This window comes from Anguilla rostrata, chromosome 9 (genome assembly GCF_018555375.3).
Source record: "Anguilla rostrata isolate EN2019 chromosome 9, ASM1855537v3, whole genome shotgun sequence".
NCBI classification, from domain to species: domain Eukaryota; kingdom Metazoa; phylum Chordata; class Actinopteri; order Anguilliformes; family Anguillidae; genus Anguilla; species Anguilla rostrata.
Genome location: NC_057941.1, coordinates 5157895 through 5229983, shown reverse-complemented (window position 1 = coordinate 5229983; position 72089 = coordinate 5157895). Strand labels below are relative to the sequence as shown.

At 44.3% G+C, this 72089-nt stretch overlaps 2 protein-coding genes and 1 long non-coding RNA gene across 3 annotated transcripts; 1 reads left to right on the top strand and 2 right to left on the bottom strand.

Moving 5' to 3' along the window:
* Nucleotides 1-9812: 9812 nt before the first annotated feature.
* On the bottom strand, nucleotides 9813-13468 carry drd1b (dopamine receptor D1b). Its single transcript, XM_064349910.1, has one exon. The coding sequence runs from the start codon at nucleotides 11926-11928 to the stop codon at nucleotides 10588-10590; it is 1341 nt and encodes a 446-aa protein (XP_064205980.1). The 5' UTR covers nucleotides 11929-13468; the 3' UTR covers nucleotides 9813-10587.
* A 15843-nt stretch (nucleotides 13469-29311) lies between these two features.
* Nucleotides 29312-31117, bottom strand: LOC135262384 (uncharacterized). Its single transcript, XR_010332200.1, has 3 exons — nucleotides 31042-31117; nucleotides 30599-30757; nucleotides 29312-29432 (listed from the first exon to the last, which is right to left on the bottom strand). It is a non-coding gene; the product is annotated as an uncharacterized LOC135262384 (long non-coding RNA).
* A 2055-nt stretch (nucleotides 31118-33172) lies between these two features.
* rad50 (RAD50 homolog, double strand break repair protein) lies at nucleotides 33173-63537 on the top strand. Its single transcript, XM_064349558.1, has 26 exons — nucleotides 33173-33257; nucleotides 34825-34967; nucleotides 35923-36006; nucleotides 36750-36904; nucleotides 37858-38043; nucleotides 39572-39776; nucleotides 40204-40332; nucleotides 43868-44033; nucleotides 45101-45294; nucleotides 46573-46779; nucleotides 47261-47443; nucleotides 48018-48175; nucleotides 48719-48743; nucleotides 49690-50027; nucleotides 50705-50894; nucleotides 52722-52848; nucleotides 53141-53265; nucleotides 53681-53791; nucleotides 54420-54512; nucleotides 54653-54766; nucleotides 55221-55348; nucleotides 55682-55906; nucleotides 57274-57359; nucleotides 60190-60332; nucleotides 61626-61759; nucleotides 62743-63537. The coding sequence occupies exons 2-26, from the start codon at nucleotides 34839-34841 to the stop codon at nucleotides 62927-62929; spliced, it is 3822 nt and encodes a 1273-aa protein (XP_064205628.1). The 5' UTR covers nucleotides 33173-33257; nucleotides 34825-34838; the 3' UTR covers nucleotides 62930-63537.
* The last annotated feature ends 8552 nt before the right edge of the window (nucleotides 63538-72089 follow it).

The following is a 72089-nucleotide window of genomic DNA, read 5'->3' as shown; positions in this document are numbered from 1 at the left end:
TTGTTTCCATAGCATTAACTTACCATTTTTAATCACTGCAATTGAGCAGTGTAAATTCCTCAGTCAAGAAAAAATTAAAACTAATTTTAAAACTAATATCTCATGTATGACATAAAAATTTCCTCTGCAAGATTTCAATAACAATTATGATAATAATAATCATCATCATCATCATCATCATCATAATACCGAGCTCATACCTTCAAAGTGCCGCACCTTTTTTGGCATAGTATTCTCAGTATTCTCATCGTACAACTGAGGCCTAGATTTAATTGACAATTGCAAATTACCATTTAATTTTTTCTTCACAAAGTTGTTTATTTTTTATTGGGGAACTGAATTTGTAAAGATAAACGTAAGCAGTAGCATGGTGAACGACCGGAGTCAATCCAATTTGAATTTTATCCTGGCTAATGTTTCCCCTGCTTGAGTTTAAATTGAAATTGTTGTGTGTAAAGAATATATTTTAAAATTCCTTATGGAATAAAAAATAGATAAATTACAACCCTCGACTGTGACTTGAATGCATGAATGTCTGAATGTGCATCGATAACAAGCAGTCAAATGGATTGCCTCTTGTAAGTCATCAAACAAATAATAAGGCAAAATTGGAATGTTTGAAAATCTCACTTCACATAAAATGGGCCCTCACTCCGGTGATTCTTTGAGTTGCATTATGCTAATACATTTCCTCCTGATTTACAAGATGCAATCCATTTGAACATTTGTATATCAAAAGTGGATACAGCTGGGGCTCTGAATTGTTTCGATGAAAACCCTCGCTAGGCTCGTGTTCAAAGCATTAACAAATCACTCCGTTGACTTCACCAGAAGGATCTTTGCCAATGTAACCTCCGAGTGCTGTTTTTTTGGACATTCAGGAAAAAATAGTTTCCATGCATCCCCCGAAGAGACTACATGTGCCCACTGAAATTTGAAAGCAAACATGTTCAATACAGTTTCCACAAAGGGATCCCTGGAATGATTGCCAACCTCTTGTGAATCTTCTGGTGTTTTGACTGTTTGTTTTAATCACACGTAATACACAATGGCACACAAGAACAGGGTTTTGACTCGCATGAATCCTAAAATTGTTGCTTTGATACAAATGACTTAAGGCGATTTTAGTGAATCATGCTGCCAAAGCATGGCGTTCTAGTGTTGTGCTGCCCCCTCTGGCCACACATGGAAGTTCAAACTGAGTCAGCGCAGACAGATGCTTCAAGGCACACAATTTTAATTGGCTTCTAAAACAACCGATAGCTTGAAAGCTTGCTAGCAAACTATATTTTTAGACAGGAAATAGATTAGACAATATCTATATATATATATATATATATATATATATATATATATATATATATAAAGATATAAAGGTCAAACTAAGGGTGTTAGTTTGGAACATTATTAGTTGCCTACTTTCATGTAGCTAGATAGGGAACCAGCCAATTGATAAGCAGAACAATTCATTACATTACATTACAGGCATTTAGCAGACGCTCTTATCCAGAGCGACTTACACAACTTATTTTACATTGCATCCATTTAAACAGGTGGATATATACTGAAGCAATTCAGGTTAAGTACCTTGCTCAAGGGTACCACGGCAGTGTCCTATCCAGGAATCAAACCTATGACCTTTTGGTTACAAGCCCAGTTCCTTACCTACTGTGCTACACTGCTGTCCGATTCCTATGTGAGATTGTCTTGATAACTTTCTTATTGGTGACAGAGACTCACATTCTGATCATACGCACGTGGCTAAGGTCAGTGAATATGTAATATTATGTCTCAAGCTCTCTGCATTCTCTGTTTGGCTCTACTGTAAAGTGCTGTACAGGTCCATCCATTCATCCATCCATTTTCTAAACCGCCCATTCCTGGAGGCTATCCCAGCATTCATTGGGTGGAAGTTAGGAATACCCCCCCTTGACAGGTCATCAGTTCTTCGCAGGGTCCACACACCACTCACGCGCCCCAAGGACAATTTAGACTCTCCAGTCTCTCCTGCATGTCTTTGGACTGTGGTGGAAACCAGAGTACCCGGATGAGACCCATGCGGACACAGGACGAATACGGAAACTCCACAGAGAGTTCAAACTCAGCACCAGCTTGCTGCAAGGTGACAGTGCTGCACACTGCACCACTTGCATGCCTCCAAAAATGTTTTTTTTTTGTACAGCATACAGAAGAAAGGAAAGCTCAAGGCAAGACCTAAAGGTCACGATTTCGGGCCACGGTGTTTCATTGTTCTGCACGGATTTGTCTCTGAAGCACCAAATGGCAGATAAGAATGACCAGAGGCTGATAGCTTCTATTTATTTACTTACTTATTTCCACAATGGCAGGTTTTTGTTAGGCTTCTGAATGGGAGTCTTTCACCTTTGTGATAGATGATGGGAAAGCCAGTTCAACAGCATTGGATTTTCAATAGTAGGGCTGTCAGTGGAAAGGTACATACCACCAGCTGTGCTCTTAATCTAGTGCAAAGGGCAATTCTACCTATTATGATTGCTCAGGAACCTAGAAGACCCTTTTCCGCCACGTCTTGCTGATGTCCATGGATCCCCCAGATATCTACGGTACCATAGAATATAGCTTTAGACTTTTAGGAGGAAAGATTTTTATTCTGTTTAGGAGAGCTGAGCTCCAGGAGGACAGATTTTAAATACTTACTCCTGCTCTTACTCTTTATAATCACTGGAATTACACTGTGAGAAGAACACATGCATTGCAAAAAAATCTAAATCTAAATAAATAAATAAATAAATAAATAAATAAATGCCACCTCCGGGTTTCTCCTGATGTGGGTCCATCTGTGTGAGCTCGTTTCACAGCGGGGCAGAATTTATAGGTCTGTCCTCTCAAAATGGGGGGTATTTACACCTGAAGGAGAGCCTCGCCCAGCAGCCAAAATAAACACATCAGGAGGATCTGCTGTTGTTGTGATGTCCCTTACCAATGACAGGCACAAGATTTGATGGCTCAGGCTGTGGGGGGTGGGGGTGGGGGTGGGGGTGGGGGGGTGGGGGTTTAAGGATCCAGACAGGCTTCTGGCCAATTTACAGACTTGTCAGAGGCAGGCTATCACGTCCAAAATAAAAACTGAAGGTGAGAAAAGAGGCCCAGCGTTCACCTACATGCTCCAGTGGACCCGGAACAAACACGGACCGCAGACTCTAAAACAATTTGGGATGATTAACCTCCTTCGAAAGATGACACACACAAAAAAACAATTTTGCAAAATTGCCTAAACATTTTTCATTCGTTACATCTTCATCTCCTTGGCAATCACCCCCTTCACATAAATAAATAAATAAATAAATAAATAAGATTTGTAGTGCGATTTCACTCAGTTCCTAGAGTTATTTCACGCACAGCAACCAAGATAAATGATGTAATTAAATGCCTTTTGTAGTCCAGGTAACGTGGACAGAACACCCAGGGGTACTCCAGACTGACATGGTGTATGGTGCTGTTACAGCAAAGCTGATGTGGCTTCAAACGCCCCCGGCCGCTTATTTTACCGGCTTGACATGACAGCAGAACAGTCAAGTGCATTAGCACTGAAGAAGCTTGCCCTGCTTTGACAAAACTGTCGCACAAAACTGCTTGTGTAAAGAAAGAAGGTAAACCTGGGTTTATTCCAAAGTCAAAAAAACAAAAACAAATTTGGACTGAGCCCAGGCTGGTGTTTTGCTTGAGTGAATTGTTCTCTACAAAGAGATATCTGAAAGCATCTTGTCTGTAAACACACTGCCAACTTGTCAAGCACCTTGAGCCAAGGACAATAAAACTTGAACTCTTCCTCTAAAAAATTGTAGAAATTGCATTCCCATAACTTGAAGAATGGATTAGTCAATGCTGAATGTACTCACTGAGGAGTGCAGTTGTGCAATAAAACTATGCAATATTTTTTTTTTATCTCTTAAAGTGATGATCATTCCCTCCTCCAGGAACAAGCACTCCAGACACTTTCAGCAAAGGGATGTAATTAGTTAAAAATATGACAGGCAACCTGATGATAAAAATCAGAGACAGTAATAGCTGGTTTTTGGAGAGTGGGTTGAGTGATGGATCATATTTTTATTATTTGATTAGTTGGCTCAAATAAATGCTCACACAGCTTGCTGCAATAATAATGCAGAATCAGAACTATTGTGGGTTGTTTGAAGGCTTCTTATTGCTTTTGCTTAGGGTTGAAATTCCAGCCCTCCCCAGTATTTTGTTACAATCACCTGGATTTGCTAAATTAGCACAATTCTTCAGCCAGAAGGTAGAACTAATGAGTGAAATCAGCTGGCTGAATTTATGGGTGGAGGAAACACATAGCAGGACATTTACTTTCTGAACCCTGGGCTTGCCACATCTGCCTGTTTATTATGGTAATGATGCCCGTATTTACTGTAAAAAACAGGGCTGTTCCTGGAGATCTACCATCCTGTGGGTTTTGATTCCAACCATAATTTGGCACACTTGATTCTACTAATTAGCAGCTCAACAAGATCTCTAGCTGTTGAATGAGGTGCGCTTTAGTTAGGGTTGGAGTGAAAACCTACAGGACAGTGGATCTCCAGGAAGCAGGCTTACTGAGTTGAATAACTGCACTGAGTAAAACCCGGAAAACAGCTCTTCGTACTTCAAGTCCATGTTCCAGATTTGTGAGGGTTCTGGGTCCCAGGTTCCAGGTTCCAGGTTCTAACTCTGGACACTCCAGTAATCTTGCTTTGCGATACAGAGTCCCTTCGGTCTGAAGTTTCCCATGGACACAGCCTGGCAGTATCACACAGAGCATGCCGCTCATTCCAAAGGAATGACAGCATGCACACAGTCACACAGATGCTATGCGCTCAGAAGTAAAGCAGCGGGCTCACTGAAGTGCCCTTAGCAGAGGCAGAGAGAGAGAGAGAGTGTATGTGTGAGAGAGAGAGAGAGACAGCTTGGTGACACGCCAGGAGTCTGCACTTCGCATGAAAAAGGTATGCATAATGCATAGGGATCCTACATCTGGAAAAATAGCATTCTTACCAACCATTTTCCAATGCCCCGAAGGAAGAGGACTTGGGTTTCAGAGACAACTGAGGACAGGCTGTTGAAGGGCCTGGATGGGGGACCCAAGAGGTTCTTGTCCTTCCAGGAAACGAGAGTTTAATTACAGTGATGGCGGAGATGTTAATTATCAGGTATATATACAGGGTACTGAACGCATGTACAAAGAAAATTGCTGATGCAAAACTAATATGCTGGAGATTCTACTGGGGGGGGAAACTGACCTTGCACCAGCACAACCGATGAACCTCTTTGGTGATTTTTCTCTCAATGTCTACTAGTGCCAGGAGCTAGCCAATGGATTTAACACATGACTACACAAGGGAGCAAGTAAAAGAAGTATTGTGGTGTATTGCAGGTCCTGTTAGAGCAGGTGTAACTTGTCTGATTGGGGCAGGGTCCAGGGGAGTTGGAGAGGAAATGCATTCTGGGTATTGAATTACATTGGCTTTGCCTGAATGCTGGACGTTTTTGGAGAACTTCTGGAAAGATAGGAACTTTGAGATAATTAATGGGAAGGACGTAAATAGAACTAGTGGTTGCCTGTAAATTTTAACATTAGATAAATGTAGTTTAAATTAAAGTTAAACTAGTTCAACTTCTAATGAAAATGAAACTTAAATGTGCATGAATTTTTCCAAACATGAGTGAGGCTATATATCCAGAGATAGCGATGGATTTAATTGCACAACACAACAAAACCATTTCTTGAAATTATACCGGATCATTGTCACAATGAAAATTAGAATGGTCTCATCATTTCGATTCTCATAAGCTAGAAGCGTCAAATAACAATGTATTATCTCTAACTGAGGATATTTGAGTTCATACCTGCATTACCAGAGGTATTGCTTCTGTCTGTCAAGAAATATGTCACGTGTCTGTCTCATCCCATATTTAAATTAAATAACTGCCGAATGATTCCTTTTGAGATTAATATATTTTCATATTAATATAATGATAGTTCATTTATGATGCAAAATGTTCTGTGGGATAGCTAACATGGTCTTTGTGCTTTGTAACAATCACCATCTTCAATTAGCATTTTTCCCTTATCTTTGACTCAGAAATACAGAAACAGTTTTCACTTTTTTTTTCCTGGAATAACGATTACAATGGCATTTAATTTAATTTAATTTATTTTCTTGGTCATGTTAAAATGTACTTCATCAAGGATGATGGAATTTTAACCTCACCCCCCCCCCCCCCAACACACACACACACACTCACACACTCACACCCAATCTTTTTTTATCACAGCTCTAGTGAAAATAAATTCACATTTAAAACGGCACACAGAGTATGCTATGCACATTGAAAAATGACCCAAAACACAAAACAATCACTTGTGTTCACATGTACATCTGAATGTTTCACAACACTTACATTGTTCATTTCTGGAAAAAAAGCGAAGTTATGTTGATTGCAGAGGTAGGAAAATCATCTAATTTTATCCAGGGTTAACTTTACATTTCTCAGTTATATTTCTCCTTTTCTCAACATAGTCATTTTACCAACCTAGGTATCGTCACTTGGATTTCAACACACTTTTCTTGATTTTCTCTTGATTTATTAAGCTCATAAAGATGCTTTATGTCACTCCGAAGCTACATTATCATAGCAAAATTTGCACTAAATAGGGTCCTTATGGATAACTTTTGCAGCCGTAATTTACGCTATATAACTATTTTTTCAAGTTATTACTTTAAATGGTTGGTTATGGTTATACACTTTGTTGTACGTCGCTCTGGATAAGAGTGTCTGCCAAATGCCTGTAATGTAATGTAATGTAAAAATGCTACATGAATAAATATGATGCCTGTGAGTTCTGTCTGTAATGAGCTTTTCCTGATAAAATAAACCATGCCAGAAAATTATTTTTTTACAAACTTCCTGTTTTTTTAATTAGTATTTAAAACGTGGTGTTAGCAAAGAGGGGTGACTGAAACATACAATAGTCACTGCGGTTGGCATTAAAACACAATTCTAGGATGCGATGACCAGCCAACAAGATAAAGCCTTTAGCCATACTTGCTGCGCTCAGCATTGTTAGAAAAGCAATAGAGTAGACAGAGCTAAAGAGAGGCACAGCTAGCATCACGGATACCACAGGATGGCATGGACATATTTACCCTCCTGTAGTGTTCCACTTAAGGAGTAACAAGGGAGGTCTTTCTGCAGTGTCATCAAATAGAGAACTCCTGCATGAAACATCACCTTCATTGGGTGGTAAGTAAAAAAGATACTTCTGAAGCTTACCTTAGAGAAGCTTCATTGCTTCAGTGTAATGTTTATATCTGTTTTTTTTTTTACAGAATGATATCTGGAGGTCACTGTAAAAGCATATTATTCTGTGTGGAATTGGAATTGGAAAAGCAATGCCTGTTCTGGAATCTGATATGGTAGAAAATTATTGAACTTGGTCATCTCAGAAACATCACACAAGGTCAATGTGAGGTCAGGTCATCCCACAGTGTGTCCCCACTACTATTGTATGTGCGTGTGTGTGTGTGTGTGTGTGTGTGTGTATGCCTGAGTGTTTGGGTGTGTGTATGTGCTTTTATGTGTGTGTGCACGGGCATGCATATGTGTGTGTGTTTGTGTGTGTGTGTGTGTATGCGTGTGTGTGTGTGTGTGTGTGTGTGCATATGCCTGAGTGTTTGGGTGTGTGTATGTGCTTGTGTGTGTGCGCACAGGCATGTGTGTGTGTGTGTGTGTGTCTGTGTGCATTTTCAAGAGGAAGAGACAACATATGCACTGAATGGGAAAAGGGAGGGTAGCTTCTGGAATATTTTGCTGTTCATGGATGCACAAAAGTTTTCATGGGATCTATAACTGAAATCATATTATTCACCTTAGTGATGGAAACCTAGCGATGGAACACAGAACCTGTGACAGAAGATGGAACTCTGGGGATTTTCAAGACCAGGCTTGATACGGTGTTAGACAGTGATGGAAAATAAGACCTGAATAAGTATGTCTGCTTTCTGAGTGTTTGCTTTTGGTTCAAAGAAACACCGAAGACTTTCTTTAAAAGCATACCTCTCAATTTTAGAGTCAAAAACATCCATCTTTGTTTTCAGGGTTGCTTTCTTTTAGGAGTTTTATAACCACCAAAATGTTTTGATAGAAGCTTTGGAAATAACTGCCTTTATCTGAATACCTGCAGCTAACTCACAATGGCAGCATACATATCAAAAAATGGCAAAAGACCACAGGAATGCTTTTTAGTTTTAGCTGTAAAACACTTCACTTCTGAGACCTTTGTTTTCTGAATAAATAAAAAAATAACAACATCTATTTGTGAAATGCACCACTGTTGAAATAAATTCAGGAGAAACATTCAATATCCCTCATTCACTTAGCAGTATGTGTACTGAACCAGATGTTTGAAGCAGCACCAGATTAATCTATTCTACTTTAGCCCGAGGATACAGCAAATGAATGTGCTGTGCGTGGTGCCCCTCAATGTATGAATACTTCATTCCCTATAGATAACATTTTACCTACGTCACCACAGATATCACATTTCGGCCGTTTTGTAAAAGGTCACCAGGTGTCAAGTGCAATCTGGACGGAGAAACGAACACGACGTACAAAATTATTACGTTTTCAATTATGCATTGTTGACATTTTGTTCCAGGAATATTATTTCCCTCATGCATAAATGCCATAGAAATGCTAATAATAATAATTACCAGCAGGGAAGGGGGGTGTTAGCGTCCTCTGTGCCAGGGTGCAGCTGTATGTGATGTCTAAGGTTCAGGCGACAAGGCCAGCCGAGCTCGTGGGGAAGGAAAGGGGACCGGGTGAGAAATGTTCTTTCGCTGTGGGAGGTTCGAGAGGAAGTGCTCAAGGCCTGGTCGTTCAGAGAATCATTGCAATTAGTACAAAAGGTGGCAGTGACTTCTCTCACTGAGATAAGAATCCTTCTTTCAGTGGCAGTCACAACAGATTTTATTTATTTTTTTTAAATGTTAAGCACACGCATCAGCCAAATATGAATTTGTTTTCTGGTACTTCATCTCTTGCCATATCTTTTCATTTCAATCTGAACTTATCACATGTTGCATATGTTTTTTTTTTTGTTTTTTGGGCCTATGTATATTTTACTTTTTGCTTATATTTGCTTGCTGTTTGCTTATATTAAATGAATATCCAATGACTGACATGCAGCAAAATGCAATGTTTTGGTATGCACTACAGTCACAGTCACAGTCACAGTCACACTGAGCCAGAACTCAGAGCGGTTGGTTTTCAAAGCCACTTCTCTGCCCAGAGCTTATCAAAGCACAGAGGTATTTTCTGTTTCCTCTTTCTCTGATAAAGTTTTTTTTTTTTGTTAGCAAACCAGCTTTCCGTGTCATTCCGGAAGGTTCTGCTCAGGGGGCACTTTTTGCCAGATGTCCCTGGGTTATATAAGTTAGTTTTCCTTCATACATATTCAAATCTATGCGTTAGAATTAATAATGAATAATGGTAAATGGTAAATGGACTGCATTTATATAGCGCTTTTATCCAAAGCGCTTTACAATTGATGCCTCTCATTCGCCAGAGCAGTTAGAGGTTAGGGGTGAGGTGTCTTGCTCAAGGACACTTCGACATGCCCAGGGCAGGGTTTGAACCGGCAACCCTCCGACTGCCAGACAATCGGTCTTACCTCCTGAGCTATAATCAATTAACAGAGGATGTTTTTTGTGTTAAACCCTGCATACCAACAGTCACAAACCTGGTGTTGAGAATAAAGAGCATGGAGACCGATAGATTTGTAAAATCTCAGTTTTAACTGATTTTTAACCGACATGAAACTTCTTTCAACTCTTTCACAATTTAAATGGTTGAAAAGGGATGCTGTTTGATTGCATGAATCATATGGTCAAACTCAATTTTTTTTTTCATATTTTGTGCAATACCATAAGCAGAACTACCAATAACAGTCAAAATAATTTTTGCTGCAGTACAATTATATTATAAATAAATACAAAATAAAGTACAGACTGCTCCTTAAAGCAAAACATTCAACACCAATTCACCTAATGTTTGGTCAAAAATATACAAAATAAAATGTATATTTGAACACAGAGCACTTACCTACAAGAGATGTTTGCTTATTTTCTACTTTCTGTTGATTCCAAGTTAAATGGGCTTCTAATTTCCTTGCCACGTGGCAAATGTACATTTACATTTTTTTTTGTTTTGTTTATTCAAGTTACATTAGATTTTTTTTCATGATTTGTTCACATATTTATTCACATATACATTTCACTTTCTTTGACAAGTGGAGAAAGCATTTTGCAGAGTTATTCAGTATAAAGTGCCTCTGTAACATTCTGTAGATTTCTGTCGAGTTTAGGACACTACATAGAATTTAAGGTCCTCAGTGAAGGTCAGTTCGTCATAATACCGCAGTTCCACACCGCACGTCCATTGTGGATCTATTTCCTCTTACGCTGTGGTATGTAAGCACGGATCGACGCAAAGCTCAATGTGGTGAAGTGTTCCTCTGCAACATGATGCCATTTCCCTCCCTTACAGCCTTCACAACTTGTGCTGTCCATTCTGCGTGGTGGGGTTGATCTTGTCCAGGGAGACCTCGGCCTCGCTGTCCAAGTCCCCCGACACGGCGGGCGACAGCTTCTCCAGGTCCTTCATCCCCGCGGAGTCTTCCTCCCTCTTCTCCAGCTCCTCGTCCAGGCAGAGGATGGAGTGGGGGATCATGTAGGCCACGTTGCTCTCCTTGGGGATGTGGCCCTTGGTCTCGTAGTGGTAGGAGTGGGCGGCGGCCCCGTTGTTGTTGTTGATGCTGACGATCTCGATGGCGTTGCCGCCCGAGCACACCCTGTGGCAGCCCAGCAGCGTGGAGAAGGCCTTGCGGAAGTCGGCGTTGAAGGCGTAGATGATGGGGTTGAGGGACGAGTTGGCCCAGCCGAACCAGACGAAGACGTCGAAGGTGGTGGAGCTGACGCAGGGGAGGTCGGCTGCGCCCCTGGGGTGCGCCTGCTCGCAGAAGGGCACCATGCAGTTGAGGATGAAGAAGGGCAGCCAGCAGCAGACGAACACCCCCATTATGACCGAGAGGGTCTTCAGGACCTTGGTCTCCCGCTTGAAGGACATCTTGAAGGAGCTCTCCGACTCCATGCTGTTGCCCATGCTGCTGTGGCGGTTCTTGGCGCTCTCCGCCGCCCTCTCCAAGGCGGAGATCCGCCGGATCTGCTTCTGCGCGATCCTGTAGATCCGTGTGTACGTGACGATCATGATGGCCACGGGGATGTAGAAGCTGATGAGGGACGAGGAGATGGCGTAGGTGCGGTTGAGGCTGGAGTCGCAGTTGTCCGGCGGCGGCGGCTCCCGGAAGGTTCCGTTGAGGTCCAGGAAGCCCGCCGCCTGCGCCTTGTGCCAGTTCAGCTGCACGGGGATGAAGGAGATGAGGACGGACAGGGTCCACGCCACGCTGATCATCACGAACGCCACCTTGGGCGTCATCTTCCGCTCGTACCGGAAGGGGCTCGATATGGCCCAGTAGCGGTCCACGCTGATCACGCACAGGTTGAGGATGGACGCGGTGGAGCACATGATGTCGAACGCCACCCAGACGTTGCAGAAGGAGCCGAACGGCCAGAAGCCCACGATCTCGGTGGCGGCCTTCCACGGCATCACCAGGATGGCCACCAGCAGGTCCGAGATGGCCAGCGAGATGACGAAGAAGTTGGTGACCTTGGAGCGCAGGTGGCGGAAGCGGGTGACGGCGGCACACACCAGCGTGTTCCCCAGGAGCGTCGTCAGGATGAGCAGGGACAGGAAGCAGCCGGTCAGGACCCGGGCGGACGAGTCCTTCTCCGGCAGGTCGCTGTCGAGGACCGTGGACAAGTTCAAATCCATCTTCTGCAGTTCTCGGGAGGCAGGAATCACCTCATAATTCCACTGGGTCGGAGCGACGGCAGCTTTGGGGAAAGCGGCGTCTCGGAGCGGGGGCTACGGACCGCCTGGTCTGTAGGCTGCGCTGCCCTCCTTACCATTGCTACCAGCTTACCAGAAGTTTGTATGTCATCAATATTTTAAAAAAAAAATTAAAAAAAAAGAGAAACCTCTTTTTTGTAATTAATAAAATTAAGCGCCCGGTTATAGCTTCCAAGAGAAAGATCGAGAATTTAAAAAAAAAAAAAAAAAACGTTCAAATCTTGAAACACCAAAACATCTAAAATCCAACCAGAATCCTAGCTTGCAAAAACGTCTTTATTTTATGTATTTTCTCCTCCCTGGTTCAGCAGCTACGCGTCCAGTAGTAGTCCCAAATGGCACTCCGCTGTCAAAGCGCTACGTTAAATAACACAACTGACGAAGTGATCATTAGCCTTATATATAAGGCTGTCGATATTGTCTATTGATTTTTTTCTCTTTTTTTCCCCCCGCGTTTGTCTGATTTGTTCGTTTTAATGACTTCCCAGGCGGGTCCGCGAGATCAGATTCTTAGCGGAACAGATGGTATGTCCAAGAAAACGCGCGCATACCTGCTGCAGCTGATGATATATGGAAATTAAAACGTCAACACATTATTCTTCCCCGCTTTTTTATAAAATAGCAGCCTAAATAAAATAAGAACTTCACCGTCGCATTAATAATAATAATAATAATAATAATAATAATAATAATAATAATAAATAAATAAATAAATAAATAAATTCTTACTTCACAGTAGGTTAGTGCATGTTGCTAGTTTGAACTCAAAGTTGTCTTCGGGCAAAGTAGTCGCTACAATCCGTTGTGAGATATCTTATATCCGTTCCTCACTCCACGTTAAACCGTCGACTTTTAAAACCAAAAAATTGTGGTTATATAATTATCCCGCTGCCTGTTTATCGATGTCCTTGAGAAATACGTCCTCGGCAAATGTGTCGTGTTCAAAATGTATACTTTTCTTCCTTTCTTTAATTTCCTCGGTTATTCCACCAAAACACACAAGTCAATCCGTAGGATATAGTTGCTGAACCCGTATAGACACGTCGCAGATGGAACTCTACCGCCATCCTTATTATCTGGGGGGGGGGGGGGGGACGTGCCTTTGAACAAAATATAAGTTGCCCCCTGAGGAAAAAAAATGACTCGACCTCAATTAAATAACAAGAGGGTTATGGACTGCATCGTTGCACTGTTTGACGGTAGTCTATCACGCAACACGACACGCTTTCATCACCGGTTCCACAGGAGTAACACGAAGAAAAGCTTCCAATTGTAAGCTTTCTGTATTCCCGTGGTCTCGCCTGTATGGTCGTTCGCTCTCTCTCTCTCTCTTCTGCAACTTGCGCTGGAGAGACGTGAATAGTCCGAGCATCCTCATTCACAGTTTAACACTGACGTTTATGGATTATACCGCTTACTCAGTACAGGAGATTTAAGCATTTGCCGTCAATTTACGCACACGCCTTTTCATTTAGAAACGTGAAACTATATTTTAATCAAGCTATTATTGATATACTAACTGTAATGTAGCGTGCACATCGTATAATTTTAGGTTATATATATATATAACCTAAAATTATACGATGTGCACGCTACATTACAGTTAGTATATCAATAATAGCTTGATTAAAATATAGTTTGATGATTAGAACTGACATTTTCAGCTTTTTTACAGGACAATCAAGTACACTTGGGAATGTATGCGATACATTTCATAACGAGGAAGGCGATGAATGAAACAACGAAGCGAAATGTCAGATGGTGTGACGGTACATTTCGGGTTTACACGCTAAACTTGGCTCAACAAGGCCACCTATGGGCGTTTTTGTTCTCACACGTTTTAGAATCACCGTGAAATAAAAGCAATTCCTCGACTGCAGCAAACGACAGTGCATTAAGACCCATCTTTCAAAAACAAATGTTAATGTGTGTATGGCTGGAGCGGGGTGGGTGTGGAGGATGAATCTCAATGACCAGCAGGCAGAAAGAAAAGATACAACACAAACAAAGCTGGTAGCCTACACTGCAAAGAAGAGAAACCAATACCGCAAGACTGCAGTACAGTATTTACAGTATGACCTCAAGAAGTCAATAAATAACACCCCATTTCCACATATTAATACCTCCTTCACCATGCGTTCACCATAAGCTCTGATCTGGTTCTCCCCATAAACTTGCTCATCCCTTTCCTATTGTTCTTTCTTTTTCTAACCCTTCGAAGAATAAGATTTCTGAAATTAAAAAAATATATATATGCCCCCCCCCCCAAAAAAAAAAAAAATCGATGTCAGTGTTCTGGAACTCAATTGCTTTAAATCACCTGTTGTGATTGTTACATCACCATTAGAATGTTCAGTTAAACAGCATCCTCATTAAATTCGCAAACAAGGGTAGTCATCAATGTTTCCTGAATGCAGACTGAATGAGTCCCATGCCACTGTCTTAAGCCTCGCACTTCTGTTTTCCTTGACTTATCATTTCCTTAGCATCCTCACAAACGCACCTCATCATCATAAATGTCAAGAGCTGTCAAGCTAAAGCCAACATAATCCAGTTATGCCATCAGTCCTACTTAAGTACACTTGATCTGCAGCCTTTTCACATTCACAAGATACAAAGATGTACAGTAATTATTGTTTTTCTGGAGCAGGTAATATTACTGTTCAGTAATCTATAGAAACAATGCATAGAATACCAACAATAAGTATGTGTTCATGTACAGATTAAAAGCAGTGGTGGATCCACTTCTCAGTTTGACCCACTGAAATGCATTTGGTTAGGTGGCCTAGTGATCCAGATATTCTGGTACCCTTGACCCAGCTTGGTTTCAAATCAGTCAGAACCTTTATTTAAATTCTTGGAGGTACAATTGAGGGCCAGGCCCTCATTTTCAATGTAGCCGAGATTACAAACACAATTAAAACACAATAAGTATAATAAAAGATCACAGAATATAGCAACAGGTACTAACATAGTATATAATAAATAACTAGAATAAAATGAAGTAAAATATAATAAAAAATAAAATAAATAAAGTCAAACACACAAATGAAGTACATTACATTATTGGTGGACTCGCTTAATGCTAAAGACACATCTTTTGTATTTTTACATCATACTCATACTGCTGGATAGATACTGAAGCAACTCAAGGACCTTGTTCAGGTGTACAATGGCAGTGTTCCACCTGAGAATCAAACCTTCAAATTTTAGGTTACAAAACCGCCCACTACCCATTATACGATCCTGCCACACAGAGTGCCCCCTCTCTCCCTCCTGGGTAACCTTCAAGAGAGTCCCAGGTTGATTAAAAAAGGCAGAGCATCATGAAATGTTGCACAGAGAGGTTAATGGGAGTTGTAGTCCGGAGCTTCTGATTTTTAAGCCTGGATGACTTCAGCACTCCACACTCTGGACTCCACTTCCCATAAACATCTGTGACAGAAGGTGCTTTACTCTGCCTATGGAATTGCATCCCTGCGGTTGCAGTGAATATTTGATGGAAATCACTTTCCTTGCTCATTTTGAAGAAGCATTAGCATTTTTTCAAACATCGAAATCACATCGGTCTCTGACGGGTTTTCCCAAACCCTGGACAGAATGCCCCTTGTCCCCTCAACTCATGGACAAACGGGCTAGTTACAACAGACATATAAATCTGACCAGCTTGTCTGTGAATAATTTAACAGCTGGAAAGCCTCTATGGACTTCCATATCCTCAGCTCATTGCACTGTAGTGTAGTGTGGCCTACATGACTTGAGTAACTCATGCAGCAATCCAGGAGGAAGAGGTCTAAGAGTCGAGGTCTTTTTTTATCCCATCTCGAGTGTCCCGGTGGACATTTCCTGCCCCCTGTAACACAGTGCTCAGGCGAGGCACTCAGGAGACCCTGAAAAAGAGATATAGATGTGAATTCGACAGAGGAAAAAAAAAAATACATTCGGGACTAATCCCTCCATTTAAATCCCTCTTATTCGCAAGTGCTATATGAAAAGACAACGCGCAAGCGTGCCGCTTTTTAAACAGAGCTGACGACTAAACAACACCGCTTGTCTGCAGCGAGTAGTTGTAATGAATTATTCCAAAGCGTTTATTGTCTTAAAACAAATTTATTCATGTTCCCTTTCTAGATTTCTCTCCTAAGGCAGTCATTTGCATTTGTTGCGCTGAAAATCCTGTTGGTTAAAAGAAATAAATGGAAAAATTCTTCGACAGTAACACGGGAATGCAAAACATGCTTTTCAGACATTTACATTACGTTACATTTATTTGTTAGATGCTTTTATCCAAAGCGACGTACAATAAGTGCATTCAGAGGTCATTTGAACAACTACAAAACACAATACAGTTTTGATAAGGCACGATACTCATTTTGTAACAGTTATTCAAGGCCGTGAACATATTAAGTCCAGTTCACACAAACATGAATGTATTCTATTTCTATGTATTGCAGATATACACTTCTTTGTACAGTGGCACTGAAACCAAGGTGCTTCTCATTTTAGTCACAGTAACACCCAGTATTGGCAGGTGATGCTAAAAGTGAGAGATGGTTCTGTTGTCTGGGCTTCAAATTTATGACACAGTAACCGTCTCTCCAGATTTTTTTTATATTCTCATATGAATTCAGGCAATGTGGAATGCAGCAATAACTCAGGTTTTGGCTGGGTCTCACAAATACCGCGCAGTGAGCGAGTACTTGGACAGGAACACAATTTTTGTTGTTTCGGTTCTGCACCCCAGAACATTGGATTTGAAATGAAACAATGAATGTGAGGTTAAAGTAGAGACTGTGAGCCTTACTTTTCATTTATATCAATATCGGGTGATCCCTGTACAAATTGCAGCTCTTTTTAGATATAGCCCCCCTTATTCAAATCCAATGTGCTGGACTATCGAGCCCAAACAGTAAAAATTGTGTTACTGTCCAAATACTTACAAACTACAGTGTACATCCTGAAGTACCGATAATTCAGACAGACACGTTCAGGGGAAATTAATTGAAATATGAATGCAAATTGTGAAGAAAAATAGATCTACAATAAAATAGATTGTGTATGTGCAGAATGAAGCCATACAGCATATGGTTCTGCACAAATTCCACTTTCCTTTCTTCTGCAATTATGCCACTTCTTGCTTTTTTGTATGACAGTTTCTTTTAAATGTTAAATCCAGACCCCAGATGGTGTAACCTAACCACGGTTGGTCTCGACAGGAAACATTAGAGGGCACCTATGATAGCAACGGCAATTTAAACCCTTGTTTTATGCTGTGAGAATTGCGCACTGTCTCATAATGCATGTTTGGTGGTCTTCAGGACCATGGACAGCAGCGTGCATACCATTCGCCACATCTACAAGCCAGCACAGCAGAGGCCCAGCTGTTGCTTGCTACCTTCATCACATCTGTACATCAAGGCCAAGAATATCCCTTTGAAAGAGGTACTCTTGGACACGCCTATGTTCTGTCCTACAACTCTCAGTCAAAAGCCGCCACTGTTTTTTTTCCGCTGGGCGGCAAGTGTAGTACAATGGGTAATATAATGGGTATGGAACTGGTCGTGTAACCTGAAGGTCCCAGGTTTGATTCATGATATAGGACACTGCAGTTGTACCCTTGAGGAAGGTAACCTGCATTGCTTCAGCATACATCCAGCTGTATACATGGATGCAGTGTAAATGCTGTGTAAAAGTTCTGTAACTCGTTCTGGCTAAGAGTGTCTGCTAAATGCCTGTGATGTAATGTAATGTTTTTAATAGACCACAAGTTCAGTTTGTTGCCACTGCTGTGGCGCTTTGCCCTTATAAGGGATTAAAGTCACCTCTTAATGCATTTCAGTTGTTATTTTTATCCATCCATCCATTGTTGCACTGGCAACAATAACATGCTATGGTGTTTAATTGGCTGTACTCTCTCTGTGCTGAAGACTAAACATGAGCAGGTGTTATATTTAACCAGCAACAACATGCAATGGAAATGTCTCTTTGCATCACTTTGATTGTTTTTCTTTCCTTTTGTGCTGCCTGACGGAAAATGGCAAAACATCCAATTATATATTTTTTTGAAATCCCCAAACAGAAGCGTATAAATTGATTGGTATTTCATTTTGCGGTGAAATTCACAGTCCCGTGTTGCAGGTCTTCTGTGGGAAAAACCAGGGGAGACAAACCACCTGTAGCACCCCGGAGTCAAACCGATGCCTCTTCAGCCGAATTCCGCAGGCTATTGCAGAAGCCAAGACGCAGCCGGGAGACTCAGTCTCCTCACCAGCGCGCCCATCAGCAATCTTCAATCCCGCTACCTGGACACTACCCAGCAGTACTTAGCTGATGGCCATGATCACACAGCCAGCTGGCCCAATAAAGGATGACATCATGTAATCTGACTGCCGATAGGCGGGCCGCCAAACATCCTGGCCACACTGGCTATCTGCCCTTCGCCAGAGGCAAAAAGGGTAGGACCTTAGGGGAGAGAGGGAGGGAGGGAGGGAGGGAGGGCAGAGAGAGAGAGGGGGGGAGAGGGGGGAGGGCAGAGAGAGAGAGAGAAGAGAGCGAGAGAGAGCGAGGAAGAGTGAGAGAGCGAGAGCGATAGAGAGACAGAGAGCGAGAGAGAGCAATAGAGATAGATAGAGAGAGAGAGAGAGTGAGAGAGAGAGAAAGAGCAGAAAGACCACCTTATTTTTGCATTTATTTATTTTTTGATTTTGTTTTATTCAGAAGACGGCAGGGATGCAGAGAGGATAACAGAAGGGGTGTTAGGTCAGAAGGTGGCCCGGAAGGGAATTGAACCCAGAGGAGTGGGGGGTTAGACTTTAAACTAAATGTTTTACATGACTATAACTTAATATAGAATAGTGTAAAAATATAATAATTTTACTTGAATTAATCCCATTTCTCTATTTGCTAACACACATTTTTTTGCAGCATGCAGTTTATTTATCGTTGTTGTTTCTGATTATTACAAAATGAATATGAAGACAGCAAGAGCAATGATAAACTCTTTTGGCATGTGAAACCAAGAAAGCAATAATGGGGGCATAATACATAGGCACAACAACTTACCGGCCTACTCTACTATTGAGCATACTCGTATGCACCTTGCATACCCAATAGTAAGCAAGTAAGCTGCTTCGGACAGGGGCCCTAGAAACACATCGAAAAAAACAACGGAACGAATTATTGAGACCCAAGTTTTCACACGAGCCAGTAGTGAAACTTTTAAAGGCGCAGTCGAGGGGGTTTTGCGATGCGGACGAACGCGTCACTTCGGCCTTCGTCTTCGTTCGCGTGTCCTACAGACAAGGGTAACGGATGGCCGACACAGAGCACGTCTGCAGCGAAGCCCTAATGCAAAACAAGCGGCATTCATTATTTATCACAGCAGATGAGGAGATTTCTTGGGGACGTTATCAAAGATTGAGCGAAGGACGAGGTACCTGGCGTCTTCCCCGAGCGAACTTAATGGGATCTGCTATCCAGATGGCGCTTCTACTCTAGGCGTAGGGATATCAGTGAATCGAAGAAGAAGAAGAAAAAAAACACTTACAGACTGAGGAATTAGCAACCGAATACCTGAGGGAACGGGAAATATATTAAACGTGTTTACTCACGTTTAATATATTATATATTAATATATTCAAGGTTAGAGTGAAAGGAGCAGGAGATATATATTGAACAGCTGACATCTCTTCCTCCTCTGGCAACACGGACAGCATATAACATGAAGGTATGTGAATATGTAATGATGTCCTTGTGGGGTGGTGGGGTCTGTTGTGGTCAAAACAGTGCAGGTTTTGTTCAGCCGTCAGGTAGGGGAGAGGGCAGGGAAATAACGGCTTTTGTATTTTGGCTCAATTCTGAAAACGTTATTAGAGCTGGGTTAATCATTTTTTCATACAAACAACCTACATCCCTTGGCTATGATTACATGCCATAATGAAAATTCTGTGACGTACCATTCTCTAGCAATCTGACTGAAAGTACCAGGTGTGAAATGTTGCAATTTAGGAATTCCCTCATGAAAGAAAAGTGTATGTGCATAGTATGAAACGCCTGAATAAATTTCATAATTTGTGAGACACAATTACGAATAGCCCCATGTGTGCTGATCTGTCTCTAATGGACTGGACTTCTCACAGAGTCAGTTGTACCATCAGAATACCACACAAAATGAGATTTCGGCTAAGCTAATACCCTAGCTGCCTTAGGCCCTATCATCTATTTCAGTTATATCCTCTCCCCCTCCATGTACAGGTATAATTAAATATTTTGTTGAAATTCACTCCACGCACCCAACCCCAGTCCCCACCACATTTCAGCTGCAACTGGAGTCTAGAAAAATAGTCCATAAAATTATAAATTAGTTACAAAATAGTCCTATTTTATACAGTCCTAATTTATACAGTATATTTCTATGCAGCGTAAGTATACTGTAAAATGTTCAGTGATAAACCAACTCCTACAGAGTACATACAGTCCCTAATGGACTCACATGCACACTCATTATTTTACTGTGTACAGTATAAGTGTACAGTAAAGTAAAGTACAATAAACAGTACAAGTATTTAAGCATATACAGCTAGGCAGATCCACATACAGGATGCTATCCATGTTGTAAGTCAGGGCTGATGCATTGAAATGACCCAACAGTCACACACCGTCAATCCTTTCATTAAACGACCTCTAGTGGTAAAACTTTGTCACTGCACCCTCGTTAATGTCAGGCGTTGTTTGCTTTTGGATTTCACGATAAATTATGCACTTGAGTGAAAATAAGAGGTTGGCTGGCAGGCACGTTTTGCAGGAGAACCACGGACTACCTTCACTCTCTTTACTGCTATAACAACCTCCACTTGTATGGGAAGGCTTTATACTAGATGTTGGAGCGTTGCTGCAGGGACTTGCTTCCACTCAGCCTGAAGAGCATTAGTGAGGTCGAGCATTGATTAGGCTTAGCTCACAGTTGGCTTTCCAATTGATCCCAAAGGTGCTGGATGGGGTTGAGGTCAGAGCACTGTGCAGGACAGTCAAGTTCTTCTATACCGATCGCGACAATTTCTATATGGACCTCGCTGTGTGCTTGGGGGCATTGTCATGCTGCAACAGGAAAGGGCCTTTTGCAAACTGCTGCCACAAAGTTGGAATAACAGAATCATCTAGAATGTCATTGCATTAACATATGCCTTCACTGTAACTAAGTCCAAACCATGAAACACAGCCTCAGACCAAGGGGTGTCCAGATACATTTGGACATGTAGTATATATATATATATATATATATATATATATATATATGCAAAATAAACAAATAAATAAAATAGTAAATGTTGTTTCCTGCTCAGGCATTCCCACCGTGAAATCAGACTTAGCAGAGCTACCAAGTGACCTTCAGGCTGACCTTTTCACCTTTCACCCCTCGACTTTTCACGTCGTCCGAAGCGCCGACATTTCCCGCTGGAGAGACGCGAAAAAACCCTAGCGGGTCACGTGACTTCTGCGGCTTTAGGGGGCCGGCGTCGCGTCCCCCCCGCAGTGCGTTCAGCGTCAGGCGGAGATTCAGAGAACATCCACAGCTCTTCCTCCTCCACGCGGAGATTCCCCCATTTCGCGTCTTCAGGACCAGAAACCCCGCGGCGGCGCTAGCGTCGTTTACGCCGCCCGCGTTTAGAACGGCTCGGATGTATATCCGGCGTTTAATCCACCGCTATCAAGGGGGTCGGCTTATTTTCGCTCAGCCGCTCTGTCGCAACCCCCTTCCACCGTCGACGAAGTGAACAGCGGTACGTTGGAGACCCCGGAGGAGCCAGCGTCTCCCAGCACAAATTTTGGGGGTCTCTTTTGCGCCCCCGTGTGGTGATGGGATTAACAGAAAAAAATTAATAAATAAAAAAGAGCACAGGAGCCACTGGTGCAAACAGCTGTGACCTGGATGATGGATGAAAGAGCTTTTAAGAGCATTACAGACAGCTGTGGCCTGCGGCAGAGAGAGCAGTCCCCCGTACGGGCGCATAAATCACTCAGCCTGTTGCAAGATGGAAGCGTGAATTTGCTGTGTTTGTTTGTTCGTTTGTTTGTTTGTTTTTACTTATTCATTTAGGTTTCTGACAGAGTTCTGAGGAGTACTCTCCGAAATGAAAGAAAAAAAAAAAGAACTTTAACGGGAAAATCTCACTGGTTCGAAATGTAGACAGAGCTGTATGGACAATGTGGACACGCGGAAGTGAAGGAGAAGAAGGCCCCTTGCGCACGAAGATTTCGGAAAGGACAGCTGTGTATAAGCACCCCCCCCCCCACCACTCCCACCCCCTCCCCACCCCCGGGACTGACTCCAGGCCCGTGAGCTGCTTCTCTGGAATCCCGCCGGAGTCCTTCTCCTTCCCGCCATTGAACAGAGATAAAAAATTGAAGTGGCCTAATGCATTCGGTTCACAGATATCTTCGTTATACCGAGGCTACTCGTGCCGAGAAAAATATATCGGGTCTATCTTCGGCGCACTCTGTCAGCCGCTTACAGATCGACCAGGTCGAGAATCACCGGCGAGTAACCGCGGGAGAAACAGCACACACAGAGAGGGGCTGGCACACCGTTCGCCCGTGACCTTAAACATCCATCACACCCCCAACAGAGAGCGCCCACCTGCAGGACGTATTTATCAAATTGCACAGGAGATGGTTGCCCAGTTGGCAGAGGTGCATACGCCTCCTGCCCTGAGACGAAAGGGAACTGTCCCTTTCGCAGTGATTTATTTTTTAAAAGCACAGACGCCCTCCGCAAAACGTGCATTATGTAGGACCGTCGGTTCTCCATGATACAGCCTAATTTTTCGTGTTGCTGGAAAGCCGACGTCATGGGGAACAAGTTAGGCGTCTTTGGTGCTGGGGCGCTGACTGAAGATCTTGATACAGTACCTGTGGGTCAGCGCCCAGCCAGATACACAGATAAATCCGGTGCGGCACGTTTACAGAGAGAGCGCAAGCAGGATCGTTGACGCGCTGTTTTGTTATGATTGAGTGTTCGTTTCGTTTCCTTTAATCTTCTCGTATATGGGGAAAACGTGCAATGGTTCGGAGAGACTCGTCAACACGGTCCTGCGCATCACATATGTATAGCCATCCAATACACACACTTTTGCACCATTGTAGAATGCAATTATTAACACACTGTACAATAACTTTAATTCACTTTAACCCACTTTGTGACTCCACTAGCAGTTTTAAGGTCCTAACATACACTGATGTCATAGTCACTGATGTCTATACATTAGTGTCTTAACAAGAAACACAACTGTATTTATGGAGGTTACACAAGCCAGAGGCACATCCGCCCAGATACCAAGATAGATAGCGATCTGTATAGAGCCACAGTACAGGTGGAAAGCAGTTTCCTCCGTCTATACATAACTGTTAGCACAGAGGAAAGATTACGACACCATTTTGAAGTCAGATAACCAAGATAACACTAAATTGATCCCGTTCCAGTACCATCGGGTAAGGCCACACGCATTCTTTCACCGCTCAGACACTTCCACCGGTGTATCTGACGAGTTTCTTACGCAGGTCGACCATTCACTCTCGCACGCATACCTAGGGGCGATTTTTAGACTCTCCAACTAACCGAACCTGCATGTCTTTCGTTTGTGTGGGGGGGAAACCGGAGTACCCCGGAGAAAACCCACGTGAGAAACCGCGCAGAAAGCCCGCGTTGGTCTGCACTAGATCCCAAGGATGTAAACATGTAATAAATAAATTTTTTTTTAAATTTTAAAAACGCTTTTCAGTTTTTTTTGTTTTTTTTAACACATCCGCAATAGCGTGACTCAAGCGATATGAGTCACTGCCAGTGGCTGGCGGACGGCCTCTGGCTGTGTTTACTCCAGTCTGGGCTCGGATTCCTTCTCTGGCATTAAACGCAAGCAGAGGCTGGAGAATTGGAGGCTGTTTTATTGCCGGCTGCTGTTATTTATGTGTTATTTACTACGCTCGTTGGCTTATTTTTCACTGTCTTTTTTCATTCTTCTGCTTATTCTTTCGTGCTAGTGTACTCCTCTGCTATCTGTTTTTTTAAATTAATTATATTGCTCTTAATTAAATATTCGCTCTCTTCTCTGGAATGTGTCCTATAGCTATATATTTATTGTACCTGCGTTTGGTACAATAGTGTGACAAGAAATGATGAGACACACACACACACGCATGCACACACATGCACACACACATACGCACGTACACACGTACACAAACGCACACACACACACGCGGGGGGGTGGGGGGGGGGGCGGGATCGCTTGGTAAAATCCTTCTTACATTACATTGTTATGAAATGTTCAGTTTACATTCCATTTCAAATATACTTATACCGCTAGTTCCGCAACAGAGGGTGAATAACGTTAGATAAACATTGGATCGTGTGGCCCCACCTCGTGGTCATGTGCCCCCCAGCCCCCCCCCCTCAGCGGTTGTGGCCCTGAACAACCGCATAGACCGTTTATGCCACGGGCCGGCCCTGTGCGCGTGTGTGTGTGTGTGCGCGTTTGTGTGTGTGTGTGTGTGTGTGTGTGAGTGTGCGTGTGCTTTGCCCTTACCCTGGAGCTTCGCTCGCCGGCGTGAGAGCCCGTGACATCACGGAGGTGGTTCATGCTGCCCTTTTAAGCATACTAGCGAAAAGGGGCTTACCACAAGAAATCAGGCGGATCAACGCAAGTTTTCTCAGTGCATACATGCATTAAATACAAGTTAATGAAAGGCACATAGCGATCAACTAAGGTGGTTTGTACGACATTTTCAGTAAACTAATGGCAAGTTAAATATCCATGTTAGTTAATGCAGTACACCGGCTCAAACTAATTAAAACTAACGGTTGTGGCGGAGAGCAACACTGTATTATTAATGGCTTCAAGCTCATTCCTACCGCCTTGAGATTCCAAGCCATTACACCCCAGAGCTCAAACTAATTAACAAGTTTAACGGAATTGATGGGAGAGCAACAATTTATGCTTTCATAAATCCGCCTTGGATTTTAGCTGCAGCCCAGATGAAAATAAAAATGTTAAACATTGACTGGAGTAGTTGCTATTCATTGCCAAAAGCTAAATACCAGACGTTTTGTGTGACGCCAGTATTCACCTGTGTGCTCATACAGCTAAATATTTACTGTGAAATATATTTTAATTATTTATTTTTTGTGTTTTAAAAAAGAGAATTAACTGCTAGCTCCAACAATGTGCAGTGCAAGGTGCCTACGTGGTAACAGGGTCAGCCTGTGGCATAAATGCTCGGTTGTTTAGGGCCACAACCGCTAGGGGGGCCACACGACCACGAGGGGGCGGCCACACAATCCAATGTAACGTAATTCTTGTAATTTACCTTAGATACCCCCCCCCCCCCCACTCGAACGCATCCCACAGAATTGTTTAGGGCCACCAAAAATCCTAGGGCTGGCTCTGCGTGGTAACTGGAAAGAAAAACTACACCCAGTGATGTGCTATGATCTTTATGGTCCACCGAAAAAATATTGCTTCTTGAAAGTTTTGAAATTGTTTAAAGATAAAATCCACCTTTCGGTCTCATTCTGTTTCACTCCTTAACCCCCAACTCCCTCAAAAGCTAAAATACATGTCACTGATTTGCGGAGAAGAGAGAGAGAGCCAGAGTTTATTCAGTGACGTACATCACCGTTTTCCACGGCTCCGCGACTGTCCTTCCGACTGAATTCTATATTTATTTGTATCGCAAATATTGGAAAACGAACGTTCGTATTTCCAGAAAAAAAAGAAAAGCTGGACAATAACCTGGCCTGAGCCCTGCAGGCAACAAGCAAGAGCGCTCGAAACAGGAAGAAAAACACTCGTATTGCGGCAAGAAAAAAATCTCCCCGGTGGGAATTTTTTTTTTTTTTCCTACAACCTCCTCACAGATCGTAACACGTTAAATAAAGCCTTGCGCTTCCTTTCACGTGTCCGCGCTTCCCTCTCGTTTGTGGGACGGAGCCGGGAGCCGTTCTGTCCGAGAGTTAAAAAAAGCTGCCGCCCGTCTCCGTTGGGCGTTACCCCCGTGTCAGTCGCCCCGGGGGACACCTGGCTGGAGAGGCGCGGGTTGCCGAAGCAGAAATAAGCGGCTCTCTTTTCCACCGGGGACCGTCTGCCGTGCAGGTGGCCCTCGTGCGCCACCGGCCATCCCATAATTTCCCAGCGAAGTAACGGCAGCCCCGGCGTAGGGACGAGAGAGCCGCGCGTCCGGGAGACACACGCGCGGCGCCTCGGACTTTTAAATGTCAGCGCGGCGGAGCGCGGCCAGGCCCGAAGGCGAACCGACGGCGTCACTTTTGATCGGATGTAGACTCGGGTTCAACCAGCACGCGTGTCCTTAGCTTTAACTAGAAACTACGAGGTTTTTTCATTCCATCTCTTCTTCTTGCTGTCGCTACAACCCTGAGTTTGTTGCCGAACTTAAATGAAAACGAGTTTTTTCTTTTCTTCTTCTTCTCTGTCCTCACACACCTTGAGTTTGTTGCGATAGAACCGGTTATTTTAAATGTGCTTTAAAACGCAAGAAAAACCCAACCACTTCTAAGACAGCGGTTGAATGCAGGCCCCCGAGACGGGAGAGATTCAGTTACAGCCACTAAGTGTGTGTCTGTGTGTGTGTGTGTGTGTGTGTGTGTGGATACGTATTACTCTCTTTGCGAGAACCAAATGTCCCCATAAGGATAGAAAGATGAGGAAAATTATGCAAGGTGGCAACCTTTTGCTGGTCCCCACAAGTTAAAGAGGCTGTTTTAGGGTTAGGACTTACAATTAGGTTAAGGTTAGGGTAAAGGTTAGGCATGCAGTGGTTGGGGTTAGGGTTAGAGGTTATGGAATGAGTGTAGTCAATGGAAAGTCCTCACAAGTATAGCAATAAATTATTGTTTGTGTGTGTGTGTGTGTGTGTGTGTATGGGGGTGGGTGATCCTGATTTTCTTTCTTGTAGTTCCTGTGGTGGCCATATTGGCTGGAGAATGGCATTTGTTACTGGCCGGATGATGTCGTTAATTACGGTAGGCTACATCTCCGGCGCTTGACTCTGTGTGTGCCTGCTGATGCGCTGTATCTCAAACCGGTCGGGTAGCATTCGCGGATCTGAGTCACCATCAGAGTTACCAGCTCGTTTGAGGCGTCGCTGTGTAACGCAGTACGGACACGAGCATTCATCAGCGACCTCAGAAAGCCTTAAAATCATTTCTGTCTAGCATAAAGTCTTTTCACCTGCTTGCAGTGTCATAACAATTATTTCCGCTGCCCTTCCTTTGCTTCTATTCGCCAACCTGGTTCGACCTGTGCAAGTCCACCGTAATTATTTACCCTGGGTTTTTTGCTATTTTATGTTTTAAACTGTGAGGAGCTCTGTACCATTGAGGGTTAATTAGTCATGATGAATCCCCGACAGACTGATTATCGATGATCATGACCATAGTATTTCTACTAAGTTCTAAATAAGGGGAAACGCTAAACGCGTGTTCTGAACGTGAATTAGGCCTATATCAAATAGAAACGATTTCAGAAAACTTACCATGCACTGCTCCTTCCTGTGTTTCCAATCTGCAACGCCTGTCTTTGGTAAGTGCTTCGCGAAAATCAGTTTGTGTTTGGTGTTAAAACATAATGGAAACACAGCTACGGTAATGACGTGAGTTTACCAGAATGTCTGACACACAATCTCGCCGAAAAATAGCATTTGCGGTTTCAGTCAGAGACGTGTTATTAGCGGCAACAATGACCCCGTGGCCACCACTAACACCGCTGAATAAATAAAATAGACTGACTCATAAGCTGAAGCTAAACATTTGAATTAATTAAAATAATTTCCTTCAATATTTACTATAATAATTAAACAAAACAGTAGTCGTTAAAATTATTAATATGATATCCCTCCTATCCCAATTGAACCCCAGTCGCCTCAATTGGGCCTGACATGTTCTCCTGGCTCAGCGCAGGCAAATGTACGGCTAAGCCTGGTCACCATGGCATCCACTTTAAATTAGTTACAAGAACTGAAGTCAGTGTATAAATTCAACATGTCATTTCAGTGTTTCTTTCAGGCTAACACTGCCCCCTAGCGTTTCAAGCGCAGCACAAAATGGCAGCGTATGTCCAGATGTATGCAGCGGTATATACGGTAAATGGTAAATGGCCTGCGTTTATATAGGGCTTTACAATTGATGCGCCTCATTCACCCATTCACGCACCAACGGTGAAAGGCTGCCATGCAAGATACCAATCAGCTCGTCGTAAGCAATTAGGGGTTAGGTGCTCTTGCTCAGAGACACTTCGACAAGCCCCGGGCAACCCTCCGACTGCCAGACAACCGCTCTTACCTCCTGAGCTATGTCGCCCCTATACATCCTCGCAGTAAGATTCCAGCATTAACGGACATTAAGGGGTGGGCTTCTCATAATGCTTCTGCACTAGGATGTTCAGGGGGCAGCACGGAGGTAGGGTGCTCAGTCGCCTCACAGGAAGAAGGTCCCGGATTCGACACCCGGCCAGATCCTTTGTGTGTGGAGTCTGCACATTCTCTCCGTGTCTGCGTGGGTCTCCTCCCACAGTCCAAAGACATGCAGGTAGACTAATTGGAGACTCAAAATTGCCCATAGGTATGAGTGTGTCAGTGAATTGTGAGTGTGTGCCCTGCGATAGATTGGTGACCTGTCCAGGGTGTATTCCTGCCTCTCGTCCAGTGCACGCTGGGATAGCCTCCAGCACCCCCCACTACGCTTACCAGGAATGAGTGGTTATAGATAACGGATGGAGGGACAGGATGTTCAGCTCTCTTGGAATCTCAATGATATAATACCAAATGTCCTCTAGCTGGAACTTCCTGTTCAATAAAATGTCTTTGGATGACTACAATAACAAATCTGAATTAGTGTTTAAAAACATTAAATCATTTTCTGAAGTGTCAACTGTTTAAGAATCTATACCTGACATTACTTTTTTGTTTTCCAGGCCCAAGATTTCAGTTGTATTTACAAAGGTTGGTAAATGATGAGGCTATTAGATTTCACATTGCATTATAAAAATCAACACAACAAAAAGCTGAGACCAAAAACTATTTAAATAAATATGCAATTTATTAAAAATAATTAATGTATAATATGGCAATTCTTGAGTCAAAAATTACTAACTACATTCAGTTTAAACCATTCAATTTAAATAAAAACAATAAATTATATTAAATAAATAAATGCAATAAATAAACACATGTTATCAATACATTATATTGCTTGTTCGTTTCACAGTTCTTCTATTTTTTATTTTCCGTTTTACGTTGCAGCGTTCACTCAAGGTTTGGATGAACGTAGTGTATTTGTCTAGAACTTCTTTTAGAAATTTACTGTGCGTCTTTCTTCTTTCTGCACTGACTTGGTCCAGAAGGCAAACATCTTCTCCCTTTATACAGTATAAGAGGAAAACAATGGACTTGTTGAGATAGCATTTAACATTCCATGAACGCTGGGGAGAAATCCAGTAGATTCCCATTTCCTCACGAGTAATATGAGGATGAGAACGTTCTTCAAACAGACAATAAAAACATATTTATTGTTCCAAACACATTCAGCTAAAGTCACACATAATTACAGGTATGATACATGAAGAACATACTGGTATCATCTCCTGGTGGATATTATTTGGTCATGAAAGATGTATGACAACAGCACTTCAAGGATGTTCTTAATGTAGAAGCATTTAAATCCGTTGAGATCTTTTGAGGAACCTCACTGATTTTCTCAATTAAATTAATCTTTCTAAATGAAAAATCCAATCTAAAATCGTCTGCTGACATAACAAAATGAAATAACATTTAAAGTCCCTGCAATGTTCCTTGCAATTACAAAATAACTTTCAAAGGGCAACCACAAAATCATATACATTCACTAGTGTAACTCTAACTTAGGGTACATTTAACCCTAACTTTCCAGAAATGTTCTGGAAAACAAAATTTGTTTTGTGGATATCCAACATAGAATCCAAAACTAGTCCAACAGAGGACTCTTTAAATATGGACTATCCACTTAGAAAAGAATAGATCATGTGACACTGAATGGATGGAGAATTCGAAGTGCATTCAGAGCATAGCTAGAGATCATTGCAGGGTTTTTGTTCACTAACACACTAATACAATTGGAAGACTGCAATCTTAGTTGTAAGCTTATTTCTTAAAAAAACACTGGTTGCCTGTCTACACTGTTCTTGCATCCAAAATGTGCTATTGGAGCTGTGCTTATGCTAACACAACATGCAAGCATACAAACACACACACACACAGACACAACAGCAGCAACAACAACAACAATATAAAAATAGTTCCTAAAGGGAACTGAAATCCCATTGATTTTGTCACTGTTTACACTCAAACAAACTTAAAATGTTTTGTTCGTAGATTAGTTCAATTAGTTTCTGACCCCACGTGAACTGAAAGGGCCCAAATTACCTAAATAAGTCAGATAAAGTGGCTCCCGTCAGCTTGCTGTACTGAATGAGGACCAATATGATTACAGTAAATACAGTGGTTCGGAGAATGCCAACAATAAAGATAAAATGCCTTCAACACAAACCTTGGTCAGCTCCAGCAGGTTTAAGTTACCCTTCACTTTCTTCAAAAGGTTATGGATATAAGGTTTTATGGATATCCGCTTTGGGTCATTAGAGTTTTTCGCCTTCACCTTTTCCAGCAATTTCACCAGGTTCTGCCTCACCATCTCTGAACAGTTACACTGAAACAAAATGTCATATGATCAAACTCCGGAAAAATGAAAAATTCTAATTTTAGCACAGGTTTATCACATTTTTTCTACATATTATGCAATTTGAACAGACTTTTTTTCCTTTTTTAACCACTCTATGCTGTAATTACTTATACGTTTACTTGTGTAATGTTATATAAAGTTGTTCATATGAGTACACTTTCAGTGCAGATTTCGCTTATTCAAGCAAAGCAACACTGAGTTATTACCAGAAAATTTTAAACAAAATATATTAGAATAAAAGCATAACTTACCTTATTCGGCATAGACCTATTTGGCAGACGTATGACTTCCACATCCTTTGGTAGAAGGGAAACAGGAAAATTCAGCTAAACATTCATAATTACTTGCTGCACATACACACATTTCATTTAGCTACTATCTTTCATGAGGAATTATTCACTGATCTGTTTTATGTGAAAATAACTTTGTGAAAGCCAAAGTTGATACGATGCTTAATTGTGCTTTGTTTGCTAACCATGTTTTGTTAGAAATGTGAATATAGTATATTTATGTGCTGTAAAGATGATACTGTTCACTAGTGTAATTCACAGTTTAGTTTTTTTGTTGTTTTGTTACATAGTGCTGCACATGTTCCGTCTGCTGATTTGCAGCTGGGTCGCATTGAAGACTTTTACTTTTGACACAGAACACGTCTTACTTAGAATCTGAATGAAGTGCAAAGGTGTCAAAGTGAAAGTGTATGTCTTTCCAATGATTTTTCGGTCTGATCTGTGTAACAACTAATGTGCATATTCAGTAGTTTTATGTACAGGCTGTAAAACTAACCTAAACTTGCTAATGCTAAATGCTATTAACGCATTCATGAAATCAACATTAAAAAATAATATACGATATATAAACATGCTATAATAGCTTAGTAGAGGGGTCCTCAATCTTATCCAGAAAGGGCTGGTGTGGGTGCAGGCGTTCATTCCAACCAAGCAGTTACACACCTGATTCTACTAATCAAACACTAGAGTCTTTGCTAACTGCTTGTAACTGCTTGGTTGGAATGAACGCCAGCACCCACACCGGCCCTTTCTGAAGAAGATTGAGGACCCCTGGCTTAGTATGTTCGGTAAACTTTAAACTGTGGTTAACATAAGTTAAGTGATGCCAATATATTTCTTGCATGCTTTCGGATTTCCATATTTGGATTAAATGGGTTTTAAAAATTATAATTAGCATACAAGCTCACAGTACGCACAACAGGAAATCCATCAAGCTACTGAAAGTCACCGTCTTGCAATTTTCCATTGACAAAAAAATAAAATAAATGCCATTACTTACGAAGTAGAAATGCTCATGATACGATCCCAGCTTTTTGAGGTCAAAAATGATCTCCTTTAGAATACAGCCCACGCCTAAATCACTTCCCTTGCAAATATGCAACAAGGCAATGGTCAGAACAACATATTTCATCATGCTGTATCCAGTGAGTGATGCGTTTCAGTTATCGCTGCTGCTGACTGCTTTATATCCATCAAAAGGAGGAAGTTTGTGGGCTGGGTGGGGGGTGATGTTCATATTTGCCATGAGTGACATTCACAAGAATAACCACGAGACTAACCTCAGCTGAAAAAAAAAATCACCTGTAAAAATATCTGAGGCCCATATAATTTTCACTCTGTTCTATGCCTCTAAATGACAGAACAAAAAAAAGGAGATGGTGAAATGTGAGTGAAATTAATTACCAATGTAATTCCCTTTGTAACACTTTGTAAATTACTCCTGAAAATGCAAAATTACAATTTTTGCAATTTAATATCACAGTTGCACTAATCATTCACATAGTAAATTCTACACACACAAGTGTGCATGCGCCCACACGCACGCAGGCACCTGCACGTATGCATACATGCACCCACATACATTCAGTGTATCCTCATGAGGATTTGGTATCTAAATATAAGTGTTACATATGCTCTGACTTTAACACCCTGCTTTATGAGTAGCTCTTACTGTAATGTGATGCCCTTCTTACGATAGAGGTCAGTCCAAATGGGCTGAATCTGGTTTGCTCCAAAGAAGCATGCCAAATAACAAAAATATACCAAGATATTTATCAAACTAGCCTAATTTATAATGGCAACTCAATAGTTATCCTATCTGAGTTTAAATAGCATGCTGTGCTATTGCAGCAGTGTCAGTCGTTTTGTGAAGTTCATGTTTCAAACTCTTATTTGTAAAACATATAAAGCATACATACAGCATGTTATTCTGAGAATAAATAGGGAAAGTATTTATTTTTGGACACTTCAAGGATACACACAAAAACAGTCAACAGTGGCCATCACTAAATGTGCTTCTGATTTCTTCCCATCACTATGATTTATTAATTTATTTATTTATTTATTGACCAGGAGGTCTGTGGAGACAAGCCGGAAGTGACGTTACGTCATATGAATAGTCAAAAGCGGTAAGGGGAGGCTGTGAGTTCTGCAACTTTCAAAACATATACTTGCCGGTAAAATCGTGTTCTCCTCTTACGTAGTTTCACACGTTTTTACGTTGCTGCAATACAGATAGCGTACTTAGCCATCTAGGTGAGAATTAATGTGTATAAATAATCGAATGGCCAGTTATTCAAGTGGCTTTATCGTCAATATCATAGCAGTAGTGCGAGGTATGTTAGCTTCCTAGCAGCCTCATACAGAGGCAACATTGCTGCTGGATGCCCATGGGCAGCATGTCTGACCAGCAGTATCTGACTGCAGAGCTAATATGAAAAATACGCGCCAACTGACGTTCGTGAAATCGCTAAGAAGCATGTTTGAGCGAGGCTGCGTAGAGTGCATGCATGTTTCCATTCAGCACGCAGGCTAGCTAATCAGGAAGCTAATCTAGCTAGCTGTTTTACGTCAGTGGTTTACTGAACGTTGTCGTAAAATGTCTTCTTACTGTGAGGAATGCCCGACTTGTTTACTTTCTGGACTGATGTGTCTGCGAAGTAAATCTATCGTTTCTGCCGCAGCTCTTTCGAAACAAGCAATATTGGAATCGTTGTCCTAAAAATGTATTCTTACCACGAAGAGTGCCTGACCCACAGGCGTAAATATGTGTTGCTGCGGCGGCACAGTGACATCGATAAATACCATCTTTGGGGATAAAAGGCTACCGTTATATGATGTAAATTTATATCAAATATACCAATGCGCAAAAAGTATGCTATATTATTGTGCTTATAAAACTCTGTAAGGTCCACCTGGCCAAAGTTCCCTTCAGCCTGAAACTGGTTATTCAAGTACGTTATAAGGTAGGCCTATCATATGAAAGCATCCGAGCACCACCCCATCATACAATTCAGTGGAGTGTCCATAGGTAGGCTAGTACATAAGAAAACTGAAGTGAGCCTCAGCCGTGTTCTTCGGTTAATGAAACTGACAGCACATGTGAAGATGTTATTAGTGAGAAATCATTGAAAATGCATGGAAATATGACAGCACCGTATTCCTCAACTCCCCTCAGTACCAGAAGAAGAACAGCAGACAACGCATGCCTCTGTTTATAAAGTTGCTAACATTTTTCATTGTCCACTCGTAAATCTTTTGGAACTGTTCAGGTGACAGAACCACCTGTACTGGTTGGGATGGATCTTGGGGGAACCTTTTTAAACACTCCGTGCTATGATGGCATTATAAACACATTGAGCAGGTGATTTATGAGTGTTTTTATGTTTGATGCATGGTAGGTTTGATCTGAATGCAGTTACGTCACTGTGGTAACCCATTTCTACGCTTACGGGTTCAGGCGCTCCTCACAGTAAGGAGAATTTTTGGGACAGCGTTTCCGATATTGCTTGTTTCGAAAGAGCTGCGACGGTTACAGCGATACATTTGCTTAGCGGTCACGCCTGTCCAGAATGTACACATGTCGAGGGTTCTTCACGGCAAGAATAAATTCCACGACAATGTTGTTAGATATAGCCTACCAGCAAGGAAAAGCCGATATTTAGACATATCCTTAGCCGGTTAGCGCTAGAAGCATTCGGTTGTGTGCGTGTTTTCATGCCATTTTACTCAAGTATTTTACAGTTTAGGAAATCAACATGTCAAAGATCGAGAAGATGAGCATCCTCGGGGTGCGAAGTTTCGGAGTGGAGGATAAAGACAAGCAAGTCATAACGTTCTTCAGTCCGTTGACGGTGCTCGTGGGGCCAAACGGAGCGGGAAAAACGGTTCGTCGTGCACTCCCGATCAATAGCGCATATAGCATTGTTTTCTGCTATAGCCGATGTCGTGCAATGTTACTCACTCGCAAGTTCACCTGAAAAGCCTGGAGCCCTGTGTAGAAACGTCGATTCCTGCCTAGAACTCTTGCTTCATTGGCTTTTCTTATAGGCTGCATTTGTTGTGCAGCCTTATTTTGCTTCAGTCACTGGGATGGCATAGCCTACTTTATACACACTATACACTCATTCTGATATACACTACATGGCCAAAAGTATGTGGACACGTGACACACTCATTCAAAATTATGGGCATTAATATGGAGTTGGTCCATCTTTTGCTGCTATAACAACCTCCAATTGTTATTGTTAAAATCTTCTGGGAATGCTTCAGGGATTTGCTCCCATTCAGCCAGAAGCATGAGGTCGGGCGCTGATTGGTCGTTTAGGCCTGGCCTGAAGTTTGGCTTTCCAGTTGGTGTCAAAGGTGTTGGATTTGGTTGAGGTCAGAGCTCTGTGCAGGCAAGTCGAGTTCTTCCACACCCATCTCGACAAAACCATTTCTATATGGACCTCACTGCGTGCCCAGGGGCATTGTCATAAACTGTTGCCACAAAGTTGGAAGCACAGAATAGTCTAGAATGTACTTGCTGTAAGATTTGCCTTCACTGGAACTGAGGGGCCTAGCGCAAACCATGACAAACAGCCCCAGATCAAGAGATGTCCAGATACTTTTGGTCATATAGTATAAGTAGTAATTTTATTAGTGACATTGCTTAATATATGTACTTTATAATAAAATTGCCTGCAAGGTGCAAGACTGACGTTAAAAAAGGGACACTCAACTGCAGTCTTGCATCATATCATATTTGCCCAGGGTTGTAAAGCATATTTGTGTTCGATTACCAGAGCTAAAATGCTTTTAAGCTAAAATGGACTCTTCTTTCTGTACTTTTAACTGCAGACCATCATTGAATGTCTGAAGTACATCACATCCGGTGACTTTCCACCCGGAAGTAAGGGGAACACCTTTGTCCATGACCCCAAGGTAAGGACCTCTGTCACGTGACACGGTGCGCCTGAGCACAGACGCAATTATTAGAACCGCTGCTTGTCGGAGAGAGAACGCCTGGCCCACTTTCAACCCACAAAACCAGTTCCCTCCACCACACCGTGTGGCTGGGGGTTCGTTTCTCAGCCGAGGCCCTTCCCCTGCTGAGATTGTGGGCTGTCTGCCCTCCTTAAAAAATTTTTAAAAAAATCACAACAAAAAAATGTAGTGTTGTTGTAAATAAACAATAAATATAAAAACAGAATCCCAACAGCAAACCAGGTTTCAGCTGCCTTGTTTTAGTGTTTGTCTTGTGCGGCCTCAGAATTCTGATGGACTGTTTGTTGGTTCTTCTCAATTCGGCACTTTTAAAGTCTGGAGAGTTCAAAGGTCAAAGCTTGTGGTAATAAGCAAGCAGGCACTGTGCTAAAATAACTAGGACAAAAGAAAATGAATAATAGACCTCGAGACACTTCTTACCCAACCTGTATTGACAAACAGTTTGGCTGTAACAATAACCAGAATGGGTCTTCAGGACCATTCAGGTTTGCAAATGAAATTAAACTTTAAATGATTTAATTTCTAAATAAAGAAGAAAAAAAAAAGAACTGCAGACACGTGGCAGTCTGAAGCCAAGCTAGCCTGGGCTACCGGTCTACTGGAAATTAAGGCGGAGTGCGACCGTCTTCCGCTCGCTGAGCGTGGCTAACGGCGATGTCCCGTGCCCGTCCCCGTCCCAGGACGCCCACGAGACTGAAGTGCGTGCCCAGATCCGGCTGCAGTTCCGCGACGTTAACGGCGAGCAGGTGATGGTCCAGCGGTCCATGCAGAGCACGCAGAAGGGCAAGAAGACACCAGAGTTCAAGACCCTGGAAGGGGTGATCGCCAGGGTGAAGTGAGTCACATCGCCGAGCACGACCGGACGAACGCCAGCCGTCCGGTAGATAGCGTTACCGTCATTAATTAGAGCTGTTCGATATTAGAATTATTTCATAGGCTATTCCATGTGAGCTCAGTCAAGTTATTTTTTTCATAATATCCAGATGTCAGGGGTTCTGCTGGACAGAATTTCGGGCTCCCCCCCCCCACTCCCCGCACTGACCCTGCTCAAGAGCTTATTGGACAGGGCACTTGACCTTTCGCGTCCTTAAAATAGAGCCCTGGGCCATTTCTGAACAGGAGTTGCACACAGGGGGGAAAACCCTGGAACTAGTGTTTGTGGCTTGTGTAGTTACTGAAAGTCCAGGTCACCACCACAAACAGGCGAAAATATAGCCTCTACGCCTAAAGTATGTGCAAAGTCTCACCACGCAACGGAATCTTCTAATTGTGACATCACTATGCCCAAGAGTGGAAGCATGTAGAACATGGTGCCATATATGGTGTTTTACAAATGCACACATGATGGGGACAAGATGAGTGAGATGTGTTGCCTTAATGTGAAAGTTTTTTTCCGTCAAAAATCTTCATATTTTTGTGTATATGCTAAATTATCGTTTAAACCTCTTTTTTTATGGTTTGAACAAGTTGAAGTTTCCATGGAGAATTTATCTAGCGACTTATCTAATGTTTTCCACTAGTCTGACGCAAACTATCATTTTTCTGGGAAACTAGCAGTCTGACTACAGGAAAGGGCTTTGCAATCTGTAGATGGTGTAGGATATGGTGTCAGATGCAACCTTTTTTTTTTTTTTGTGGTTGCGGTTAATAAAATCTTTTGCTGGCATTGCGGTTAAAAAGCATTTGAGACTCATGGCCAAAGTCATGTGGAGTGTTTGAGAGAGATTAAACTTACTACCCCCCCCCCCCCTTTTTCCTGAACACCCAAATGTGTGTTCCCCTCTCCAGGCATGGGGAGAAGGTGAGCCTGAGCTCCAAATGTGCGGAGATCGACCGCGAGATGATCACGGCGCTGGGCGTGTCCAAGGCCGTCCTCAACCACGTCATCTTCTGCCACCAGGAGGAGTCCAACTGGCCACTCAGCGAGGGCAAGGCGCTCAAGCAGAAGTTCGATGAGATCTTCTCAGCCACAAGGTTGTGCACCGCCCCCCCCCCCCCCCCATATTACTTTATCCCCTAATGGCATTATTGCACCCCCCCTGCCCCCCATAGTATTTCACCCCCCCCACCCCTCATGGTGTGCAGGTTTCTGTTTTAGCCCAACAGTAAGACACCTGATTCTACTTGTCAAGGTCTTGATTAAAGGACCGTGATTAGTTCATCAGTGGCATCAGGTTTAAGACCTTGGTGCTTGCATACCAGGCAGCTAAGGGGTCAGCACCAGGGTACATTCAGAGGATCATCAGACCCTACACACCAGCCAGACCTCTCCCGTTCTGCCACCTCTGGACGCTTGCCACCTCCCCCTCTTCGCGTCTGTACTTCCCGCTCCCGTCTGCTGTCTGTCCTGGCCCCTCGCTGGTGGAATGACCTCCCCGTGACGGTCAGAACAGCAGAGAATCTCACCACCTTCAAACGGAGACTGAAGACTCATCTCTTCAGGCTGCACCTCTCCCCACGCCTCCCTAGCCTATAGTTTAGCTCACTGTACCTAGTTAGGATAATATGATTATGTTAGTGTATCTGGCAGGATTGTTTTTGTCTGATTAGGTGTGATTAGATGTGATTCCAGTGCTAGTTTGTACTTGGTAGGATTCTTGCTTGCTGAACAAGCTTACTCTACAGGGTTGGAGTCCTGATCGATGTGGTCACTTCTGGCACTACGATCCTTACTTCACTCTAGTGTTTCTTTTGCACCTCTACATCATGAACCAATGCACTTGTTGTACGTCGCTCTGGATAAGAGCGTCTGCTAAATGCCTATAATGTAATGTAATCAGGTGTCTTAGTGCAAAGTCCCCCGTCTTTCCATGTAAGACAGGGGATTCCTGGTTTAAATAACGTCTGAAGGGGCAGGAAGTTTCCAACTGCTCTAGCACTGATGCTGTACTGATAGTCTTCTGAGTGACAGCGACTTCCTTGCTTCTTTAAACTGGTGGAGTCAGCAAAAGGTGCATTCCCAGAAAGATCTCTGACATTCACACCTTGGAGGGTGAAGACCAATAAGAAATGACTAACGTTGAAGTGTCTTATATTCACGGATTTATTTGAATTTGTGAACTTGTGAAGTATTTTTTCCGCTGAACTCAGGGTAATTTTTCCTTTTTTTTTCTTTTTTGCCAAGTTTGAGCTCAGTTCAGCATATGTATAATGCAAGGGTTTGCCTCTTAAGAGTAGCCACGAGAAACTTGAGTTTGTTACACTAGGGTCGGTGACGTTATAGGTTTTCAAAAAATGGAAAAAGTGGCAGCAATTTTTAAGGCTTTTAAAAGTTGTTTGAAGTGACTCAGTATTACCTAAATTGAATCTCATCTCGGCGCGAGCGCGTAAAAACCTTGGAACAATTCCAGATATACATTAAATGCGTGGATTGGGTAAATATTGGGTGGTGTTCAGCCAAATTGCTTCCTCCTGCAGTAACTAAGATGAAATAAAAGGTGAACATAGAATGGTTTGAAGTAGAGCTTGGCTCTTAAGCGGGCGCGTGTTTCCCGTGTCCCAGGTACATCAAAGTCCTGGAGACCCTGCGCCAGCTCAGACTGAAGCAGGCCACCACCGTCAAGAACTGCCAGGTGGAGCTGAGGTACCTGAAGCAGAACAAGGAGAAGGCCCAGGAGATCCGGGACCTGCTGACCGCCAAGGAGGCCCAGCTGGCCGCCTCGAGGGAGAGCGTGCAGCGCCTGGAGGGCCAGATCGAGCCCCTGGAGGTGGGGTGTGGCTGCCGTGGCGACCGCGCGTCGTTGCCGTGACGACCGCCTGATAAAGCTTGGCTGTGCTTACTGGAATGTTTTGAATTGACAGACAGGGGCAATGAAGTGGAGCAAATATCACTTTCCACTATAATAATAATAATAATAATAATACAATTTTACTTGTATCCCATGTGTCATGGTGAATCATGCAGATTCCAGAATGTTTTGATTTGAAATGGCCCCCAGGGACAATAAAGAGAGACTGAGTGATTGATTGATAGATTGATCCTCAGGTGTATTATAGCAGTATGCTGAGTGAGTTTTGGACATTTGGCTCAATCTCTCTCCCTAATGTCAAGTACCATCGCTGTGCCATCTTGTTTTATTTATTTATTTATTTGTTTGTTTGTTTATTTATTTGTTTATGTGTTTCTTTCCGTAGAACCGTTTGATGGACATCGATAATAACCTGGGTAAGGTGATGAAGCTGGATAACGACATCAAGGCCCTGGACAGCAGGAAGAAGCAGATGGAGGAGGACAATCGGGAGCTGGAGGAGAAGATGGAGCAGGTACAGCACCATCACCGCAGTGAGCAGAGAATGCCCCGCTGCAGGCCCAGGATGTGACCGTTGGAGGTTGCCCCCCCCCCACACACACACACACACACACACCCACCCCCCCCAATATTCTTTGGTGAAAAGTTCAAATACTAGCCTCACTCTGAATAATCATCACGTTTTAAAAAAAAAAGGCCACATTAAGCTTGTTGAGTGATCGGGATGGTAAATTTGTACAAAATGAACCCTTGGAGATGGACAACTCCAGAAAGCATATGCAAATCTTTCCTGTGACACTTTTCCTTGATTAGTATTTGTAATTAGTATTTTGTGTTTTTTTTTTTTTTTTAATTGAGGAGTGGGCAGGCCGTTCTGCTCCTGCTTATATCATTTGAAGCTTAGTTTCGCACGCACAGGAAGGCACAGAGGGTTGCGGGTCGAGCCGCGATCACCGTACAGAAAAGGCGCCGTTCACATTTTTCAGATTTCAGCGTCGGCCGCCCTGTCGACTGCCAGACAGTCTCCTCGACGCGCGTTCGATTCTTCGCGTGAAACCGGATGCAGAACCGAGATAAACAGACGATGCACGTGAACTTGTGTTTCTGTGCCAAGTCTGAACAATTACACGTACCTCAGTGTTTCAGAATCATATCTTGTGCAAAGGGCAAACCACGATGATGTCACTTTCTTATGATTAGCACAGTATCTGTGCATCTGGGACCATATTTCTTGTGTTAGGCCACTTACTATAAACTATGTCTTTTTATTAGTTCTTATACTCCTAGCATTGTAGGGACGACTCAAACTAACCCAAGTTGGGAGCTTTACTCTTTGACTGTGTAACACTGAATCGTATGTGTTTACATGCGATCAGTGGGTATGCAAACGTGAACAGCCAATGACTGTTGCCGTTGCAAAGTGCCAAACTGTGCTGTATAAGAATGCTCTGCCAAACTCTGACCTGCGCATGGGACACCTGTGTACCCAGTGAAGCACTTTGGGTGTTGGGCTCTGTGCTGTTGTTTCTTAGTCCTTTAAATGCAGTGAACGTAATTTAATCCAAACAACTGTGTTTTACCTGCAAGTGCGCAAGTGCCTACAATGGAGTCAAGTGGCAGGATCGCACACCCCACACTGAAATACTGGAAAGGACCAACTGCAAACATATAGAAACCATCATTTCTCTGCACCAACTTCGCTGGCTCGGACATGTCACAAGAATGCCAGAACAACGCCTTCCAAGGAGGACTCTGTATGGCCAGCTACACCATGGCAAGCACTCAGCGGGTGGGCAGAAAAAGCGCTATAAGGATCAGGTCAAAATAGCCATGAAGAAATGTAACATCAACCCGGCTAACCCGGAAAACCTAGCTGCAGAGCGATCCATCTGGAGGCGACAATGTGAGGAGGGTCTACAAAAACTAGAGACAGGTATCACAAATGCACGCCATGAAAAGCATGCAAAAAGACATGCACGCCTGCCAGCACTTAGCCCACCAACACCAAACCCAACATTTGTGTGTCTTGAATGTGGTAGAGAGTGCAAGTCACAAATCAGACTTTTTAGTCACCAAAGGACATCATCGAACTCGATGGACTACCTTAAGCAAGTGTGTGTGCGCGTGTGTAAATGTCTGTGTATGTTGTGGCAAAATTGATTGGCGAATTTTAATGTGTGGAATGTCTGAATTCTAAAGCAGCGGTAGGTAAAAACAGATTGGAATCAAAGGTTATAAATGGTGCCCAGATTTCTTCAAACTGATTTCGCGTGATTAAAAAAATAAAAAAATTATTTCCTATAGGATGGTTTTGCCATTGTGTGGCATTTCCTATATTTCCAGTTTCAGAGGACCGCTTTCTTGGTGGTAGTCGTGGTGACCGATACAGGTTTTGTGTGTTGAGGTGATGTGTTGATTGGTAGGCCGAGGGATGGGGGGGGAAGTGGAGTACTGCAGTCCACGATGTGGGACATTCCGCAGTTAAGCCTTCTGATTCCTCAGAACAGTTGTTGCGTAGGTGGGCGGAGCCAGGTGGCCTGTGAGTAGGTGTCTGGGGTGTCTGCAGTGCGGTGAGATCATCCACATTGCACTCAGAATGGCAGACTTCCCTCTCCCATGTGTTTGATTGTAGCTGAATCGAACACTGAATGTAAACAACCCCGCCCCCCCCCCCAGATAACAATTGCGATATGGGTTATATGGGGGGGGGGGGTGGGGGGTGGGGGGCTCCCTGGATCTGGAAAGGTTGGGAAAACCCCTGGTCTATGGCGGTGGCGGCGGCTTTTTGAATGCGCCAGTATCGATGGAATTGATCGCGTACGACCGAGACTAAATTTGGATGGACTCGTAGGTCAGCCTTGAGTCAAGGGATTTCCATCAGACGAGGGCTGGTATCTGCATGCTAAATTTGGCATGTTCTTATCTTGTATTTTCCCCCACACACCAAAAATATAGTATTAATACCACATACCTAACTCCTTTCTACAAACCCTGATAGCATGCATGATAGAGTGGTGATTCATCGGCTTTTGAACAGGATGTAAAATTTCACCTCTGAGGAGGAACGAAGCAAGCTTCCACTGATCGTGACAGATAGATGCCAGCGTTGTCGTAGCTTACTGACAATGCGTGACCTAATACATTTTTCTTTTCTTTTTCTTTTTTTTTTTAAAGAAACTCCAAGCGTGTAACATACGCAGGGTTTTTCCTGGCTCAAAATAGGGCTTGGGCGATGACTTTGCGTAACGGTTACTGTGGTCGATCCGGCTTTGCCGCCAGTGGGCACTCAACGAGCTGTTTCCCTATATTCAGCTGCATTTAGAATGTTTCGTTCTGCAACATTCTAAATACAATTGAGCGGATTCTGCTGTAGTTAATTTAGTTTGTCTAAGGTTGCACGTAAACTTCAGAAGCATTCAGAACTTCAAACGCGGCATCTTTCACGACGAAGTTATAAATTGGGCAGAAACTAGGCCCAAGAAAGCAAGCAAGGTAAAAACTCCCCAGTGGGGAGGAAAACACTCAACAAACAGTGACAAGAAAAAGATTTCCTTGCTGATTGATGGGTATTTCTTACTATTAATGCAGACGAGGTAGGCCTGGCAGTATGGACGAAACATCAGTGGTTTTTATAGAAATGGATTAAATGGAGTCAATTCTTTATATATTTTCTGGCTGTTACTGCTCACAGCCAGTTTGAGCGCTGTTTCCTCCTCATACTGTTAACACGATCAATTCTGGGTAGAGCGATGTCCCTTTCTTTGTGTGTGTAACCCAGACCTGGGTCAAATACTTTTCTGTGCTCTGGTGTAATTGAGCCTGCCAATATGACCAGAAGGCGGGGTTTGCACTTTTTTGAGAGTATTTCATTGGTTCCAATACACCAGACATGATCAGTAAAGAGTAGTATTTGAATCCAAAACAAATCCATATTCATTTGACCCAGGTCGGGTGTAACCTTCAACTTTTGGTGTTTTCTTGTAAAGAAAAATAAATGAAATAAAATAAAAGAAAGTATAAAAATGAAAAGGCGTGGTGATGTGCTCCAGGTGTTCCAGGGCTCGGACGAGCAGCTGCAGGAGATGTACCAGAACCACCAGCGCACCGTGCACGAGAAGGAGCGTCGCCTGGAGACGTGCCAGCGCGACACGGAGCGGGCGTACCGGGAGTGCCAGCGGCTCAACCGCGCCAAGTCCGAGCTGCTGATGGAGCAGGGTGCGTCCCGCCACGTCGCCCGAAAAAATATCACCGAAAAACGTTACATTACAGGCGTTTAGCAGACGCTCTTATGCAGGCCGACTTACGAATGGAAATACCCTTCAGTGTTGCAATAACAAAGAGGGTGGAACGGTTCGTAACATTAAACCACCACAACCAATCTACACAATAACGCAACCAACGCGCAGATGTTTAAAGAGAGAAAAATGATTATTTATTATATACAACTTAATGATTTCCTATAAACTAAAAGTGTCGACCTAGCTAAAATGTCCGTGACACAAAGGCTATTTAATTGAGCCTCACCGGGCAGCCAGTACAGCGGTCCAAGTCCTCCGTGAGGCCGGTCCTCTCCACCAGGTCCAATCGCAGGGATTACGTTATGTTAGCGTCCTCTGCTGGTCAAGTACTGTACTGAAATACAGCTGGATGTGTATACTGAAGCAGAGCATGGCAGGCACCTTGCTCAAGGGTACAGCGGCAGGGTCCTATCCGGGAATCAAACTTGCAACCTGTAGGTCACAAGCCAGGTTCCTTGCCCATTATACTACATTGCCGCCCTTAAAACATGTCTGGAGGTAACGGCGTCGAGACAGGGAACTGCAGCCTATTCAGTACTGGATAGGGGCTCAGTGCCTTCAGGCCCGGGCCAGAGGCAGTTCAGATACTTTCAAATGCTTCCTGGAAAAGTAGTTTAAAATCTGTCTTGGGCAAGTTTGCGACTGCTGCAGCGCGAGGCCAGTCACGGTGTTTTTTGGAAAGTGCTGAATCCGGTCATCTGGTTTGGGATTCGGTGTTGAGAAGAACCTCAATACTGTGGACTCGTTGCATCCAGATTTTAATGCCAATTAGTATCAATTGATAGATCTGAATATCCAGATCTGAATATCTCAGATGTGATTTGTTTGTCTGTCTGTCTCTCTGTTTGTTTGTCTGAATGTCTGTTTGTTTGTCTGTCTGTCTGACTGTTTGTCTGTTTGTTTGTCTGTCTGTATGTCTGTCTGTCTGTCTCTCTGTTTGTTTGTCTGTCTGTCTGACTGTTTGTCTGTTTATTTGTCGTCCAGGTCGCCTCCAGGTCCAGGCCGACCGGCAGGCCCAGAACGTGAGGAACCGGGACTCGCACGTGAAGAACCTGGCGGCGCACCTGGAGATGGAGGGGTACGAGCGCGCCCCCTTCAGCGAGCGCCAGCTCCGGAGCTTCCGCCAGCAGGTGACGGAGAGGCAGGACCGCGAGACCGAGGCCGCCAACCAGGCCATGGTAAGACCGTCGGCCCTGTCATACTGCAGTGCGGCCACTGGGTGGCAGGCCCACAGGCCCGCCTTTCATACGGCACTTCTGGCATCCATAGACTGGATACATCGCACACAGTTTTTTTAAATTCTCTTTTTTAACCTTTTTTTTTTTAACCCTTTGAAGAGTAGGTTTTTGCTTTTGCATTTTATTTATTTATTTTTTTTCTCGAATTCAAATTATGTATTCTAGAACTCCATTTCAACTTTCAGTTACCAGTTGTGATTGTGACATTACAGGCCTCAGAAGTCGTGTCGTCATTTCGTTCGTTAGCATTTTCGAGACTTCCGGTTCAAAAAATAGACGCCCCTATGGGACAATTGAATGGTGATTTCCGAATTTCTTTAAAATAAATTATGACATTTGGACGTTTTTTTTGTATATGAAAAAAATAATGCTTTCTACCCATTTTTTATCATCTAAAATAATTCTGTGTCATTTTTAAAAGCCAATTGCAAACGGTTAAGTGGCCAGCCAGCCGAGATGACCCGTCGCACAATTACAACACGATTACAACATCACGCACAGAGCTGTTTCCATACACACGCGAAAACCGTTTTCTTCCTGTTTTCACCCCAACCCTTTTGGACAGTATGCTTTGATGTTTAAAGATCACAGTGAGTCAGAAGCTTAAGCCTTTTTTGGGGGGGATTTCACCACTCCAACTATTTAGAAAAGTGTTGTGGGATCTTCAAAGGTCACAGTGAGTCAGGACCGCGTCGTAACATCCCTTCCGATGGACTGCACCTTGTAAAGCTCTGTGCTGTGCGGGGGCATTGGTTTTCAGTTTTGTTCAGTGGAAGAGCACCCCCTGCTGGCCACCCAACACCACCTCCAGCAGTTAAGTTTTATCAGGAGTTTTCCTGCCAAAGTGCAAACCAGGCCAAACCCTGCTAAGTTTCAGCAGGAGGCTATGAGAGGGATTCAGGCGACCACATCGCTTTAGAACAGGGCTGCCCAACCCTGTTCCTGGAGGTCTAACATCCTGTAGGTTTTCATTTGAACCCTAATTTGGCACCCCTGATTCTACTAACGAGCAGCTCCAGGAGATCTCTAGTTGTTGAATGAGGTGTGCTTTGTTAGGGTTGCAGTGAAAACCTACAGGCGGAGTTAGCATCTCGTGTGATGGGTGAGCTATAGTGCAGTGAACCTACTGGTCGGTAGATCTCAGACAGTTGGAGCCCTGCTCTAGAACATTCTGCCCAGTAGCCCGTTTTTATTTTCCCCCTTCCCCCCCCTCCCCAGAGAGACATGCAGGAGAAGGAGGCGACGAAGCAGCGGAGTATCGACGAGATTCGGGACAAGAAGACGGGCCTGGAGCGCACGGTGGATCTGAAGAGGGACCTGCAGCAGAAGCGGCAGCAGGAGCTCAGGAACGTGCGCGGGGACCTGCAGCAGCTCGAGGGCTCGTCCGCCCGCCTGCAGGAGCTGGAGCAGGAGCTGGCCAAAGCGGTGAGCTCGCCGTCGCCCCCTCCTGGTGAGCGCTCCCCTGTGTGTGCGAGGGCTCCTCTGCCCGCCCACAGGAGCTGGCCAAAGCGGTGAGCTCGCCGTCGCCCCCTGCTGGTGCTGTGTCAATTTGCGGCAGCATCAAGCTCAGCGCAGGTGTCTGCTGCGTTACATCATTTTACATCACAGGCATTTTATCCACAATGAATTACACAGCTTTTGCGTTTTTTGCATAGTGTCCATTTTATCCATAGCTGGATATATACGAAGCAATTCAGATTTTTTTTTGTTTTGTTTTTTTTTAACTGCCACAAAGATTACAGAATTATAGTAACTAGGCAAACCAGGCAAAAACTAGGCCTAAACCCTCAGAAATCAAGCGGTGAGGTAAAAAAAACCTCCCTGCTGGCAAGAAAAACACAAGTGGAGACTATAAAAAAGGTCACAGACCCAGTTCCTTAACCTCTATACCACCCCCCCCCCCCAGGAGCGGGAGCTGGAGAACGCGGTGCAGGCCTCAGACGTGGACGGCCTGAAGGCCGAGGTGCAGGAGCTGCAGACGGAGAAGACGCAGCTGGACCGCGCCCAACGCAGGCTGGACCAGGAGATGGAGACGCTCAACGCCCACACCAAGACCCGCACCGAGATGGACATGCTGAAGAAGGACAAGGTGGGGGGGCCCCCCCATGGCCACGCAGCCTCAGCGCAGTAACGGTCGTCGCCACCGTGTGGTGTCTTGGCGTTCTTTGCGTCAGTTTTGTCTTTGATTATACCTGATGCGGTAGTAAACGTCCAGACTTCAGAGTCTGCGTGAAATGCTCAGGCTCACAGTGCAGATAGCTCTCTTGGCCTTGAACTAAACGTTGGGCTTTATCTCCACAAGCTAATTTGTATCTCTTGTCGCACCATGTGGACGCTGAGGACTGTGTGTCTTCACACCTGGCAGAGGCCTCTTCCGTTCGGTGGAGGGCAAACCCCAGCAGCGAGACTTGAGCCCCCATCATCTGAGCGAGGCTGCTGTGTGGTTTCTTTCTTCTTTGGTGCAAATATGAGTTCAGTAGTGAGCAGTGGCCTGCTACAGGAAATGACATCACTCCTATAGCTTATCCTGTGCCAGCTTGGTTTGACACCTGCTACAGAGTTGTTTCTGTTTCCGTTTGTAATAAAAATAGACAAATAAATAAATAAATAAATGTCATTATTTTACGCGTTGTCGAAAGCCTGTTTTTTTTTTCGTTAATCAGACGGATAAGGAAGAACAGGTGCGGAAAATCAAGTCCAGGCACAATGAGGACCTGACGTCCCTCCTGGGGCACTTCCCCAACAAGAAGCAGCTGGAGGACTGGATCCACGGCAAGAACCGGGAGATTAACCAGACCAGAGACAAGCTCTACAAACTCAGGTGAGAACCAGGAAATCAACCAAACCAGGATCTGGTTGGTCTCTCCTGTGTGTAATTTCAGTAAGGATCTGGTTGGTCTCTCCTGTGTGTAATTTCAGTAAGGATCTGGTTGGTCTCTCCGATGTTGTACATTCAGTGAAGACCTGGTTGGTCTTTCCTGTGCGTGTGTAATTTCAGTAAGGATCTGGTTGGTCTCTCCTGTGTGTGTAATTTCAGTAAGGATCTGGTTGTCTCTCCCATGTTGTACATTCAGTAAGACTGGTTGGTCTTCTGTGTTAATTTCAGTTTAAGATCTGGTTGTTCTCTCCTGTGTGTGTAATTTCAGTAAGGATCTGGTTGGTCTCTCTTGTGTGTAATTTCACTAAGGATCTGGCTGGTCTGTCCTGTGTGTGTAATTTCAGTAAGGATCTGGCTGGTCTGTCCTGTGTGTGTAATTTCAGTAAGGACCTGGCTGGTCTCTCCCGTGTGTAATTTCAGTAAGGACCTGGCTGGTCTCTCCCGTGTGTAATTTCAGTAAGGACCTGGCGCTCCCGGTGTAATCAGTAAGGACTCGGCGGTCCGCCTGTGGGTAAGCAGAGGACCGCTAGGGCATTCGTGTAATTTCAGTAGGACTGCCAGCCGACTAGGTCAGAGCCGGAGACCGGAGAAGGCTACCAGCTAGAGGAGCAGATGTTACTTCAGCAGGAAACGCGGTCAAGGGAGGGGACCGACTCAGAGGTCGGGGCTTAGGGAGAGGCACTGTCCTTCTGGCTTAGCCCTTTATGGTGTGAGATTAGAATGTTCTTAACTGGACATTCTAATGCTGATGTCACAATCACTACTGGTGACTGAAAGCACTGGAGTTCTAGAACACTGATTTGGAATTTTGAAGGAAAAAAAAATAAACATTCCAAAAAACCTACTCACTGGTTAGGAGTTAATTGAGCAACTCAGTTTTCAAGTTTGGCCACTGGAGGGTACCATTTTACAGGATAATGTATTTTGAACATTGCCAGAACACTGTTGGTAATATCATCATGAGTGACAGTGTTGTTAGTGCTGTCTGCTCTTTTAGGGCCTGGTTTCAGTGAAGAGTTATTTTTTAGGAGCAGAATCTGAAAAGTATGAGAAAACAGTCAAAATCTCACATTGGTGTGGAGTGGAGCTAATGAGATAAGGAACAGATTTTATTTAGAATTTTCCTCTGCATGTACATGCCCGTGTATAATACGTGTGTGTGCATGTGTGTGTGTTTGTCTGTGTGTGTGTCCCTGGTGTGTGTGCGTACGTGCGCGTTTGCGTGTGTGTGCGTGTCTGTGTGTGTGTGCGTGTGTCTGTGCGTGTCTGTGTGTGTGTGTGTGTGTGTGTGTGTGTGTGTGCGCGTGTCTGTGTGTCCTGTGTGTGTGCGTGTCTGTGTGTCCTGTGTGTGTGTGTGTGTGTGCACGCGTGTGTGTGCGTGTCTGTGTGTCCCGTGTGTGTGTGTGCGTGCCTTTGCGTTTGCGTGCGTGCTTGTGCGTGTCTGTGTGTCCTGTGTGTGTGTGTGTGCATGCGTGTGCGTGTCTGTGTGTCCGGTGTGTGTGTGTGTACCTGTGTGTGTGTGTGTGCGTCTCGTCTCGTGTGTGTGTGTGTGCGCAGCCATGTTGGCGGGCGCCACGGCGGTCTACACCCAGTTCATCAGCCAGCTGACGGAGGAGGCGGAGCCGTGCTGCCCCGTCTGCCAGCGCACCTTCCCCGCGGAGGCGGAGCTACAGGACGTCATCAACGACATGCAGTCCAAGCTCCGCCTCGTCCCCGACAAGCTGAAGAACACCGAGCAGGACCTGAAGAGGAAGGAGCGGAAGCGGGACGAGATGATGGCCCTCAAGCCAATCAGGTGGGCGAGGGCACAGCCGAGGACCGGTCAAAGGGGAGGTGGGGGGTTGGGTGGGGGAACCCGGGCCCTGTGTCTGATTGGTGGATTCTGCTTCAGGACTCGTGCAGTCGTAAGCTCAATGGTTTTTGAAGTTCTTGAAAATGGTGTACTTGAGAGAGGTACTTTTAAATTCTTAAAATTGATCCTCTTGAAAAGCCATCACCCTTACGTTTTATGGATATGAAGGCCTTACCTAAGCAGCTTGCAGCTTGTGAGTGTGTGCAATACTCAGCTTATTCCACTGGAGGGCAGCCAACTTCACAAGCAGCTTCACTAACAAATGGTTTCCATTTATGTTTATGAAGCACTCTGAGTCTCTGGGGTTTGTAACTGGATTTATATGTGTGTAGATTTATGATGCTGTTTATGTTATCAGTAACTGATATCTGCTACTGAATTAGTAAGTAATATTCATCTATCATAAAAACTGTTCCGCTCATGGAGTTGGGGGACATTATTGTATCCCATAATGCACTGTTGAACTGTTTTATGATTGGCCTAACGGAAAAGTTAAAGCAACGCTGAAGTTTTGGTTAATTACCTACCATTTGCCGTGATCGACGTCACGCGAGGGCGTGTTTCCCTCGTTAACGGAAGGCGTGTCATCGGTGCGTACCTGCGCTCTGTCCCATATGAAGGCAGTCCCTGTCCGAGCTCCAGGAGCGAGAGCTACCGGAGCTGCGGAACAAGCTGCAGGGCGTCAACCGGGAGCTGGAGAGGCTGAAGGGGGACATCGAGGAGCAGGAGACCATGCTGTCCCTGCTCATGTCCGAGGAGGAGACGGCCAAGGCCTGCCTGCAGGACATCTCCCTGATGGACAGGTACCAGGTAAGACCTGCCTGCCTGCAGGACGTCTCCCTGATGGACAGGTACCAGGTAAGACCCGTCTGTCTGCAGGACATCTCCCTGATGGACCGATACCAGGTAAGACCTGCCTGCAGGACATCTCCCTGATGGACAGGTACCAGGTAAGACCTGTCTGTCTGCAGGACATCTCCCTGATGGACCGATACCAGGTAAGACCTGCCTGTAGGACATCTCCCTGATGGACAGGTACCAGGTAAGACCTGCATGTCTGCAGGACATCTCCCTGATGGACAGGTACCAGGTAAGACCTGTCTGTCTGCGGAACATCTCCCTGATGGACAGGTACCAGGTAAGACCTGCCTTTAGGACATCTCCCTGATGGACAGGTACCAGGTAAGACCTGCATGTCTGCAGGACATCTCCCTGATGGACAGGTACCAGGTAAGACCTGTCTGTCTGCGGAACATCTCCCTGATGGACAGGTACCAGGTAAGACCTGCCTTTAGGACATCTCCCTGATGGACCGATACCAGGTAAGACCTGTCTGTCTGCAGGACATCTCCCTGATGGACAGGTACCAGGTAAGACCTGCCTGCCTGCAGGACATCTCCCTGATGGACAGGTACCAGGTAAGACCTGTCTGTCTGCAGGACATCTCCCTGATGGACAGGTACCAGGTAAGACCTGCCTGTAGGACTTCTCCCTGATGGACAGGTACCAGGTAAGACCTGGCTGTAGGACATCTCCCTGATGGACAGGGACCAGGTAAGGAATACCCAATGCTTTTTTGGAAGGCGATGCTTCAAAAGCAGATTGGACATTTATCAACCTCTGCACCGACTCTTGCTTTTAAAGGTCACCTTGGTGCGTGTGCATGCAGCCCGTTAATAAACGTTATCGGTAACAACGTGAGCGTGGGCTGCTCATCAAACGCCTGGTCTAGCGCTTCTGTGGTGATGTGATGATGCAGATGAGACAGTCTTCGCGTTGGGGGTTGTGCGTTCCCCCCCCCCCCCCCCCACGGTGTAAATTCTGTGAAATCAGTGCATCAGAGGCGCAGGGCTTAATCGCGAGTCCACGACGCGTGTAGGAGGACCAATCCCGCTCGGGCGGGCGAGAGGAAGCGGACTCCACGCCGCCGCCGCACCGCACGTCCGCTGCGCTTCCGCTGCGATTCCGACCTTAGTCGGCAAAAAATAACAACCGAAAAAAAAAATAACTATACGAAGCAGATCTTTGCCGGTGTGAATTTAGAGGTATTATTTCAGCAGGAATCCCCCCGCAAATCTTGGCTCATCGCTCTTTTTGGCATTCTTTTTACTCACACAAAGTGGCAACCGGGCACCTTTTCTCCGAAGTGACTTCGTCACCGGCTCCCTGCTGTGTGCTGGGTGTGGGCACGCTTTGCAAGCTTGTGATTTCTCACGAGTGTTATCAGTCGGGCGAGTGGAGAGCCAGGCTTTGACAGGTAACATCCTATGAGTCATTCGTTTTTTTTTTTTTTCTTTTTCATTTTGGGCTTTCTGCTTTCTCTTTTAGCAAGCACTTTTGGTTCATGTCATGTCGATGCAGGCGAGATAGCAGTTTTTATCAGTTCGTCTGGGTAGTGTTTTATTCTATTGTGTTTATTTATTATTTTATTTTGTGCGATGTGTTGGTTCGGTAAAGAAGAGGGGGCGTGGTCAAGAGCACAGATTGACACATTTGACTGTTTGTTAAAAAGGGCCGTAGAGCAGTTTGGGCCAAGCTGCCCCTCTATTGGACGACTCCTATGGGGGGGCGGGGAATGTGGCCTGGGACGGTCAATGGCTTGCGGAACCTGACCCCTACGGGCTGTGTAATCCGCAGCTGGACCTCAGGGACGTGGAGAAGAAGATCGCCCAGCAGGCGGCCCGGCTCCAGGGGGTGGACCTGAACCGAACCGTGCAGCAGGTGAACCAGGAGAAGCAGGAGACCCAGCACCGGCTGGACACCAGTGAGTCCCCGCCAGCCCTGGCCCGCTAACCAGGGCCCCTGCCCCCCACTCCAGTGCTGTAACCAGGCCTGCACACCCCAGGACTCCATAAAAACACACAGACAAGGATCATAAAGCTTAAAAGAGCTGTGTGAAATATGGCCTTAGCACTACCCTGTCTCTGCAAAGCACCTGTTGACCTCCATTTGGGTCACTTCGCTTCAGACTGTGTGCAGTTCAAATAGGTGGCTTGAGGAACTTTATCCAGGACTCTGCAGGGCATCCGTGAATGGCTCTTGTGATCGTAGACCAGGTGAGAGAATGCTGAAAGATGCTCCCAGCTCAACCACATGCGCTCAGCAACGGCAGCGCAAGCAGCTGGAGGAGCAGTGTGTGGAGTTCTCTATGGAGGTCCAGGCCCTGCAGCGTGAGATCCGGGTACAAGACACACACACACACACGCACACACACACACACACACACACACACACACACACACACTTGCACACACAGCAGCTAAAGGATCAGTGTGTGGAGTTCTTCACCGAGATCCAGGCCCCACACACACACACACACACACACACACATATTATTACTGTTGTTAGAGTAGAAAGAGTTTTGTTGGTCTTATGAGGTTGAAATGGCGTTTTCACAATAAGGTTTAAAGCATCAGCTCGTCTCTGTGTTTGTGTGTCTGTGCCTGTGCGTGTGCCTGTGCGTGTGCGTGTGTGTGTTTGTATCTGTGCTTGTGTTTGTGCGTGCGTGTCTGTGCGTGCGTGCGTGTGTGTGTGTCTGTGCGTGCGTGCTTGCGTGCGTGTGTGTCTGTGCGTGCGTGCGTGTGTCTGTCCTACAGGAAGCCCAGGAGCAGCTGAACCCCCTGGCCGCCACCCTGGAGAAGCTTCAGCAGGAGAAGGAGGAGCTGATTGGCCGACGGAAACAGAAGCAGGAGGAGGGGCTTGAGAAGGTGTGAGGAAGTGCACGGTTTCTCACATCAACCGGGTCTGAAAACCGCGGCAGCCGCAGGGTGCATCTAAACACCACAGGCATTATTATTCACATCAGTGTGCGCATTAATATTCATATAGGAAGCTGAGCAGAGCAAACCGCGCTCCAGAAATCCTGCCCTCGCACGTACCTTGCAGGATAGAGCTTCAGGCTAACCTTGCGTCAGCTCCTGCCTTTGAACACCGAGGCTAATGAATATTAATCTCAGTCACACTGGGTGACGGTGCCACAGTTCTCAGTATCAGACAGAGCGGCCCGTCCTGTCGCGCGATCAATACCAGTCAGATCTGTTTATTGGAGAACCAGCTGGTTCACTGGCTTACGTTGTTTTATCTGTTAGCCCCAATCACTGAGAAACCAGTTCTTTATGTTTTGCATTGATATGGACACAGTCATTGTTTGCTGAGCGGAAACTGAAATTAGGATCTATGTTAAAGGGGAATCTATGTGATTCTGTGTGTGTGTGTGGTTTTTTTTTTTTTTTTGGGGGGGGGGGGGGGTGAGGTGAGGTAGGAGTTGCAACAGCTTTTAAATATGGAGCCAGAAGACTGAAGTGCACGGTTAACCTGTGTCTTATTCCCTCCCAGGTTAATGCCATTAAGGACAGGCTCAGGAACATAACTGTCCTGGAGAAAGAGATCGAGAAGTACATCCAAGAGGGGAAAGACGAGTACAAAGAGGTAACACCTGCTCACCTTCTCCTTCCTTTGACCTGAAAATGCTCCCTGGTTTGTTTGTTCGTTCATTCGTCCGTCTGTTCGTTCGTTCGTTTATTTATTTATTTGAAAATAAATAAACGGCGACGCCTGCGCTTTCTCAGCAAAAGGAGGCGGAGCTTCAGGAGACGAACAGCCAGCTCCACGAGGCCGAGAAGCAGCGGGAGAAGATCAACAAGGACATCGGGGACATCAGGCAGGACATCGACACGCAGAAGGTGAGGCACCTGGACCTCCGAACAGCAAGTGGGGTGTTAAGTCTTTACTTAACTCTAGTGTGTTTCTTTTGCACCTCTGCACCTTGAACTAATGCACTTGTTGTACGTCGCTCTGGATAAGAGCGTCTGCTAAATGCCTGTAATGTAATGTAAAAAAATAAAAATAAATAAATAAATAAAACTTCCCTGACAGGAAGAAAAAAGTCAAACGAAAGCAAGAAAAAAAAAACTCTCTGGTGTTTGCTTGTACCCTGAGAGTAAATGACACAAGATGCATTATGTTTAGGTCTATAGTAAGAGTGATTGTGTCAGAGTTGTGGACCACCTGCTGTGATCCTCTCATGGAATTTCTGCCCGAGAATGAACATGGGTGCTGAACTGAGTCAGACCTGTGTGTCGGTGTGAACTGACGTGTGATCCAGACCTGATGTGCGTTCCTCTGTGCCTCTCGTAGGTCCAGGAGCGCTGGCTGCAGGACAATCTGACGCTGAGGAAGAGGATGGAGGAGCTGGTGGAAGTGTGCGAGAAGAGGAAGACCCTGATGAAGGAGATGGGGGACATGCAGGTCCTGAAGCTGAGAAAGTAAGGAAGCTGATTGGCTGAAAGCATTTTCTGCTGAGAAGAAGTATGGTGGAGAGATTGGTTGAATGGGATGATATTTGGTGAATGGCACATCTGTTCTCACTGTGTCTGGTACATGAGGTGGTATTGGGTGAAGGAGGTGGTGTCTGGTGAAGGAGGTGATACCTGGTGAATGAGGTGGTATCGGTGAAGGAGGTGGTTTCTGGTGAAGGAGGTGGTATCTTGTGAAGGAGGTGATACCTGGTGAATGAGGTGGTATCTTGTGAAGGAGGCGGTATCCGGTGAAGGAGGTGGTTTCTGGTGAATGAGGCGCGCCTCCTCTCCTCTCCTCAGCGAGCGCAGGGAGGCGGAGCGGAGCCTGGAGGAGCTGAAGAAGAGCCGCAGCGTGGCGCTGGGGAGGCAGAAGGGCTTCGAGGAGGAGATCCTGCGCTTCCGGAAGGATCTGCGCGAGGACCAGTACGGCCAGGCCGAGACGCACTTCCGCCAGAAGATGATCGTCATGAGGACCACCGAGCTGGCCAACAAGGACCTGGACATCTACTACAAGGCCCTCGACCAGTGCGTCCTGGAACCGGGCCCCGGGGGCGGGGGGCGGGGGGCTGGGGGCGGGGGCGGGGGCTTTGCAAAAGCATCTCTTTCTCTTTCTGAATCAGCGATGAGTCACATTCCGTTCAATGCTGGCCTATATGGTTAAACATTACATTACATTACAGGCATTTAGCAGACGCTCTTATCCAGAGCGACTTACACAACTTTTTACATAGCATTTTACATTGTATCCATTTATACAGCTGGATATATATACTGAAGCAATGCAGGTTAAGTACCTTGCTCAAGGGTACAACGGCAGTGTCCTTACCCGGGAATCGAACCGGCGACCTTTTGGTTACAAGCCCAGTTCCTTACGCACTGTGCCACACGCGCAAGCGCAGGCCGGGCGCCATCAATGGTGTCCATTTTGATTGGCGGTAGTCTGCTCGTTTCCCAGACTGCGTGGGGTAGCTGTAATGCGAGCGCATTTATGCGGAAGCTCGAGTAATTCTCAGTCTGAATTATACAGTTACTTCACACGCATAATCAGTCTTATTTTCATACAGTAAATGTGTTATGTGTCAAACTGCTGTGATAAATACAGATATACAGAAATCGTTATTTATTTATGTATTTATTTATTTATTGTACTTGCAGGCAGAAGCTGTTCTCGCACACACATTTAGGAAAGGGCATTTCGCTGCTTGCTCTCGGTCTTTCTGTGTGTTTTAAGAGTTTGATCTTTTTTTCTTTTTTTTTTTTTGCGACAAAATCTGCGTTTTTGATCTCCCGTAGAGCAAATTCGGGCTACTGCGTGTCTCTCCAGAGGAAGTGACAGCGCCACTCTCGGCTGTGTCTGCTAGATAAGAATCGCAGCGCCTGCAGAAGCGACAGCCAAAACGGAACCGTTCTGATTTCTTTATCGCTTTCACTGAGCCCTCGTGCTGTGTCATGCTCCGGCGGGCTGGCCCCCTGAAGCAGGGATGCCCAAACGCCGCTCCTGGGGGACCGCGGCCTCTGCCGGCGGCCATCTTGGGCCTCTGAAACAAGGTTACAAGTATACAGGTTGCACACAAGTGTCGCACAACCTGTGTGCTCAATAGTAGGCAAGTGCACAGATTCAGACTCGGCCACGGTGTGCAGGCTCTTTAGCCAATCAGTGACTTAAAATAAGCACAGGGACCTATCACAGTCCAGCAGACACCGCGGCCCTCCAGGATTTGAGTTTGAGACCCCAGGGCTGGAGGACAGCTGGGGGAGGTCCTTAAATGCACACTAATGCTTGGCCCGACTCCGTCCGTCGATAGCTCTTAGCAGCACTGTTGCTACGTCCATGTATATGTGCGGGTTACGTATGCTGGATTGTACTGTAACCCTTTCTTCTCACTCCGCAGAACCATAATGAAGTTTCACAGCATGAAGATGGAGGAGATCAACAAGATCATCCGCGACCTGTGGCGCAGCACCTACAGGGGGCAAGGTCTCTGGATTCTTCACTTCTGTGGCCTTATTGCATTATGCACAGTAATCTACACCTGTTACACACCGTAATCTACACCTGTTAAGCACAGTAATCTACGCCTGTTACACACAGTAATCTACACCTGTTACACACAGTAATCTACACCTGTTACACACAGTAATCTTAGCCTGTTACACACAGTAATCTACGCCTGTTTCACACAGTAATCTACACCTGTTACACACAGTAATCTAAGATTGTTATACACAGTAATCTAAGACTGTTACACACAGTAATCTACACCTGTTACACACAGTAATCTAAGCCTGTTACACACAGTAATCTACACCTGTTACATGCAGTAATCTAAGCCTGTTACACACAGTAATCTACGCCTGTTACACACAGTAATCTAAACCTGTTACACACAGTAATCTAAACTTGTTACACACAGTAATCTAAACCTGTTACACACAGTAATCTAAGTTTGTTACACACAGTAATCTAAGCTTGTTACACACAGTAATCTACACCTGTTACACACAGTAATCTAAACCTGTTACACACAGTAATCTAAGCCTGTTACGCACAGTAATCTAAGATTGTTATACACAGTAATCTAAGTTTGTTACACACAGTAATCTAAGCCTGTTACACACAGTAATCTAAGCCTGTTACACACAGTAATCTGGACCTGTTACACGCAGTAATCTACACCTGTTACACACAGTAATCTACACCTGTTACACACAGTAATCTACGCCTGTTACACACAGTAATCTAAGCCTGTTACACACAGTAATCTAAACCTGTTACACACAGTAATCTACGCCTGTTTCACACCGTAATTTGCACCCGTTACACACAGTAATCTACGCCTGTTACACACAGTAATCTAAGCCTGTTACACACAGTAATCTAAGCCTGTTACACACAGTAATCTGCACCTGTTACACACAGTAATCTAAGCTTGTTACACACAGTAATCTAAGTTTGTTACACACAGTAATCTAAGCCTGTTACACACAGTAATCTGGACCTGTTACATGCAGTAATCTACACCTGTTACACACAGTAATCTACACCTGTTACACACAGTAATCTAAGCTTGTTACACACAGTAATCTACGCCTGTTACACACAGTAATCTAAGCCTGTTACACACAGTAATCTAAGCTTGTTACACGCAGTAATCTAAACCTGTTACACACAGTAATCTGCACCTGTTACACACAGTAATCTAAGCTTGTTACACACAGTAATCTAAGCCTGTTACACACAGTAATCTAAACTTGTTACACGCAGTAATCTAAACCTGTTACACACAGTAATCTGCACCTGTTACACACAGTAATCTAAGCCTGGTACACACAGTAATCTACGCCTGTTACACACAGTAATCTGCACCTGTTACACACAGTAATCTGCACCTGTTACACACAGTAATCTGCAGCTGTTACACACAGTAATCTGCACCTGTTACACACAGTAATCTAAGCTTGTTAACACAGTATCTAAGCCGACACACAGTAATCTAAACTATTTCCGCAGTATCTAAACCTTACACACAGTAATCTGCACCTTTAACACAGTAATCTAAGCTGGTACACACAGTAATCTACGCCTGTTACACACAGTAATCTGCGCCTGTTACACACAGTAATCTGCACCTGTTACACACAGTAATCTGCACCTGTTACACACAGTAATCTGCAGCTGTTACACACAGTAATCTGCACCTGTTACACACAGTAATCTGCACCTGTTACACACAGTAATCTAAGCTTGTTACACACAGTAATCTAAGCTTGTTACACACAGTAATCTAAGCCTGTTACACACAGTAATCTAAACTTGTTACACACAGTAATCTAAGCCTGTTACACACAGTAATCTACACCTGTTACACACAGTAATCTATGCCTGTTACAACAATTTATGCCTGTTTCACACAGTAATCTACACCTGTTACACACAGTAATCTACACCTATTACACACCGTAATCTACGCCTGTTACACACAGTAATCTACACCTGTTACACACAGTAATCTACGCCTGTTACAACAATTTATGCCTGTTTCACACAGTAATCTACACCTGTTACACACAGTAATTTAAACCTGTTACACGCAGTAGTCTATACCTGGTACACACTTTGTACAGAGTAGCTGATCTTATGTTCTGATCATCCAACCCCGGGCTTTAACCTAAACGTGTTTCTTGCGAGACTCAGCACCTCTGTTTGTCGTATTTAAAATGGCTGCTGCTCTCTCCCTCTCCGCTCTGAGACATCGAGTACGTGGAGATCCTGCTTTAAAATGGCCGCTGCTCTCTCCCTCTCCGCCCTCAGACATCGAGTACGTGGAGATCCTGCTTTAAAATGGCCGCTGCTCTCTCCCTCTCCACCCTCAGACATCGAGTACGTGGAGATCATGCTTTAAAATGGCCGCTGCTCTCTCCCTCTCCGCCCTCAGACATCGAGTACGTGGAGATCATGCTTTAAAATGGCCGCTGCTCTCTCCCTCTCCGCCCTCAGACATCGAGTACGTGGAGATCATGCTTTAAAATGGCCGCTGCTCTCTCCCTCTCCGCCCTCAGACATCGAGTACGTGGAGATCATGCTTTAAAATGGCCGCTGCTCTCTCCCTCTCCACCCTCAGACATCGAGTACGTGGAGATCATGCTTTAAAATGGCCGCTGCTCCCTCCCTCTCCGCCCTCAGACATCGAGTACGTGGAGATCCTGCTTTAAAATGGCCGCTGCTCTCTCCCTCTCCGCCCTCAGTCATCGAGTACGTGGAGATCCTGCTTTAAAATGGCCGCTGCTCTCTCCCTCTCCGCCCTCAGACATCGAGTACGTGGAGATCCGCTCCGACGTGGACGAGAACGCCTCGGCCGGCGTGAAGAGGAGGACGTACAACTACCGCGTGGTGATGGTGAAGGGCGACACGGCGCTGGACATGCGGGGGCGCTGCAGCGCGGGACAGAAGGTAAGCTCCGCCCCCTGCCCCGCCCCCTCAGAATGAAGCTGTCTCCTTCTACTTTAAATTAGGGAAAATAATGCTATGGGAAAAAGATGCCGTAGCAGTTTGGATGTTTACCGGTCATGGTACCGAGACCTTTTAGCGTGCACCGTTTGGATCGCCGTAACTGTTCTGTGTTTTGTTGTCGTTTTCTTTTTTTAATTTATTTAATTTTTCCTTTACATGAGCCACATTTCATCCATCCATCCATTATGTAACCCACTTAATCCTGGTCAGGGTTGTGGGCGGCCCTTGGTGCCTATCCCAGCGTGCACTGGGCGAGAGGCAGGAATTACACCCTGGACAAGGTCGCTGATCCATCGCAAGACCCGCACGCCATTCGCTCACACACACACACACACACCATTCACTCACACACACACACACACACACACACACCATTCACTCACACACACACACACACACACACACACACACACACACACACACACCATTCACTCACACACACACACACACACACACCATTCACTCACACACACACACACACACACACACACACACACACCATTCACTCACACACTCATACCTAGGGGCAATTTAGACTGTCCACTGTGCTTAATCTGCATGTCTTTGGACTGTGGGAGTACCCGGACGAAACCCTGTCCGCGTGGACAACGGGGAGAACATGCAAACTCCGCACAGAAAGGCCCTCATCCGGCAGCACTCCACTGCGCCACCGTGACGACCACCTGAGCCACATTTCCGCTACATTTCCGCTGGGTTTTTATTATCAGTGTTTTGTTTTTATCTTCGTCGTTACTTTTGCATTTACATTGCCCCCCGAGTCACGCCTGAGTTGAAGTCCTCTCTTTATTTGCATGGCTGAAGTGAGAACCTTATTTGCACAGGCCCGATTTTGCATGAAAAAGCGGCTTTGCATTGCGATTCGTTGCATTTTTGAAAAGTGCGGTCAGCAAGACTTGCAAACAAGTGCAAGGTTTACACTTTAGCTAGCTTGCTAAACGCCAGACGTTAAACCATCGGTTCCCACACTCCCTTCAATCACAAATTTCTTGGTAAATGCGAAAGCCGCTGCTGTATTATCTGATCTTCACTTTACGTGATTTTGCTGATTTCCAAGAGACCGTTCACACGCGCATAAATGGTATTGTGGGCTGTGTGACGGACGGGGTTCCTCTGTGAGGGGTCTGGAGGTTTGGCGGCCATTTTAAAGACATGGCGGCTCCGGGCCAAGTGCACTGGATTGCAGGCCAATGGGAAAGCGGTCTGTGCCCACAGGTGCTGGCGTCCCTCATTATCCGATTGGCCCTCGCCGAGACCTTCTGTCTGAACTGTGGCATTCTGGCCCTGGATGAGCCCACCACCAACCTGGACCGGGAGAACATCGAGTCACTGGCTCACGCTCTGGTGGAGTAAGTTCCCCACACATTACCGGAACGCCTGAGTATCGACTCACAGGGACTTACATTTAATTTAATTTATTAAAAAAAAAATTTTTCTTTGTTTGTTGCATTTTTAACCATCTAGAGTGTAAGATCACAAATTTGTGATTAGAATACTTTTAGCTGAACATTCTAATGCTGATGTAACAATCACTGCTGGCAACTGGAAGCAATGGAGTTCTAGAACACTGGAAAAAAACATTCATAAAAAGTCTTCAAAGGGTTAATTAATAAAGTTTACATTTTTGAAATATTTTAACTGCAGTGAACTCTGGACTCAGCTGTCCTGAGTTTACTGCAGTTAAATGTAATTTTTTTTTGCTGGATGAAGTCAAAATATGAAACCCCTTTTCTGTAAAAAATAAAGTAAAATTTGTAAAGTGGATTTGGTTCTAGCACCGATTTTGAGCACATTCCAGCGCACATTCCCTGGTAAACTGTAATATTTCATTCTGGCCTTCAGGTTATAGCTTAGACACAGTTTGGTCATCATCAGAACACTTTAATGAAAGTAAAACTCCTGGAACTGCAAAATTATATATAACAGCCTTATTTCTATAAATCATACAACCCTGTACCATTTCAGCTCTGGAGCACCTAGTCTTGCTTAGTGAAACGTCAAGTCTCACAAGCATACTCACTAGTCTAGCCATTAATTGCGATGAGAATCTCCCAAAACTATGTATCAATGCGGTCATTGTATTGCGTTGTAATAAGCCAGTATTTTAAATTTGTTTCATTTTTTTTTTCTCGAGTGAAAGAGACCCCTTTTTCTTTCTCTTTGGAAGTTGCTTCGTTCTGATTTTTCCATTTAATTAGGAGAGGGCCCTCAAACATTTAAGACATTGAAGCACAGATGACACTTTCCTTTAATGTTCCAAGACCAGTGGGGTGAAATTTGGGGAGTTTCACTGTGTTGTAAAGCGGTCGTTCGTGTGTCTCTCTCTTAACAGAATCATCAAGAGCCGCTCCAAACAGCGCAACTTCCAGCTCCTCATCATCACGCACGACGAAGACTTCGTGGAGCTCCTGTGCCGATCCAACTACGTGGAGGACTTCTACAGGATCAGGAAGAACGTGGAGCAGTGCTCGCAGATCTCAAAGTGCAGCGTGGACACGCTCAACGCTTACCTGCACTGAGCGCCCCGCTACAGCGAGCTAGCCGCTACAGCGAGCTAACCGCTACAGCGAGCTAGCCGCTACAGCGAGCTAACCGCTACAGCGAGCTAGCCGCTACAGCAAGCTAACCACTATAGCGAGCTAGCCGCTACAGCGAGCTAGCCGCTACAGCGAGCTAACCGCTACAGCGAGCTAACCGTCCAGCTCACGCACAAACACGGGCCTGGCATTGCCCTCTGTCTGGACCTCTTCATCCGGGCTGCCTCGTTAAAGTAAAAACGTGGTTTTGCGAGAAGGATACCTGTGCATTTCGAGTTAGTCTCTTTTTTCTTTTTTTGAGGAAAATTCTCATTATTATTTGACGATGAATGTATTACCACAAACAGCCTGTAAGCGTCTTCCAAAATTCACAAACGGTAATTGTATTAGCCTAATCAGTTGTTCATGCCATTTATTATTCCATTTTTCCATACACCTAATTGTAACACTGAACACTGCTGCATAGTCTATATATATATATGTATTTATATATAAACAGTGATTGAAGGTAATAAGTAATTATCAAAGTATTTGATGATTGAATGTTTATTTCTAAAAAAAAAATAATAATAAAACTTTCTAGCATCTGACTTGGCTGTGGCGTTACTCTTTGTACCTTGGCAGTGATGCTTTGATAGTCTTAGCAGAACTCCTGCAAGATTAATTTGTTTGCGAGATACTGGTATGCATTCTTCCAGGTGCATAGTTATGTAAAACCTCTTTGGGCCTTTTCTAAAATGGCGGTGGGGAATTCTGCAGGTCGTGGGACGATTGGTCTGTGTGTGTGTGCGTGTTGCTGGTTTTCTGAGGTCGTGATGTTGAGATATGAAGGCTTGAAGCCGTTATCCTGGCTTTTAGTTTCAGTTTCCTCTGTGGAGATCAGTACTCGACAAAGGCAGAACGCGTCATCCACCCACACGCAGACACGCGCGCACATACCCGCGCGCGCACGCACGCAGGCACACACACACACACACACACACGAACATGCATGCACACACACATACATACACGCGGTGGGCCCGTGCATGCACAAACGTACACTGATGCTCACCCACGGTCAGACGCCACACACACACACTTTTAGCCTTGCTTACGTGCTCCAGTACGATTAATCGCTAAAGTAGGTCAGTCGAGGTGATCTCCGGCCCTCTGAATGTCTACCTGCTGAGCTGTGTTTCCAGGAATTTAGCCGTGAGCGGAGAGGTGGTGTTCACACTTAGTCAGGGGTTCCCAAACTTCTTTTTTTTTTTTAAACCGAGCTTGGTTTATTATGTAGTGATACAGTGGAACTGCCATTGTCGTGGGGGTGGATACATCAAACGTGTCATAAATATGCGATTTCGTAAAGCGAAACCCAATTTGTTTGCACAGATTGCCTTTCAGATTGAATGATTCCCACACAAGGCACCACTTTATGCAGTGGTGTTGGCTGGTCAATATTTCCCCTGTTGAGTTATACACCTGGGGTGTATTGAGGGTGTCCTCCTGATACTGGATACCAGTTAATGAATCAACATTAACAATTCACAACAGTTTAGCAGGAAACCACTGATAACTTTAATTTGAGTTTTTTTGTTTTTTTTATTGTTTGTCAGTAGAGCCCTATGTACTAGAGACAAGAATATTGAACACAAAACATTTATTTAACATTATTTATTCAAAGATATATAGAACAGTGATTAGAAAAAGATAATGCATTACACTCTTGACACTGAAGTCTTATGATCTTCGGTTGTCGTGTTCAGCTATGAGGGCCCTTTGTGGTACAGGCCTTGCTCATGTATGTTTCTCTGAGAAGGCTTTGAGGAGAGGCCTGGACACTTTATAAGGGAGATTCTTGTTTTTTTTTTTTTTTTTTTTTTTGCTAAGGCACATTCCATGACATCACAATTGGTGACATCACAATTGTGCTGCCTGGCCGGGTCCAGATCCTTAGTCCGTTCCGGTCTGGAGGAGGTGTAGAATAGTAGCGCTCAGGGCTAACTTGCGCAACCAGATCGCCAATTTGCATGACAAGAAAGGGCTTAGGTTGCTGTGTGTTGGTAAGATGGAAATCCCCTCCTGCTGGCACAGATCATTGTCATCGATAAGGTTTTTTTTTTTTTTAATAAGAAAGAATGTTCAAAACTGGTATCAAAAGTATTTGCCTACGGTATTTGTTTTCTTCGCAAAACAGTTTGCAGTTTGGCATTGTAGCTGAATTCTCATCAAGCACGTTGCTAACATCACAGGCAGTAGCCCAGCGATGACCTAGAGAGCTGTAGCTTTACATTACAGGCATTTAGCAGACGCTCTTAGCCAGAGTGACTTACACAACTTTTACATAGCATTTTTACATTGTTATATATCCATTTATATAGCTGGATATATACTGAAGCAATGCAGGTTAAGTACCTTGCTCAAGGGTACAACGGCAGTGTCCTACGCGGGAATGAAACCTGCGACCTTTCGGTTACAAGCCCAGTTCCTTACCCACTGTGCTACACTCCGTCCTTAGCTAACAGGAAATTGGAAGCGACTGCATCGTTTAAAAAATGGTAATATTGCACTGATTGATTTAAAGTGGACAGGCACCCACAAATATATACAGTGAAACTGAAAGCAAAATTCATTTGAAAGAAATGGAAGAAACTGAAAAGTTGAAGCGTGCACTGCATCTTGAAATGCTTCTTCTGGGACCCACCACTTGACAAAATGTGTGAACATTTATTCCAACATGAGGACTTTCACACTACAGCGTAATCGCATAGGTTTTTGACACCACAGCATAGTGAAGTCGACACGACATGGACGGTGTGTTCAGTGCAGCGCGTGTTAATTTGACGTGGCTGTAGGAAGCATCGCGTGCGTGTCGTACGCCAGTTGCATCGCACGACCCATCGTTTCGGAGCAACTGAACTTCGATTGCTCTTGTAGTATTCCTGGTGGTGATGCAGCGGGGGCCTTTGAACAATCTAATCTGACCTGTGATCTAAAGTTTTTGGAGCGCTAGCATCTTCATCTAGCACTTTGACGTTGCACTTGTAAATGTGCCGCGACGCAGCCTTTATCATCTCTAGTAATCGTGCCCCACTTCCGGTTTGTGACGTGCCATAGCCTCACTGACTTGACCTGTACTTACTGCGTGAACCAGCCTTGATGTTCATGGGCATGGATGACTGATACTTCACGAGAATTGTACCTCTTCTGACGTTTCGCTATGCACTTATTGTACGCCGCTTTGGATGAAAGTGTCTACAAAATAACATGTAAAGTAATAATGTAGAGAATGGAAGTGGCCAATATATGGGTTACTTACATTACTGGCATTTAGTGGACACACTTATCCAGGGCAACTTCCTCAACTTTTTATATTTTACATACAATCCATTGAAACCGTTGGATATACGCTGACATCATCAGTACCTTGCTCAAGCAAGCAGCCGTGCCATACCTGGGAATCAAACCTGCAACCTCAGCGTATATAAGCCCAGTTCCCTATCCATTATACTGCACTGGCGCTCTTTATGTTTATATTGCTTAAATGGTACATTATTTATATTGGTGTGGGAGCAGGTTTTCGATTTAGCCCAACACTAAGACTCCTGATTCTACTTATCGAGGTCTTGATTGAAGACCATGGTTAGTTAATTAGTTAGATCAGGGGTCGTAGTGCTGGGCTGAAGCAAAAAAACCTGCACCCACACCCGCCCTTTTTTAGATAAGAGTGGACACCCCTCAGCTAAAGCAGTCCCACTCCTGACGGGATGAATCCTATTACGAGCTTTTTCTGTGGTTACCCAGTTTTGACCATATCAGGTTTTTATGTGATTCTGGTAGAGTTTGTAAGTCATATTCTGTCTATCCCCGCTCAAGTGGTCAAATAATTAAATTCCTTTCTCTTTTTCTAATTGGTTTGTATAAATTCAGGCAAAGTTTCTGAAGGCCAAGATAACTTATGTTTCTCTGAGCAAATATATTACATTGAATGCATATAACTTTCTCATATTTTTGAACACAAATTAATCCTCATTGCCTGTATTATTTTATAAGGCCTTTTTTGCTCAAGGATGCCAATTAGCACATACATACATTAAAAAATATATACAAATCAGTATCTTCGTAGACGTTGTGTGCTGCTACAGTACAGCCTCACAATGTATACACTTTTTCCCTTTGTGGTCTTTTTGGTTTTTTTGAACTTCGTAATTAGGCGATGAACTGTTATCGACCACATCTTCATCCGCCATGATGCGCTCTGGTTTGTCAGCGTTTCTGAATGTGCTGCATTTGTGACATGAAGAAAGAAAGAAAGAAAGAAAAAAAAAAGAGCATTTTCCCAGCATATAAATACCGGCCGGTTTTTCTTTGACGAAGGAAACCTTCTCGCTCGCCCCGCAGGACCAGTCTTCCTCTCTCTCTCGCTCTCTCTCTCTCTCTCTCTCTCTCTCTCTACGGCCCTCAGACAGATCACCGGGTCATCATGAAGTTCGCGGTCGTCGTCGTCTTCTCTTGCCTTTTGGCTCCGGCGCTCGTCGGCACTGTGCCTGTCCGCCCACCGCCCGGCATCATCAGCACGATGCAGAAAACCCTGCAGGAGATGATGAAGACCCTGAAACACCTGGCCAAGCAGCCGAAGGTGAGACCGGGCGAAAGTCACGCCCACCTGCGGGGTGTCTCTGCAGTGCATGATGGGGACTGCTTCCCTGTTGTCTAATTTCAGGATGCTCTTGCAACCTAAAAAAAAATGTTTTCCCTTTTTTTCCCCTCTTTTTTTTTCTTTTTTTAACTTTCTTCCAGCATGTTGGTGACACGCTAACACCTAACGCGATTGATGGACACGAGTGCAAGGTAACATATATTTCTCTGGACGTGGTACCTTCAGAATGATGGAAAGATATATAAGTGGACATGTTAACACAGTGCACGGTGATTTAAAAAATCGCTTTGACAGTATTTGACTTTATTGTAGACCCTCAGGACTTTAGAATTGTTTATGAATATGAATGTTTGTTTCTGACATTATTTCTTTTTTTTTACCTTCCTGTGCAAAACAGCCAGAGGATTTCTGCAAGGCGGAGAAAGTTTTGTCTAGCATAGACCATGAAGATTTCAGAGCAAATGGAAAAATTGTCAGACAACTGAAGGAATACAACAAGCACAATAACGTAAGTAAATATATGTTCTGTAATACCAGGGCCCTGTTTCACAAAGCAGGATTACTGAGTTAGCTGGATAAGTGCACTGAGTAAAACCCGGAACCCTCCCAGATCTGGAACATGGACTGAAGTAACAAGAGCTGTTCCGGGTTTTACTCAGTATAGTTATCCAGCTAACTGAGTAATCCTGCTTCATGAAATATCTCCCAGGTCATAGCTCTGTTCTGTGACTTTGAAAAGAAAACCTTAATAGTTTAAGAGCTTGTGTTTTTAAGGTCACGCTAACATGTTTGCAGTATGACTTGTGAATTAACAACCCTTTAGATAAATCTGGTTATGACTTTATTGCTGGAGTTATGAAGTGTGGGTTTTTGAGGCAGCCTGTCTTGTGATTTAACCATTTAAGGTGTAAGATCACAAATATGTGATTAGAATGTCCTTAACTGAACATTCCAATGCTGATGTCACAATCACTACTGGTGACTGAAAGCAAGGGTGTTCGAGAACGCTGACTTAGCATTTTGAAGGAAAAAACGTGATCCTAATGAAGGGGATGGTAACCTGTTACGACACTGACGTTGACGGCGTTTCATTCGAAAGCTGCACCTGTAAAAGCCGTGCAGATCCGATGAAAGGTTCGCGATGGCGGTCACAGTCGGGTACAGGCCACCAGCCGCTGGATGCTAACCCTCGCGTTGCGTCTCTCTTTCAGACGAAGTGCGCCGTTCAAGCGGACACGGAGGTACCACTGTCGGACATTCTGCGGAAGCTCCACGACTGCGCCCAGAAGACGTTCCGCGCCTTGCCTTAAGCCCCGCCTCCACGGGACGTCTTCCTGCTTTTCCGGATCTTTTTTTTAATTTATTCCGATGTTGCGTGGAATTTAGACTGAGCGCCTATTTGTGTGTGTATTTATCAAGATAGTTAAACCCAAGCGTTTTCCAATTTTCTATTTTTTTTCTTTTTTTTTCCTGAATGCTATGATGAAATTGTGACTGACTTTGAAAGTTGTCACAATTCTTTGAAATTATGTATGACTCTGGGAAAACGAAACATAAATTAAGAGATCTTATTTTTTAATTCTACATCCCTTCATGCCAATTATATCTGAGTGTGAAAGTCTTTTGTACTGAATATGAAACAAAATTTTTGATTGCTGACTACTTATATCGTTTACTTGCATTTCTGTCCCCTCAAGCGGTGTTTTTTAAACAGCTCCAATTTTTATATATTTCGCACTAAATTGATTTTATATATGAAAAAGTCTTGATTCAGTTACTGTGTTAATTCAACTGAAAATTTGGTTAATTGGTTGATTGAGTAACTGAGGGGGCAATTATTTTTTTTCTACATGGGTGATATGGGTGTTTGATTAAATAATAACTTTTTCCATTAAATAAATGAAAATAATTTTTACACTGTGTTTCTCGGTTTCCTTTTGTCTAATGTCAAATTTTGTCGAAAGATATGAAACCAGTCAGTGACAAATATGCAATAATAGAAGAAATCGGGGGGGTGGGGGGGGGGGAACTTTTTCTCGACTCTTTGTATGTATGTATGTAGTATAGCTACATAGCTCAGGAGGTAAGACCGATTGTCTGGCAGTCGGAGGGTTGCCAGTTCAAACCCCGCCCTGCGCGTGTCGAAGTGTCCTTGAGCAAGACACCTAACCCCTAACCCCTAACTGCTCTGGCGAATGAGAGGCATCAATTGTAAAGCGCTTTGGATAAAAGCGCTATATAAATGCAGTCCATTTACCATCCATTTAGTAGTAGTAATAATAATACATTTATTTTATATAGCGCTTTTCACTGTCTCAAAGACGCTTTACAACACGGGTAAATCAAGGAAACAACCAACAAAAGAAACCAGGGTACAAGCATAATTATCAATAAACAGACAAAGATATATATATATATTATAGTACCATAGGTTGCATTCTTTGGTGACTGACATCTGTATGCTCGTGCTTAAATTCTCAGAGAGGTTGATATTTGTGCGAGACAATTAAGCATTCTCGGAAGAATGTCTCAAAATCAACCAATGCCAGTCTCGGTCTCTGCTCCTGAATCCCATCTGAAATGTGTGCTTTGGGTTGAAGAGTGCCGTCTACAGGTGCAGACCCACAGTTCTGGAGTCTTTAAAGATTCTGTAAGGAGGAATGGTCAAGGACTCCCGCAAGTTTGATCCCCAATCTCATAAAATGCTTCTGAAAATAACTCGGTTGTGTTATTCTGAAGAAGGGAGGGTTGGCACTGAAGCACTGAAAACCCAGAGTCAACATTTTCTTGACGCATCTTTTTACAGAAATAAAATCATTACTTTTCTCGACACTTTTGTTAGATATACATATATATATATATATATATATATATATATATATATACCTTTTTCTCAGTTTTGCGCGCGTTGCTTTTTATGCTCATTTCATGCACACGTTTTCATATACGCATATATTTCCAGGGTGCCAGCCGTTTTGGAGGGAACTGCATATCCTGCACTAAAAATAAATTGTCTTGTCAGCAGATTTTTTTTTTTTTTTTACCTCCGATCGCCTCAATCTGATGATGGCCATCTCTCCACTTCCTGCCCAAACGCACAGTGATAATATTAATCGGGCAAAGCATCAGCGATTCTAGCGATGGCGTTGCCTGCCCACGCCGTGGGGCTTCTGGTGGCCTTGCATTCTGACAGCATGAGCAATAGAAGGCTTGAAGCTTGCAGATAATTTGGTATTGTCAAAATGTCTGGTTTAAATGTCTGGTGTACTTGGGAATCTGAACAACAGGCAATCGCAAATGATAATCTGACTAATTAAGGAATAGCCTTATGGCTGAGGAAGCTCGCCAACAGGCTTTTCAGAGAGGCCTTCATCATTGTGCAACTTCAGAAATACTTTAATGTCTCTTGTGAGGCACTAGGGGGCACTGCAGCACCCTCAGCGTGCCCTTTGCCATGCCTATGTGGAGCCAAATCGTAATTATGGCCTACTGGGCCTACTGAGATGTCATTAATGAATGAGCAATATCTGAATGGTAGACTCCACTTTGCATGTACTGTACTTGTCTCTTATGTACCCCAGTGTTTTTGGGTCCTTTTCACAGTGTTCATATTTAACCCTTTAAGGTGTGAGGATCTCAAATATGTGATTAGAATGTTCTTAACTGGACATTCTAATGCTGATGTAACAACCACAACTAGTGATTTAAAGCAATGGAGCACTAGAACAATGACTTTTGACATTTTTTTTTTTTTGGAGGGGGGGGGAATTCCAAATAACCTATGGTGTGAAAACAATGTTGTGCAGTTCATACTGACTGATGTAGTAAATTTTGCACGTCTTATAAAAACAGAAACAAAAACAGAAAGTGAGAGAGGCGGCGTTGGGTGAACAGGTCGGTATTTTAAATTGGGATTTGAATGTAGAGATACTGGCGGTGTGTGTGTGTGTGTGTGTGTGTGTGCGCAAAGCACAGGAATGCTGTCGGCACCCCCACACTTATTCCTGTGGCCTTTTCCGAGTGTGTCTCACGTTTGATTGATGACAATGCTCGGGTTTGACGGTCTCGTTTGATCTGCTGGATTAACCACGTTTCCAAAGCTCTTTGAATGTTAGTTGAATGCTGGGGCCTTGGCATTTTGCCAGCTCCCCAGTCTGTCCCAACTCACTCACCCCCCGCCCCCCCTCCCCCCCCCCCATTCCCCGTACCCCGGGATTTGGAGCTTTGCCCCAGGCATGCTGTGAGGCTACGACCAGGGGGACGGAATCAGATTCTGCTTCGGGACGATCCCACACCCCCCTGAGGACCTCCGTAGTCTTTGTGTGTGTCAGCCGTTTCATCTAAACGTTGAAATGTTGGTCAAAAAGTGAACAGACCTGAAATAATTGATAATAATTAAACAGGATAAAAAAAAGAGAGCTTGTTTTTCCTTTTCTGCTCTCTCTTATTATGGTGAATAACAAGGAAAGAAGAACAATCAATAGCCTGCTTCTGGTATGC

Bases quoted from the DNA above. Each gene is read 5' to 3' on its own strand.
- drd1b (XM_064349910.1), bottom strand. From the start codon at position 11,928: ATGGATTTGAACTTGTCCACGGTCCTCGACAGCGACCTGCCGGAGAAG.
- rad50 (XM_064349558.1), top strand. From the start codon at position 34,839: ATGTCAAAGATCGAGAAGATGAGCATCCTCGGGGTGCGAAGTTTCGGA. The intron at 53,266-53,680 runs GTACAAGACACA...TCTGTCCTACAG, and splicing joins CCCTGCAGCGTGAGATCCGG to GAAGCCCAGGAGCAGCTGAA. The intron at 57,360-60,189 runs GTCTCTGGATTC...CTCCGCCCTCAG, and splicing joins CAGCACCTACAGGGGGCAAG to ACATCGAGTACGTGGAGATC.